Raw genomic sequence first — 60,117 nt, 5'->3', positions numbered from 1 at the left:
ATTATCAGTTGATCCACGTTTATCAATAACGGTTGGCTTGCTAGATAAGTTTGACGTTATTGTCATACAGATGGCGGTGATCAACTGGTCCCTAAAAGTCACACCTATAGGATACGTTTGAGAGATGTGAAAGTATGAAAATACAGTCATGTTGATGCCAAATTTGACTAACCAGTTAGTCTGAGTTATTGACTAGTAATTAGTCAAACGCGATGTTGAGACAATTATTTAATACGGATTAAATAATAATGGCTAAGACGAATTAAGCGATTAATTAAGTAAATTGAATATAAACGATTTATATTTGATTAATGTATATTGAATTAATTATACAATATTGTCTTTGTCGGACATGTATTAATATTTCAACTAATCCGTGTTATTAGTCGATGTATTAATAACCGATAACCGATGACAGTTTATAATAAAACCCGTCATATACATTTTAGCGGAATTGATCGGACCACAAGTTAAAAATGAGGAGAAAGTGGAAAGCCCACTCCCTCCCCTCATGACCATGGGACCGAGACAACAAAAGGAGAGGCTCCCTCTCCTTTTGACCTAAGCATTCATTTTACATGAAAATTAGGGTTTTGAAGAGCATTTTTCTCTGAAAAACCTCGATCTCACATCGAATAACCTCACAATAGCTCTCTCGATATTGCAAGTCAATTAGAGAGCATTTCTAGCACAAGGGCATAGTCTCAGACGGTCTTGGGTGCAACGATTAGGAGGAAATCTCTGTTGATTTACGTTTCTTTACGCCGCGCATCAAAGGACCCGAGGTTGATTCTTAATCTTTATCGTTTTTCATTGTTTTTCGTTTATGACCATATTTCACATGTTAAATTTACGTTATAGTCCTAAATTTAAAGGGTCTTATACGGATATTACCCTTCAAGTGGTATCAGAGCGAGGCCACGTAAATTTTCATTGTGATTTTTCATAAAACGATTTTGAAACGGTTGTTTTTGTCTCGAAAACCGTGCCATGTATACACGGCTGTTTCGTTTTTTTGTTGAAACCGTGACATGTTTTTACACGGTTGACTTATCTTATTTTCGATTTGTTCTTTTACATATTGTTATTTTATACGGAGATTATAGCAATATGTCAAGTTTTGTCAGATTGTAAAATTGTTTTGATGCGGTTTTGATCAAAATTGAGATGATTTTGTTTCGTCAAAACTGTCTTCACGAGGGTTTCATGTTTTCAGAATGTTTTTGCCCTCGATCGAGCATGTTTCTACTCGATCGAGAGCCCTTCCTTGTTGTTTTTGCTCGATCGAGTAATTGCGATTACTCGATCGACCTCTTTTAAAACCCCACCGCTCGATCGAGAAGTCCTCGTACTCGATCGAAAGCGGATTTGCTTGATAAAGCCCTCGATCGACCTCGATCGCATCGATCGAGTACTTTCGATTAGCATACCTCTCGATCGACTAGCGCTTGATCGATCGAGCCCTTTGTTCCTCGATCGAGCACTTTTGTCCCTGGATCGAGGATTCTTGTTCAAACTTTGAAAATTTATTCTTTTTGTTTTAAATTTTCTTTTGGCCTTAATATGTACTTTATACGGATATTGTACACTCGCTATGATTGTGAAACGGTTCACACACGTACCATTGAGTTATTTTAAAGCGTATTTAAAGTAACGGATTGTAATAGATTAAAATTAAATTGATAGAAGCGGTTTTATCACATAAATTTTAATCGTTAAAAGGTGGTTTGGATAAATTTAACATAATTACGGAATTATGTCACGAATAAATTTGTTTTAGTTGATGCATTTTCTTTTATCGTTATTTTGAATGCCGTGAATGCCTTTTATTACGTATTTATTCATTTTTACAAACGGTTGTAACTTAGTGTGGCCTTAGTAGAACGTGTTACCGTAATGATGGAACACGGTCTTGGTTGTATTTTGAGATCTCGTATCTCCGATTTTGGATTTTTCACTTGTAATTACAGTTTTTTTTTGTATTTAGAATGTAAATAGGTTTATATTTGTAAATTTTAATTGTAATTTTGAGAAGACCAAAGATGGAGATCGGATGCTCACTCCCACTGCAAGGTCAAAGATGGAACATCAAGACAAGCTTTTCGGGTCCAACGGTGGATTCCAAAGTTGTATTATGTTATTTTTACTAGGATAGGCCACACTAGGAATTTTATTTGCGTATTGCATTCTTTTATTTATTTTTCGTAACGATAATTTGCATCATATTCCGCCTAAAACCAAACCACCTAATTATTGCATGAAAACTGACACATATAGAGGTCACGAGTTAGTTTTCTTTGACATTCTCATGTCACACGATCTATGCTAAGCCATCACCTAAATTAATTCATTCACGCAGACGCTAGTTATTTGTTCACTTAAAATGAATTAAAATTAAGTTGATGGGATCTTCCTCGTATAAACCAAAATTGAGAACGGTCTTTATAGGTCAAACTCCAATGAGTCCCTTCTTCGTCGGTAGGCATAATATGACCCCTTCTACGTCGGGTAAGTTGGAACCGATTGACCTATTTTATCTCAACACTATGGTCACTCGTACGATCCTGTGATCATGGTGGACTATAGATAGGATTTACAGAAATCTATCGACCAAGAGATCTTACGGAAGAATTAGCTAAACAGTTGGCTTATCAATTTACGGAAATTGAGTCTTGGGATCACTTGTATCATTCTTGAGGAAGATCAATTATGCAAGTGCTTGAGTCTACACGTTAAAATACATTTTAAATAGACTTAAATCACCTCGATGAGTTGCTTATTTCGTTTTTGTTTTTCTTTCTTTTTCAGTGTAGAACACGAATTTTTAAACTGCTATAACGAAATGGCTGGTCCTACTAACGACCCAATGCCAAGTGCCACATTGGACCGTGAGTCCTGGCTTCGGATTTTCATGAATCAGATGAATCAGTCTACTCGACTGAAGAATGATGGATCAAACTTCGCGGACTGGGAGGCGGCATTACGGAATCTGCCGCTGGCTGACGGAAAGCTCAAATATCTAATAGAGCCCATCCCGCCAAACCCAGGTCCCACGGCTAGAGCTAATGAGATCGCCAAGTTTAACGATTTCTGTATGGAAGCGGGTGCGATTAAAAACGTACTCATTTTTGCAATGGAACCCAATTTGCAGAAACGCTTCATAGCCCATGGTGCAAACAAGATTTTCACCACGCTCACTAAGGAATTCTCGAAAGCACCGAGAATCGTGACCTATGAGCATACCACTCGCTTCTTTGATGCGAGACTCGAAAGGGCCAACCAGTTAGCCCACACATTCTCGCATGATTGAGAATGTCGAGAAGTCGAGACGCTTGATTGTAAGATCAGCGAGAACATTGTTATTGACCGCATGCTTCATTCACTCTACGATGGTTTTGCGCTCTTTAGAGCGAATTACTATATGAATGATTTGAAGAAAAGTCCCCATGAACTGCACTCACTTCTCGTACAGACCGAGAAGGACATGAAGTTCAGTGGGAGCATGAAACAGGATGTTCTCGTTGTGTCAAACAAGGGCAAGGGTAAGGGCAAAGCTAAAGCAGACCTAGCAGTAGGTAAGGCGAAGTTTAAGAAGTCAGGTTCAGGCAAGAGTGGGCCTGGTGAGTCGAGCACCTCATCAGGCGCGACAAAGGGCAAGAATGAAAACATGGAATGCCATCATTGCCACAAGACTGGGCATTGGAGGCGTACATGTCCTGTCTATCATGAGGACATAAAAGCAGGTCGCGTTAAACCTGTTGGTATGTCTTCTTCTTCTACTTTTATTCATATGATTGAGATTAACCACGCAAGTTACGGAACTTGGGTACTAGATACTGGTTGTGGTTCTCATCTGTGTAATCATGTGCGGGGCTCAAACATCGAACCCCTCGTAAAGGGTGAGGTGGACTGCGTGTCGGGAATGGAGCACGAGTGGCTGCCGTCTCGAGGGGAACATATGTGATCCAGACTTCCTAGCGGATTTGAGTTATTTTATATAACCGCTATTATGTACCATCTTTCTAAAAACATTATTTCGGTTTACGCACTTGATAAACTTGGATTTTCATTTGTAATAGAGAATAATACTTGCATTTTCTCATTACACGATATGATTCTGACAAGGCAGTCTCCATGAACGGAATTTATGTTTTAGATCAGACCACCGAAATATTACACGTAATGAATAAAAAGTTAAAGGTTGGTGACAAAGATCAAACGTATCTATGGCACTGCCGTATGGGACACATTAATGAGAAACGCGTAAAACAGCTCATCAAAAATGGAGCTATCTCGGCCTTTGATTTTCAATCATTTGGCACGTGTGAATCATGTCTCATCGGTAAGATGACTCGTATTTCCTTCAAAGGTGTTGGAATGCGCGCTGCTGACCTATTAGGACTCATACATACGGATGTGTGTGGGCCTATGTCAATCACCGCACGAGAAGGCTATAGGTATTTCATCACTTTCACGGACGATTTAAGTAGATATGGCTATGTCTACTTAATGAAGCACAAAAGTGAATCCTTTGAGAAATTCAAGGAATACCGAATCGGGTACGAGAACCTCTTTTGGGTAGAAAGATTAAAACACTACGTTCAGATCGTGGTGGCGAGTATCTTTCTCACGAGTTTTGATCAACACCTTAAGGACTTGTGGGATTGCCTTACGATTAACTCCACCGAACACCTCGGTTGAATGGTGTGTCCGAACGGAGAAATCAAACTCTACTTGATATGGTTCGATCCATGATGAGTCACACGGTATTACGATTCATTATGGGGTTATGCTCTTCTGTCAATTTTGCTCTAATACTTAACAAAGTCCGTCTAAAGTGTTGACAAGACTCCATATGAACTATGGAAGGGAACGGTCCCTAACTTGTCCTTTATATGGGTTTGGGGCTGCGAGGCTTATGTCAAGTGGAGACACGAGGATAAGCTCGGCCCGCGATCGGTCAAGACATACTTTATAGGTTATCCTAAAGGAACACTTGGTCATTACTTCTATTCGCCAACCGAACAACGTGTTTTTGTTGCGGCTAGTGCGACATTCTTAGAGAAGGAATTTCTCGAGAATGCAAAGAGTGATAGAACCTTCGAGCTATTGGAGGTTCCAGAACCAAATACCGAGCAACCATTGGAGGAACCAATTCCTTCAATCCCGACTGCGGTTAATATTCCTGAGGAACCTAGGAGGTCGGGAAGAGTCTCTATTCCTCCGGACAGATACATTGGTATGGTCGAGGAACATGACATAGATGACATTCTACTCTTAACGAGTAGTGAACCCGCAACCTATAAAGGTGCCATGACTAGTTCTGACTCAAAGCTATGGCTTGAGGCCATGCAATCCGAGATGGACTCCGTGTATGAGAACAACGTGTGGGATCTTGTTGACTTACCTGCTAAGGTTCGTCCCCTTTAATGCAAATGGCTTTACAAGATAAAGCATTCTGTGGAAGGTCAACAAGATATCTATAAAGCACGACTAGTTGCTAAAGGTTTCACCCAAGTGCCAGGTTTGCACTATGATGAGATCTTTGCACCCGTAGTCATCTTTGCGTTCCATTCGGATTATCTTAGCGATCGCCGTTTTTCATGACTATGAAATTTGGCAAATGGATGTGAAAACCGCCTTCTTAAACGGTTTTTTGGGGGAAGAGTTGTACATGGTACAACCCGAAGGTTTCATTGATCCAGAAAATCCTAAGAAAGTGTGCAAGCTTAAGCGTTCCATTTATGGACTTAAGCAAGCATCTCGGAGTTGGAATCATCGCTTCGACCAAGTGATAAAATAAAATGGATTCATTCGATCGGTCGAGGAACCATGTCTGTATATCAAGTCGAGTGGGAGCAAGATTGTCTTTCTAATATTGTATATTGACGACATACTCCTGATTGGGAATGACATACCTCTCTTAACTTCGGTGAAAGTATGGTTGAAAAACCATTTCCAGATGAAAGATCTGGGTGAGGCACAAAGAATTTTGGGCATCCGTATCTATCGAGATAGATCACGTCGGATGTTATCTCTCAGCCAGGAGTCTTACATAGACAAAGTCCTAGAGAGATTCAGCATGACTAACTCCAAAAAGGGGTTTCTTCCTATGGCTCCAGGGGTGCATTTGAGCAAGTCTCAGGCACCAGAGACACCGGAAGAGAAAGAGCGCATGACACGGATTCCTTATGCCTTGGCTATAGGATCAATCATGTATGCCATGATATGCACACGTCCGGACGTGGCATATGCATTGAGTATGGCAAGTCGATTCCAACAAAGATCCAGGTGAATCACATTGGCTGGTCATCAAGAACATTCTTAAGTACCTACGGAGGACTAAAGATTGGGCATTGACTTATGGAGGCCCTCAAAAGCTATGCGCAACCTACATTCTGTGATGCTAGCTTCCAAACGGATCGAGATGACTCGAAATCTCGGTCTGGATTCGTTTTTACTCTTAATGGCGCCGATCGGTGGAAGAGTTCCAAACAAATCATTCTGAAGAGATTCTACGACCGAGTCCGAGTACTATGCCGCGTCTGAAGCTACAAAGGAAGCGATATGGATGCGTCAATTCTTACATGGACTATCTGTAGTGCCTAGTTCGAATGACCCGATCACCATCTATTGCGACAATAGTGGTTCCATCTTCCAAGCTAAGGAGCCAAAGTCTAGCAACAAGTCTAGACATGTACAATGGAAAGCTCATCTAATCCGTGATTACGTGGAGCAAAAGGAAGTAGTGATAGAAAAGATTGCTACAGATGATAACATAGCAGATCCTCTCACTAAACCATTACGACAAGATAAGCATGAAGGGCACGTTAATTCCATGGGAATTAAACGTGTTCCTAAGTTGTAGTACTCTTTTATGGATTAGATTCATTCCCTTATGTACTCTATACGACATCATCGTTTTGATATTTATATATTTTGTTTTTCATGTGGAATTTGTACGACAATTTTGAACACCACAAAGTGAACTGAACAAACATTATATTTTTGGTCCTTAATTGCCCATATGAGCTGATAACTCTGGCAATTATTTTGTGACGTTGGTTGATGGTGGGTTCAACAAGCCATAAGTCAAACGGTTGATCCGACCAATCACGAGGCGAGTTATACGGATATCTCGTAGGACACCATTGTGACATCGACGTGGAGTCCTAAATGTTTTATAACATTCGGTGCCCGGTCGTGGATAGGACCTCCATGGTGATCCTAAGAGTCGATTCTTTTGACTATCGACTGTCTCTTGAGACTACGGCAGATTTTGGGTGACTTTGGTTTCTCTCTCACGGTCATCCGTAACTGGGTCATTTCATGCTGTGCTTAGATCGGAAGGAGTCGAGTTGAAGGAAATATTCAGTCTTTATCAGGTACTCGATATTTCTCAGGGCCACTCGAGGAGCGGTAACTGAAATGCATGGCCATGCTCGGATACGGATTCGTTTTATCAGTTAAGTTACTCTCTAGTCGGGGAAACCACTCTTGATCTGGATCGATTGTAGAATACGACCTTTGCGGATCCGGATCTGCAAATTGTTTTACATTGAGTGGGAGAAATTTTAAATGAATATGAGAATCGGTTATCGCACATACACTTGTACGGACAAGTGGGAGTTTGTTGGAGCTGTGTCCTCCAGTTAGTGCGGATAACGTCATTGCACATACACTTGTACGGACAAGTGGGAGCTTGTTGGGGCTGGTGTCCTTTACAGTTAGTGCAAGGACTTATAAATCTCTAAAAGGATCAAAGGGCATACTTTTGGTATTATTATCAGTTGATCCACGTTTATCAATAACGGTTGGCTTGCTAGATAAGTTTGACGTTATTGTCATACAGATGGCGGTGATCAACTGGTCCCTAAAAGTCACACCTATAGGATACGTTTGAGAGATGTGAAAGTATGAAAATACAGTCATGTTGATGCCAAATTTGACTAACCAGTTAGTCGGAGTTATTGACTAGTAATTAGTCAAACGCGATGTTGAGACAATTATTTAATACGGATTAAATAATAATGGCTAAGACGAATTAAGCAGTTAATTCGTAAATTGAATATAAACGATTTATATTTGATTAATGTATATTGAATTAATTATACAATATTGTCTTTGTCGGACATGTATTAATATTTCAACTAATCCGTGTTATTAGTCGATGTATTAATAACCGATAACCGATGACAGTTTATAATAAAACCCGTCATATACATTTTAGCGGAATTGATCGGACCACAAGTTAAAAATGAGGAGAAAGTGGAAAGCCCACTCCCTCCCCTCATGACCCGCGGACCGAGACAACAAAAGGAGAGGCTCCCTCTCCTTTTGACCTAAGCATTCATTTTACATGAAAATTAGGGTTTTGAAGAGCATTTTTCTCTGAAAAACCTCGATCTCACATCGAATAACCTCACAATAGCTCTCTCGATATTGCAAGTCAATTAGAGAGCATTTCTAGCACAAGGGCATAGTCTCAGACGGTCTTGGGTGCAACGATTAGGAGGAAATCTCTGTTGATTTCTGTTCTTTACGCCGCGCATCAAAGGACCCGAGGTTGATTCTTAATCTTTATCGTTTTTCATTGTTTTTCGTTTATGACCATATTTCACATGTTAAATTTACGTTATAGTCCTAAATTTAAAGGGTCTTATACGGATATTACCCCTCATTAATCGATCGAGCGACCCTTACTCGATCGAGTGTCACACGTACTCGATCGAGTATCCATCAGGCAGACTACTGTTTTGCGTAAAAACACACTTACTCAACAGAGTAAGCTCCACTCGATAGAGTACCCATAGACATAGAAAATCGTAGTATTACAGTGATCCTATAATTATAAATAGGGGCACCCTTGAAACTTAAGTATCAACCCAAAATCTTTGAGTCTCTTAAGTATTGTCTTAGAGAGCTCTTAAAAGTTTGTATCGTTCTCTCCAAAACATGATATATATTTTCTATATTATATTTAAGTGAAATTTATAATTTTTATATAAAAACTTATACCATTTGACAAAAAAACATCGTATAAAAAGTATGAAAATTATATAATTAGATTCGTGGTAAAAAAAATGTTATCATTAGACTATTGGTTTCATATCATTTGCACATATTTTAATTATGATAAAAAACAAAGGAAAGAACGTACGAATATTAATAGATAGTATAGTATTTGCTTATTATTAAATCGGGTTGGATGTTAAAGTAGGTTCGAAAATTATGGTGTATTTCTAAGTATATGATTCATTCCACATTGAAAAATAATGGAGGTGTTATGAATATACTACATACAAATATTTGAATTGTCCCACACTAGAAAATTATCATAAGGTGGGGTGATCTCATGATTATAAATAGGATTCATACTTGAAACTTACTTATCAACCCAAAATATTTCGAGTCTCTCAAGTATTGTCTTAGAGAGCTCTTATATATTTTAAGTCTCTCAAGTATTGTCTTAGATAGCTCTTATAAGAGTTTGTATTAACGGCACGCCTCAGTTACACAATAACATACAAATATTAATCACATAAATAATTATAAAGGCGATTACATATTAGTGATATTATAATATGATTATTTTAAGGCAATCCATCTTATAAATAACTTCATTTATGTCAAAATCACAACTTAAAATAGAATGGTACTAAATATACATAAATTGGTTATTAATTTGTCATAAATAATGATAATCTTACAGTAAGATAGAAAATTTATAAAATATAATAAAATCAGGTGTTATATAAAAAGATCGTGAATACACAAACAAATCAATAATTAGCTTTTTACTTTGATAAATAGTAGAACTAAATTTTTTTAACTTTCAAATATAGGTAATTACTATGCCTCATAACATTTGAGTAAGACTAAAACACAACGTTATTTTTAACCATTTATCGAAATCACACCAGAAAAAAAAAAGCATTTTACATTTATTTATACATTTTATTGATTCCTCCATTTCATATTAAAATTCGTGTTAGGAAAAAAAAAATATGTAATTAAAACAATTAGATTAGTAAAAATACTTATTCTATATTTGTAACACCCCGACCCAAACCTAGGGTCGGGAGCAGTCACTCACGGTAGCTTGCCAGGTTGTGTACATGGCACACAGATTAACATAGGTCCTTTCCAGCGCATTTTGTCCTCACTCACGCGCATCCCGGGAACCTTCCCAGGAGGTCACCCATCCTAAGACTACTCTTAGCCAAACACGCTTAACTGTGGAGTTCTTTCGCATGAATAACCAGAAAAGAACGTGCACTTTGTTGATATGAGTAGTACTTTCAATCCCTTTAAGCACTAGTCAGATTTTAAGCCTATCAATGGACCTCTTCAAGGGCCTACCCCACACGAATAACGTCTTCGGTTCAGTGAAGAATTACAATATTCCCAAAGATCAATAATTACATAAGCTAGGTGGGTGAACCTATGATATAGTTAAAAAATTTTATGAAATAATATAATTAAATTCATGGTAAAAAATGTTATCATTAAAGTATAAGTTTCGTATTATTTGCACATATTACAGATGGTATACTTCTTAGTATGTTATATATCCTAAATTAAACGTATAAATAATAGAATTGTCCCACATCGAAAGATTAGCATAAGGTGAGTGATCCTATGATTATAAATAGAATGCATCCTTGAAACTTAGGTATCAACCCAAAATATTTCGAGTTTCTCAAGTATTGTCTTAGCCAGATAGCTCTTACAATATGATATATAAAATAGTGTGGAGAATGTTTTAATTATTATAATAAACATTTCTTATATTATATATTTAAGTGATGTTTATAATTTTTATATAAACACTTATACATTTCATTTGACAAAAAAATATCGTAAAAAACAAAAATTATGAAAATTATATAATTAGATTCGAGGTAAAAAAAATGCTACCATTAGAGTATATATTTCTTATTATTTGCACATATTTTAATTATGATAAAAAATAGAAAATAAAAACGTAGGACCATAGTATGTTATTTGTCCCACATTGAAAAATAATATAGATATGGTTAATATATAAAGTATAAATAGTCGAATTGGGGTGATGGTATATTCCTACGATTATAAATATTAGTCATCTTTGAACTTACGTATCAGCAATCTAAAATCTTTTGAGTCTATTAAGTATTGTCTTAGAGATCTCTTATTAGAGTTTCTATTATTATCTCTACATAGCGAAATTTATTTATTATTTGTTTTTCTCGCATAAATAATAAACGGTAGGTGTGTATGCATTTATCTTCTATTTTCATTGAAAGAAATATTGTAATCATATATAAATAAATAATTATATGTAAAAATTAAAGCTTTATAATATTTTTTTCACTATAACTAAGTTAATTACCCCGTGAGCTTTCAACCTAGTTCATTTAGTAAATAGAGGATTTAAAAGCAATTTTTTTAGAAAAATGAACTTGGATCATATAAACAAATAATTATATACATTTCTTTTACCCCGTGGGCTGTCCAGGCAGGGACTAGTGGATTGCAGAAGAGCTCAGGATGCTTTGTGTTAGGCTCTTCTTCTGCCCCTACCTCTGACCTGGATCCACCTAGGTGTGATAAGGACTCAAGAAGCCAGAAGCTAGGGTCTACACCATCTAGTGGTAGGAAGTTTGACACAGGAATAAAATGTATTATACGTGCTAAAAGGGACACTAATTCTACTGTTGGTAATCTGGATACATCTAAAAGCTTTGATCTCCTTTCTGATTCAAATGGGCTTGAAGTTTTATTGATTGCCGCTGATATGGCTGTTTCCACCAAGGAGGGAGAGCCTCCTGATCAAAATCCCATCTCTACATGAAGATCTCTACTTGGAATATTAGGGGATTCAATGATCCCCTAAAGCACCAGGAGGTCAAGAACTTCTTGGGAATAAATAAGTTGGATGTTTTTGGTTTACTGGAAACCCATGTTAAGGAACATAATGCTACTTCTATCATTAAGAAATTTCTTCACTATAAAGTTATTACAAATTATAAGGATCATTATAATGGCAGAATATGGGTGTTTTGGAATTCTAAGACTATTACAATGGTCACTACTGTAACTCATAGTCAAATTATTCACTGTGAAATCCTCCATAATGCTACAAACCTAAGGCTGGATATTTCCCTCATTTATGGTTGTAACACTGCTACTGGTAGAGAGGATCTATGGCTGAACTTACCTGGATCTCTACTCTCAGTGGCAATTGGCTTCTTTCAGGTGACTTCAACATTGTTAGGACTAATTCAGAAAAGACTGAGCCTCATCCTCCCAAGCTATATGAAGTTATGGCTTTTAATGATTGTATCAAGGCTTGTCAGTTGGATGAATTAATCTCTAGTGGATGTGAGTACTCTTGGACTAACAAACATCAAGATGGAACCAGGGTGTGGTCCAGATTGGACATGGTATTGGTTAATGCAAAATGGCTCCAGACTTTTCCTAGGTCTAATGTTGTGGTTATGCTCCCAGGGCTCTCTGACCACTCTCCTTTACTGGTTAATATTTTTGAGGATCAGAAATACAAAAAGCAATTTAGCTTCCTGGATTGCAGGATTAAGGATCATAATTACATGGATTGTGTCAAGATTGGATGGACTACAAGCAGTAAGGGATCTCCCATCTATCTATTCTTTAGGAAATTGGCAGCTGTGAGATAGCAACTAACCTAACTCCACAAAAAAGGATTATAGTGGGCTTTCCTAAAGAGTCATAGCTGCTGAACAAACTCTTCAATCCTGTCAGGAGGCTCTTAGTAATCACCCTAATGATACTAAGCTCCAGGCAGATGAGGCTCACTTACTTAAATTGTATACATCTTTAAAAAAGGTTGAGCTGAGTATGCTGCACCAAAGGGCCAAAATCCAAGGGATTAAGAAGAATGACTGTTCCACTAAGTTCTTCTTTGCTAAAATTGCAAAAAGAAGGCAGCAAAGCATTGTGGGTCAGATCTGCAATCAACATGGTGTCATTGTATATGGAGTTGATATGGTGAACTCTGCCTTTATTGACTACTATAAGGAACTCTTGGGTACTCAACATAGCACCCTTCAGCTTGATCAGGAGTTTGTAGCTAAGGGGGCTTGTCTCTCCTCCAATGATCATGCTCTCCAATCCTCTCCTATTACTGATAAGGAAATTAAAGCTGCTCTGTTTTCCATGGGGAATTATAAAAGTCATGGTGTAGATACCTCATTTCTGCACCTCCCGCAAACCACCCGGTGATGATTGGGCCGCATGTTTGGTACGCGGAACGATTTGTGACAGTTCGTAAGTTTATCGTCAAGTGATCGCTTAAACATTTATGTCTACCTCTTAAATGTCATACACGTGCCGATACGGTCGTTTTGGCAGTAATTAGAGTACATTTGGAGTCCGGGCCTAAAACCGTCTTCATTTTTTGACAACCATTAAAATGCCAAGTCGGAATATTCTGGAATGTTCCGGATATTTCTATTCCATATTTTATAAATCTTTTAATCTTTGGTAAACAATTTCCCGTAATATTCACACAAAATATTAAGGAAAACAAATTATTCCGTTATTCCATAAACTAAACACGGAAAACTTTCTTCCGCGGGAGGAAACCACTTGGGAATAGACGCAGCAAGTGCTGCGCCTCTTCCAAGAGACGCAGTGCCTGCTGCGCCTCTTCCCAAGTCCTTTCCAGCGTATTTTTCGTATCTTTTCATATATTTTCGAGATTCACTTCCAAAGTTTCACCGAAAAACCCTACTTCCTCCACGTGATTAGTATAAATAGAGACCTTCGGTCTCACATATTTCTCACGCGAGTGTCCGCCCTTTCTCTTCTCCCTTTGCATTCTAGACCACGTTCTTACTTTTTGGCGTCTACGTGCTTGAACTTTCGACCACGTAAGCTCGGATCCTTCTGAGTACCAGCCTCGTTTTGCATGACCGACCAATTTGACCAACTCCACCATAATCAACTTTAATCAATCTGTTTTAATTCCTCTTACGAGGGCACTTTCGTTAAATTCGAGCCGAGCATCACTAATCGTTAACTTAGTTCATCTCGTTTCATCAAACATGTAAGTCTGAGGGTGTAAATCTCTCTTTTATTCATTGTTATTCATTTATTGCAATCATATTGTAAGATTTATGTCGAAAATACAATTAAAACCGATTTCTAAAACCCTTTGTTTAAAACCCTTTTTTACGGATTATCAGAGGACAATCGTCGAGAAAGGACGCAGCAACTGTTGCGCCACTTCGTGAGGCTGCCGCAGTTCCTGCTTCCTTTCTTCTTCCTTCGTCTTTCGTTGATTCGTTTGTTTTTCTTTTGTTTTCATTTGTTCCTTGTTTTAATATAACAATCTGAACATAATAGTTTGACATATAAATTGTTCATCATTATTAACATATAATTCATCTCATTAATTCCCGACTTAAATCCCAAGGAACTAATATTTGCGGGTTTTCGTCACTAAAGGCAAACCGGGTTGTAGAAATTCGATTCATTCATATTGGGTTTCTGGAATTTGATCTTTGATATATTCTCACCTGTTTATTATCATATTTATCATTAGTCCGTCATTAATTCATCGTATTTAACCTAATTAATTTGTTTAGTTATTAATTTGTTAATTAATCCTCTTTAATCTTGTAATAATTGTCCTAATTAGTTTCATCCATGTTTATTGCTTTCATGACCGTTAATCGCATGTAAATAATCAGATAATCACTTTCATCGGAGTCAAATAATATAATCAAGCATTAAAATCACCAACGAATATTAACGACTTGCAATTCCGGCTTCACAGCCAGAACTGAGCCAAAGAACAGACGCAGTGACTGCTGCGCCTCTTCCCGAGGGCGCTGTTGCTTTGCTTTCTGGTTGACTTTCCTCTCTGAACTCCCGTTTTGCCTTGACCTAGTTTATTAGTTTACATATTTAATTAACTATTATTCGTATTATCACCTAATAATCTGTTCGTTCATTCATTTATTCTTTCTTTTCCAAATTATCCGTTTTAGATGTATTTTCGACATAGATCAATAAACCCGATGTAATTATTGTAATTTTCCTTTATTGTATTTATCATTGTACTTTTTATTGCTTGTATGCTTTCACATGTAATTGAACTTAAATCCCGGTTCGACCTAATTGTATGCTAAATTAATTGTTTACCGACTTAGTATTAATTCTCACATGTTAGGATTAAAACGTTGGATGTTGCATTGCATGCATATAATCGACAATATATCAAATATAGACGATTTTCCCTAATCATTAGTAGAAGCAGCTATCGAGGCGGGCGGGATTAGGTGTTCGATCAAAAGAGCTTCCTAATACGTACCCTTACCCCTTACTTCAGATCTCTGTGAACATCCGTGTTCATTGGCATCCACGAGAGTCATTCTAGACATAGAATGCTAAGGGTAACGAGTTCTTGGTGTTCATGTCACTACTTTGTGTCTTGACATGACACGAGGTATTCGAACGGTTTCCAATTTTCCACAATAAATTGGTGGCGACTCCACAAATGCAAACACTTGTTTCCCAAGCGCCCCCGTGGCCCGTGTCCACAGTTTGGGGACTCCGCTGGGGATAATACACTTACGTGTAGCCAAAAGGGCGAAACTTGAACAAGGTTAGGGAATAGTTTGTACAAGACAATTGTCGGTTTTCATAACTCGGTTTTCCTAGATCGTTTCATTCGGCCTTCCTAGGCCCAACCCAACCCATTCGACCAATCGTCCCGTCTAAACGCTCCTAATTCTTATTTGGGCCTAAGGATGGATAGCGATTGACGTCATCCATACCATGGTACTTACTCTTGTTTGTATCAAGGACTTTCACTACTTGAGGAAATGGACTAGGAATCGGCCTTACTCTTGTTTGGTACGAGCCTCTCCACAGACTTCGGGTTTGATTGTTCGGTATGGCAACCCACTCTTTAAACCAAAACCCGTTTAAATGCACTCAGCATCCCGTTATAATGCTTGTATAATGTTTGTACCATACGTGATCACCCTTTTCTAAACAAAACCATGACGATTTTTGTAAAGTTCAAAATCCTTCTTTAACATGTAAAATTTCGAACTTGGGCCTAATGTTAGCGCAAAACAAGCCAAAACTCTGTCCAATTGTCGAGTCAAAATTCGGGCCTCAAAACCCATTTCAAAACTTCACTTCGAGTCCACTCCTACAACTACACAAAAGTTGACTAGGACCAACATTTTTCAAACTTTGTCATTTCCTCAAAACTCACTGACACAAGTGGCACACTCCCACTTCACGAGTCAAAACATTTCTTTTCAAGTAAGCGTGCTAGAGTGGTCGATCGTGTTTTGATTCATCGTCGATCTCTTATTCAGTTTCCAAGATGCCTGGAACAAGCGACGTGAACTTCAATCAACTCCAGGATAGTAATGATCAAATCCTAACCGCGCTAGCTCGTCTCCAAGTTACTCAAGACCAAGTGCATGATCGCCTTGACACCATTGAGGGCCGAATATATGCTGTAGAAACGAGGATGCCACCTCCAGAAAGTGAAATCGTTGATGACTTCGTGAATGACTTCGGGGACGAAAACCCTCCCATGGGTATGACTGCAGCTGAGAAACGACTCCAATACTTAGAGGAGCAATTGATGTATCTTAAAGGGGATGACATTTATAGGGAGAATAATCGCAAGTATGAGGCCGTAAGTTCTAAGTTGCCAACCAACTTCAACATGACGGATATCCCTAAATTCAAGGGGCATGAAAACCCTTTGAACCATATCCGTGCCTTCAAGGATTACATGTCTATCAAAGGCATTAAACCCGAGATGTTCTTAAGGATCTTTCCTTCATCTCTTGACACCATCCCAAAACAATGGTTCTATTCGCTAAAGCACAAGAAAATCGCTACTTGGGACGATGCCGCAATCGAGTTTGCTAAACAATATGTGGATAATGCTGAAATCCAAGTCAACATGCGCACTTTAGAAGTTCTTACCCAAAATGACAAAGAACGTTTCACCGATTTCCTAAGTCGGTAGAGGAAGACTAGTACTCAACTTGTTGAACGTCCGGATGAGGCTACTCTTGTGGAGAAATTCGTGGACAACCTAAAGCCCATCTATGCAAATCATTTGAGATATCAAAACATCAAGACTTTCAAAGATTTGACCGTACTAGGGACAAGGGTCGAAGATGACATTCGTAAAGGGCTCTTGTCCAAAACGATAGGTCGTGGATACCAAGGCTCAACAAGTCATTCTTACGGCTCTACTAGCAAGACTGATGAAGGTAACCTCCTTGAGCCATCTAAAAAGAGTACCCCTCCAAGGAAATTCACAAATCTAGGAGACAGATATTTCAACGCTCTGAAAAGATTGATGAAACTCGGGAAACTTCAACCCATAGGCCCTACGCCTGAACCAGAAAAGAAATCCAAGTTCTGGGATGAGAATTCGTACTGCGAATACCATAGAGGTAAGGGACATGATACAGAGAAATGCTACAAACTGAAAAATGTACTTCAAGATATGATTGACGACGGTCGCCTACCAATACCACCTGGAGGTAAGCCTAACAACACTCAGAATCCTCTTGGAGTTCTGATGATCACAAGTGACGAATCTATCTTAGATTGCTCACATCTTATCTCCCCAAAAGAAGAGGTGATCAACGGGATATGGACGGATAACGAGGAGGATGTCTACCTCCGGGATCTTCCCTTAATCAAGAGCGCCGAAAGCATCATAGATGAGATCATTGCCACACTAAACACAGAAACCAACACCAATCAGCAGAAAGGATGGAGAAAATCGATCAAGTGGACAAACAATCAAGGAAGACTCTTCAAGCTCACTACTGGAGAAGGAGAGATGTTCAAAGGAGAACCAGAAGACGATGAATTCGAGTCAGAGTCGGAGTCAGAGTCGGAGTCTAGAGAGGTTCCTAGAGAGTCTCCTCCTGTCGTCAATCCCACTCCCCTAGTTTCTGCTAGCCTAGTGTCAAATAGTAACAGTAGTTCGGGAAATGTCCCAAGACTCCCAACCACTGTCCCTTTACCGCCACTGACCACAGATCAGATGGCTTCTCTGTTTCAACTTTTCTCAAATCTTAATATGAATAAATCAGGTTCTGCTTACTCTTCGTGTTATCTTGAATGCAATTCTGTTTACGATGATGATGAGAGTGACCCAGACCCTGACTCAATCGAGATACCTCCTTACATAGCCAAAGAAATACTACAAGATGGGGAAGGGGGACCAGTGATAGAAGAAACTGAACCCATCAACGTAGGAACTGAACTAGAACCCCAAGAACTTAGGATAGGGACAACCCTGAGCCCCACCGAAAGGGCCAATTTCATAGACCTCCTACACGAGTTCAAAGACGTTTTTGCTTGGTCCTACAAAGATATGCCGAGGGATCGACAGGAGATTGCGAGCATAGAATCCCAATCAAACCAGGGTTCAAACTCGTGAAACAGAAGCTTCGAAGAATGAGGACAAAATGGGCTCTCAAGATCAAAGAAGAAGTCGATAAACAATTCAAAGCCGGGTTCATCAAAGTTTCCGAGTACTCAGACTGGGTAGCTAACATAGTACCCGTACCCAAAAAGGATGGGAGAATCCGTGTTTGTGTTGACTTTAGAGACTTAAACAAAGCAAGCCCTAAGGATGACTTTCCTCTACCACATATCGACATATTAGTGGATAATACAGCGGATCACGCGTTGCTATCCTTCATGGATGGGTACGCGGGATATAACTAGATCAAGATGACCTTAGAGGACATGCATAAGACCGCCTTTGTCACTCAATGGGGGACCTACTGCTACACGGTTATGACGTTTGGGTTAATCAACACCGGAGCTACATACCAACGCACCGCAACTACGCTCTTGCATGACATGATGCATAAAAAAGTTGAGGTATACGTAGATGACATGATTGTCAAGTCCAAGGAAAGAGAGGGACATATTGCGAACCTTCGCAAATTCTTCTCGAGGCTACGGAAGTACAACATGAGACTCAATCCTCAAAAATGCGCATTCGGAGTGACATCTGGCAAACTCCTGGGATACGTGGTTAGCCAACGAGGTATAGAAATAGACCCTTCAAAGATCAAAGCTTTAATCGAAATGCCGCAACCTCAAATAGAGAAAGAAGTTAGGGGATTCCTAGGCAAGGTAAAATACATCAGTCGATTCATATCGAAACTCACCATGATCTGCGAACCCATATTCAAGAAGTTAAAGAAAACAGATCACACCATGTGGGATGATGACTGTCAGAAGGCTTTCGATCAAATCAAGGAAATACTAGCCAAACCACCAGTGCTCATGCCACCCCAACGAGATCAACCTCTTGGTTTATATCTCACGGTAACTGAAACGGCCATGGGCGCCATGTTAGCTCAAACCGTAGGAAAAGAAGAAAGAGCCATCTACTACCTTAGTAAGAAGTTCTTGGAGTACGAGTGCAAATACACACCACTCGAGAAGACATGCCACGCTCTTGTGTGGGCAACGAATAAGCTACGCCACTACATGCTTAGCTACTCCGTCAAAATATTCTCAAAAATGGATCCTGTCAAATACCTCTTCGAGAAACCCGTTCTCAATGGACGTCTAGCGAGATGGACTTTGATGCTCTCTGAGTTCGATCTTAAATATGTACCTTTGAAAGTCATAAAGGGGAGCGCCGTTGCCGAATTCTTCGCAGAGAATCCCATCAATGATACACAAACGATAGACACTTGGTCATTTCCGGATGAGGATATACTCCAAACATATGTAGACTCCTGGGACCTCTATTTTGATGGAGCATCGAACTTAAGAGGATTTGGAATAGGCGTGTTGCTCATTTCTCCTGAAGGCGAGCATACACCAATCTCTGCCAAACTCGACTTCGACGTGACAAATAACGCTGCAGAATATGAAGCCTGTCTCATTGGATTGCAAGTGGCAGTAAGTTTAGGCATCAAAAATCTTCGAGTACATGGGGATTCCTCTTTGATCATCAATCAAGTTACGGGATCTTGGAAAATCCGAAGCGAAAGCTTGGCACCTTATCAAGCCAGAATAGACCAAGTAGCCCAATTCTTCGATCAAGTAACCTACTTACATCTACCTCGAGAAGAAAATCAATTCGCGGATGCTCTTGCAAAACTCGCATCTTTGATTAACATGCCGGATAGTATGGTAGAAATGCCTTTATGCATCGAACGACGATCAGAGCCAGCTTATGTGCACCAAATCACCGATGAAGAAGAAATTATGGAGGAGCATTGGTTCCAAGCAATCCTAAACTTCAAACTCAACGGCACCTATCCACCAGAAATGGACAAAATGGGACAACGCGCTATCCGTTTGCTAGCTTCCCAATACGTCCTCATGCAAGGAGAGTTATACAAAAGAACACCTCTTGCTCTAATCCTACGTTGTCTTGATCATTCACAGGCACGAAAAGTGATGGAAGAAGTCTATGATGGAGAATGTGGCCCTCACATGAGTGGACCTATGATGGCAAAGAAAATCACACGTTTAGGATATTATTGGACCACGATGGAATCTGATTGCATCAAATATGTGAGACATTGCCATAATTGCCAGATCTTCGGGAATGTGCAACATGTCCCTCCCTTATTGCTTTACACCATGACATCTCCCTGACCATTTTCTGCTTGGGGAATTGACATCATCGGCAAGATCACTCCAGCCGGAACATGAGGTCACTGTTTCATCCTAGTAGCAATCGATAACTTCACCAAGTGGGTAGAAGCGGCGTCCTACACCAGTCTTACAGCCAAGAACATGGCAAAGTTCATACAAACCAATATCATCTGCCGATATGGTTGCCCACATGAGATCATCAGTGACAATCGGTCACATTTCCAAGCTGAGACTGAACAATTGCTAGCCAAGTACAAAATCAGGCATCACCACTGCTCGCCATATAGACCACAAACCAATGGCGCGGTAGAGGCAGCGAACAAAAACGTTGTCACAATTCTCAAGAAAATGATTGACAACTATAGAGATTGGCCGTGCAAGATACCCTTTGCTTTATGGGGATACCGTACATCCGTTAGGACGCCCACCGAGGCTACTCCTATCTATTTGACCTACAGCATGGAAGCCGTACAACCAGTCGAGCTAGAAATACCATCCTTGCGTATTTTACTCGAAAATCAAATACCCGAAGCCGATTGGAAGAGGGATAGATATGAAGAACTCATCCTCCTGGATGAACGAAAGTTACGTGCATTACATAATGTGCAAACATATCGGGCGCGTATCAAACGAGCCTTCAACAAAAGGGTTAAGCCAAGGAACATCAAAGAAGGAGACTTTGTCCTCAAATCTATTAGGGCTCTTTTACCTGTCGATCCACGAGGAAAATTCAAACCCAATTAGGCCGGGCCATTCCTAGTCAAGTCCATACTTCCAGGGGTGCGGTTAGGATCACAGACCTAGACGGGAACGAATTTGCCAACCCAACAAACCTTGACCAATTAAAATGTTATTATGCCTAGAATAGGAGCAAAAACGCGCCTCGCGTAACCTCACGTGTCGCTCTTGTGGCACGAAATAAACGGCCCCTGGCCAAGCTGAATCAAGCTAATGTCATCTTGCTCTTGCATTTTGACAATCTGTCATTCTCATATCATCAAATAAACTAAATTGCATTTTCGGAGTAAGTAAAGCACATGCTTATTTTCTAAAGTTCATTACAAGCTCTTGCTTAGAACAATTATTCTTTTACATTTACTCGAACTACGCGCAAGGGTGATTTCATTTTTTTAATGAATACGTAGGCAATCCTTCACGGGATACAACCCACTTAATCACTTTAAATGTAAATAGAAGGACATTTGCAAATGCATTTGAAATTCGACAAGAATAATGAAAAGAAAACCACAACGGTTTCATAACCAATCAACCTCTTTTATTTCATTCATAATAATAATACGTTACATAATAAAATCATAATAAAAATAAATAGGATAGGATTCTAAAAACCCCACCTTCTTATTGTAATAATAATAATAAAAAAAAATAATAATAATAATAAAAGACATAGGCTACTCTTCCATTTTCCCTTTGCCTTTGTCATTTTCATCATACTTCTTGTCGCGACCTCGAGCCGGACGCTCCTGCGCCACTTCCGACCTAATTACCAATGGTCTCTCTCGTGGTCTCGCTTTGCCATTCTTGCCAACCACCATCTCGACGGCAGGAGAAGTCTTCGGTTTCTTCGAAGGATGACCAACTCGAAACCCGGCTTCTTCCTCTCCCTCAGTCAGATGCTTCTCCTTCTCCTTCTCCACCTCGCGAACCTTGTAGTCAACAGGTTCACGCTTCCTCAGTCTCTCGCGTTCCTCCGGAGTAGCAGCTTTCCTCCACCGCATATAGGAATCTGATACCCATAGAGCACTGGCAGAAGAATTCAAGAACCAAATGTTCCTCTGAGCCCATTTGATGGCTCACTCTCTTCGACTCTCAGTAGTAAGCGCCACGGCAGTCTGCGAGACAGTGTTAAGCTTCAGGATCATCTGCTTCAATCCAACCTGCCTAATCAACCTCTCCGGGAAGATGCATATCATAAACTCCAAGCCGGGAATGCGAACAGCTCGGGTAGGATCCAGGGAAGATACTCCAGTAACAGATTTGAGGTGCCACCATGGTACGATCCATCTAATTAAGGGGCCATCTTCACTTTTCAACTTGTTTTCCCAGTAGTTGCACACTCGAGTGAAGTCCACCATTTAAAGCCTGGTCCTCATTGCAATCGAACGAGCATGGTAAGCAGGAACATTAACTGGGGGCTCGATCAATCGAAGACGCCCCATAAGCCAAACCTCCCAAAAGCGGGTATTAGAAACAAAAGAGACGAAAAAAAAAACAAAAAAAACGAAATAAAAAAAAAACGAAACAAAAAAGAAGAAGAAAGAAAAAGTTTCTTTTACCTGCAAAATAATGAGACTTCCCAGATAAGGTAGGTCGCGATTAGCTTTCCTGTTATCTAAGCCCAATAGGATCTCTCCTAAACACAGACAAGTTGGGCTCCTACGCAGCTCCATTTGATCAATCAGGCTCAAAAGACGAGGGTCGCCCCTCATGTCTTCATCAACATGCCCTTGAAGGACATATACATGCAACAGGCAAAACCCGAATGCCCTTCGCCTTGCAACATAAGAAACAGTAGGATCAGCCTTATTGATGAAGTGATCGATGAAATCCAACATTCGCACTCCTTTAGAAGTCACAAGACGGTCAACATCAACTCTGGTCAATCCAAGCAAGTCTCTAAACTTATTCTTATACCCTTGAGAAGTGGAGGGAATAGCAGGCAAATGTTCCGGATCCCAACCACCAATCGCAGCAATCTCCTCAGGAAATGGGCAAATGTCGCCTCCAGGAAAGGCAAATACGTGATGATTCGGGTCCCAATAGTCAAGACAAGCATCGAGAAACGGTTTGACTACCTTGATCAACTACAAGCTCAAAAGTGCTCCAAAATTATAAGCACCCATGTCATACTTCTCCACACTAGAGAACTCATTTGTCCATTCTTTTAGACGAATTTCAAGAGTATTTATGTTGTAGGCTTATTTTGGGAGTTTTGTGTAATAAGACGAAGAAAGACGGAAGAGTTATGTGAACAAAACCTCCTTCGACGTCTCTATTTATACTAAAAGTCGTTTCCTAAAATCCGCCAGAACGGACGCACTGGGGAACAGGCGCAGCAGGTGCTGCGCCTCTTCAAAGGGACGCAGCTCTTGCTGCGCCTCTTCCTCAGCTGTTTTTCTGTGATTTTCCGCGTTGGATCTTTCCTAAATTCCTCAACGAATAATTTTCTATTCATACGGGTTATTATTTTGGTAAATGCGTCAAGTTACCATATTTCGTGTTTCCTAATTTCGCGGGCACGCATCTCGAGACGATATCGACATTTTCGTCATTTTAGCACACTTATACATTCCTTTTTAATTTTCTTTTTGGGGAATCATTTCACCAATTTAATTTCATTTATTCTTTTTTACATTTTGGTATTTAATTTCATTATATCATTTTTCGAACTTTACCTCTTTTCCTTTTGGGGAAATCATTTCACTCTCCACTTCAAACTTACATGTTTTTATTTTTTCTTTTTTTAGAGGGTAACCCTCCCTACCGTCCGGTCATTTCCGACCAAATTTTTGCATTTTTGCCATTTCCGACCAAATTTTTGAATTTCTGGTCATACTTTTTTGCATTTTCGATTCATTGTTTTGCGCTAATTTAGGCCACATGTACAAATATATGTTCTGTGTGATTTCTGTGTAAATTTTGGCAGCATGACGGCGTAAACCGTCATCTACCAAACCTGTTCAAAGCTAACCTGCAAGTACAAACAAAGCAACCCAGCAGCAAAGGCACTCAGGCCGTCATATATACGATCAAAAAGGGATATGTACACCAAACTGGGGGCTCGAGCCCCAAAACAAAATCCAAATGTCCGAAAATGTACAAATGTACAAAAATACAGCCAAAAACAAGAAAAACAAGAAACAACAAGAAAGCTACTGCTCGTCGCTGTCTAGCTCAGCAACTCTTGCCTCGAGAGCAGCAACCTCTGCGTCACGAACCTCGAGCTCCCTCAGCAGACGAGTCGTCTCCTCTCGGGACTGAGCAAGCTCTCGCTCCAGCTCGCGCTCCCTCTGCAAACGACAAAAACTTGCTCATGTCAATCATTTCAAGCATAAAGGAAAGCTAGAAAACTCAAAAATAAAGTAAACGGAAGGTTCATACCTGACGTCCTCAGCCACCAGCAAGTGCCTCGACGGCAGTAGCCCGCAGCCGGTTGGCTACCCTCCACAAAGCCACGAACCGGGATGACGCGACCTGCATTTCAAAAGGAAAATGTTTAGCAATTGAGCAAACTCGAGCAAATGTGTTCTTACACGAAAGCTATATAGACTAGAAGACTCACCCTCCGGATCAGATGGTGCCAATCGTCCAGGCCAACATCTCTCACCGCCACGTCAAAGTCACGTAGCTCGGAGATCGTCGTCATCCCCGTCGTGTCGGTGTACTCAAGGGTCTCGGGGTACTCTGGGGGCTCGATGCCCGCCGCCTCGACATCCTGCAAAGTCAGATGATTTCCGTTAACCGATGATCTTTCATCGTATGCTCAAACAATCAAGAATGAAAGAGGGCAAAGCACTTACACAATCGGCCAGTACGCCAACCTCCCGTAGAGGAACGCCGAGTAGTCCTCACCAGGAAGGAGGAGGGCGTCGCCACCGAGTAGAGGAACGCCGAGTAGTCCTCTTCCAAGGGACGCAACTCTTGCTGCGCCTCTTCCTCAACCTCCCTTCATACGAATTTTCAAAAATTCGTTATGAGTTCGTTATTTTTGTGGGCCCATCTTTGGTGCGCCTCTTCCTTAATGCTACATCACATATTTGCTCCGTTTGACGTATGTTCTTCACCCGGATCCACATCTTCCAAGCCAACAACAAATTATCGCCTTATTTTTTACCCAAGACCTAGCTTGCCACAACGAGCATTCCTTCTTTGACAGGTGTTTCGACACGCCTTTATTATGTTCCCCCAGCGAGAGTACACGGATAAACTTTCCCTCTCGAGACATGGAGATCAGTTCCCGATTATGTTCCCCCAGCGAGAGCACACGGATAGACTTTCCCTCTCGAGACATGGAGATCAGTTCCCGATTATGTTCCCCCAGCGAGAGTTCACGACCGACAGTCACTTCCGCTCGAGACATGGAGATCAACATCGACCCCAAATTCTTCCGAAGTTTGTTTGAAGCTGAACACAAGCAGATTTCTCCCAGCAGTTCCAGACTTTGTCCTGCTGCCTTCTCCCAATATCGCGTTTTGTTTTCCCTGGAGTTCCAAGGAATTTCAGGTATGGTCTCTTCTTATGGCTGGCGAGCCTCCTTACGTAGTCTAATGGACTTTAAATGACCCTCCCCGATAGTCAACAGACTCTAAAATGTTCCCACGATAGGTCCTTGGTTCAGACCCCTTGAGCCGCCTCGCGTCGCCATAGTCGTCAGGTTGTAATCTTCGATTGACCTGATGGCTATACTTTTACTTTCGCCTTGTCCAAGTCTCAGTCAAAGTGGGGGCTCTGTAGATACCTCATTTCTGCACTTCCCGCAAACCACCCGGTGATGATTGGGCCGCATGTTTGGTACGCGGAACGATTTGTGACAGTTCGTAAGTTTATCCTCAATTGATCGCTCAAACATTTATGTATACCTATTAAATGTCATCTACGTGCCGATACGGTCGTTTTGGCAGTAATTAGAGTACATTTGGAGTCCGGGCCTAAAAACGTCTTCATTTTCTGACAACCATTAAAATGCCAAGTCGGAATATTCTGGAATGTTCCGGATATTCCTATTACAAATTTTATAAATCTTTTAATCTTTGGTAAACAATTTCCCGTAATATTCACACAAAATATTAAGGAAAACCAAATTATTCCGTTATTCCATAAACTAAACACGGAAATCTTTCTTCCGCAGGAGGAAACCACTTGGGAATAGACGCAGCAAGTGTTGCGCCTCTTCCAAGAGACGCAGTGCCTGCTGCGCCTCTTCCCAAGTCCTTTCTAGCGTAGTTTTCGTATCTTTTCATATCTTTTCGAAATTCACTTCCGAAGTTTCTCCGAAAAACCCTACTTCCTCCACGTGATTAGTATAAATAGAGACCTTTGGTCTCACATATTTCTCACGCGAGTGTCCGCCCTTTCTCTTCTCCCTTTGCATTCTAGACCACGTTCTTACTTTTTGGCGTCTACGTGCTTGAACTTTCGACCACGTAAGCTCGGATCCTTCTGAGTACCAGCCTCGTTTTGCATGACCGACCAATTTGACAAACTCCACCATAATCAACTTTAATCAATCTGTTTTAATTCCTCTTACGAGGGCACTTTCGTTACATTCGAGTCGAGCATCACTAATCGTTAACTTAGTTCATCTCGTTTCGTTAAACATGTAAGTCTGAGGGTGTAAATCTATTCATTGTTATTCATTTATTGCAATCATATTGTAAGATTTATGTCGAAACTACAATTAAAATCGATTTCTAAAACCCTTTGTTTAAAACCCTTTTTTACGGATTATCAGAGGACAATCGTCGAGAAAGGACGCAGCAACTGCTGCGCCTCTTCGTGAGGCTGCCGCAGTTCCTGCTTCCTTTCTTCTTCCTTCGTCTTTCGTTGATTCGTTTGTTTTTCTTTTGTTTTCATTTGTTCCTTATTTTAATATAACAATCTGAACATAATAGTTTGACATATAAATTGTTCATCATTATTAACATATAATTCATCTCATTAATTCCCGACTTAAATCCCAAGTAACTAATATTTGCGGGTTTTCGTCACTAAAGTCAAACCGGGTTGTAGAAATTCGATTCATTCATATTGGGTTTCTGGAATTCGATCTTTGATATATTCTCACCTGTTTATTATCATATTTATCATTAGTCCGTCATTAATTCATCGTATTTAACCTAATTAATTTGTTTAGTTATTAATTTGTTAATTAATCCTCTTTAATCTTGTAATAATTCGTCCTAATTAGTTTCATCCATGTTTATTGCTTTCATGACCGTTAATCGCATGTAAATAATCTGATAATCACTTTCATCCGAGTCAAATAATATAATCAAGCATTAAAATCACCAACGAATATTAACGACTTGCAATTCCGGCTTCGCGGAATCGAGCCAAGGAACAGACGCAGCGATGTTGCATTGCTGTTCCCAGGGGCGCGGCTCTGCTGCTTTGTTCTGGTTGACTTCTGTCTCTGAACTCCCGTTTTGCCTTGACCTAGTTTATTAGTTTACGTATTTAATTAACTATTATTCGTATTATCGCCTAATAATCTGTTCGTTCATTCATTTATTCTTTCTTTTCCAAATTATATGTTTTAGATGTATTTTCGACATAGATCATTAAACCCGATGTAATTATTGTAATTTTCCTTTATTGTATTTATCATTGTACTTTTTATTGCTTGTATGCTTTCACATGTAATTGAACTTAAATCCCGATTCGACCTAATTGTATGCTAAATTAATTGTTTACCGACTTAGTATTAATTCTCACATGTTAGGATTAAAACATTGGATGTTGCATTGCATGCATATAATCGACAATATATCTAGTATAGACGATTTTCCCTAATCATTAGTAGAGGCCGCTATCAAGGCGGGCGGGATTAGGTGTTCGATCAAAAGAGCTTCCTAATACGTACCCTCACCCCTTACTCGAGATCTCTGTGAACATCCGTGTTCATTGGCATCCACGAGAGTCATTCTAGACATAGAATGCTAAGGGTAACGAGTTCTTGGTGTTCATGTCACTACTTTGTGTCTTGACATGACACGAGGTATTCAAACGGTTTCTAATTTTCCACAATAAATTGGTGGCGACTCCACAAATGCAAACGCTTGTTTCCCAAGCGCCCCCGTGGCCCGTGTCCACACTTGGGTATGATGGGTTCTCAGCTGGATTTTATAAATTTGCTTGGTCAATAATTGGAAGGGATTTTATTAATGTTGTACTAGCTTTTTTCAGAACTGGCAAGCTAACAAAGCAAGCAAATGTTACTGTTGTAACTCTTATCCCTAAGAAGGAAGTAGTGACTTTGGTTAGGGATTTTAGGCCAATAGCATGCTGCACAGCCCTATACAAAACTATCAGTAAAGTACTAGTTAATAGGATGGAGCCTCTTATGAAGCAAATTGTGGGCCCTGAGCAAGGAGCTTTTGTTAAGGGTAGGAATATCTTTGAAAACATTATGCTCTCCCAAGCTTTAATTAAAGGGTATAGTCATAACACTTGCTCTCCAAGGAGCTTGATAAAGGTTGATATCAAGAAAGCTTTTGACTCAGTTCAATGGCAATTTGTGAAAAGTATGCTAAGAAGCTTAAACTTCCCTGAGCAGTTTGTTAAGTGGATCATGGGTTGCATCAGCACTTGGTTTACCTTGAAAATTAATGGAGGCAATGTGGGCTTTTTCAAAGGAGTTGGGGGGCTGAGACAGGGAGATCCCCTATCTTCATGTCTATTTGTACTAGGAATGGAAATATTATCCAGATACCTCAGACAAATATGTCTTAAACCTCAGGTTACCTATCATCCTAAATGTGCAAAACTAAAACTGAACCACTTAATCTTTGCAGCCGACCTAATGATTTTTGTCAGAGGGCATGTCCCATCTGTCTAGGCAGTGACTCACACTCTTGAACTCTTTGGATCAATCTCTGGGTTAGTATCAAACCCTGACAAAACTGATATATAATTTGGTGGAGTGACTGATGGAATCAAAGCAATGATAAAGCAACTGACTGGATATTCTGAAGGTACATTCCCCTTCAAATATCTTGGGCTCCTTCTACATGATAGTAAACTTACCCTACCCATGTATAATGCTCTGATAAGTAAAATCCAACAATCTGTTAACCACTGGACTACTCACCTCCTCTCCTATGCTGGAAGATTGCAGCTCCTCAATTCAATGCTTTTTGGACTAGAAAATTACTGGTGTAACATTCTGCTTCTCCATAAAGCTCTACTGAAAATCATCAATAAATTTTGTAGAGATTACCTATGGAATACTAATGTGGATCAGCATAAAATGTATATGAAGAGTTGGAAAACATGTTGTTGCCCTTGGGATGAGGGGGTTTCAACATCAAGGAGGTCTTATCCTGGAATAGTGCAAACCTATCTAAGTGGATTTGGAAGATGATCAATCACATTGAGTCTCTATGGTGTCTCTGGATTTGATAAGTGCATTTTCTATACATTTTAACCCCTTATATTAGTTTGATTTTACATATCATTTTAGCACTTATCGAAGTGTTTTTAAGCTAATATTGTGTTTCTAGTGCAATTGTGTGTTCAAGTGTGTTTTGTAGGAAAATGAGCTAAATGAGCTAAAGTACTATAAAATGTGCTAACACTAGAAGCAAGGCTAAGTATGAGAGCAAGATTGGACCAAGTATTGGAAGTGCATGAATTTTGCATGAAGAAAGTGTTGGATCAAAATGAAAATGCAAGCAAAGTCAATGTGCAAGTCAAAGCCCAAGAATTCAAGTCCAAAATGTGGTGGAAAATTTGGATGCTAAAGAAGAGCTTAGGATGCCAAAATACTTAAGATGCCCTCCTTAATGCTCTTAATCACACTCATAAACAAGGCATTAAAGCACCAACTTTGGATACCTTGAGCATTAAACCAAGAATTGAAGAGAAAATTAAGAGTGTTCTTAGGATGCCATTTTGGATCCCTCTACAAATTTTTCTCTCTTATTTCCTATATAAGGGGTGCTAATCACACACCTTTACACACCACCATTCACATATATTTTTATTCCAAAATTCTCTCTAAATATTAGTAGTTTAGTTTAGTTTAGTTTAGCTTGTATTAGTTTGTTACAACATTTCTATTATCAAGTTCAAGATTTATTCCAAGTTATTTCCATTTGCAATTGTTCTTCTATTTTCATTCAAGGTAATTTTATCTTTATTTTAATTATGTTATTTATCATTTCATTTAGCATTAGTTTAGTTTATATTTTCACAATGTTAGAATAATTTACCTTTGTCTAGGGAATAAAGGAAGTCATGCATGATTAAGTAATTTGTAAATGTCAAAATAAGGATAAGTTAATATTGTATAATTGTTTCTATCACATGTTTGCACCATAATGTTTAATCTATGTTTAAAGGCCCTATTCATCGATTAAGTTTGTTCTTTCGTTCTAAAGTCGAGAGGCACGGAATTGAATTAGACTAAGCATGTGTAGTAGGACGACCTAGTCATGGACGAGAGTTTCTCTAGGACCCGGTCTATGGTTGATACTAATGTCGTAAGGTGGGTATCTCTAAGCCTAAACATTTACCGCAAAATCAACTTCCTAACTTGACATAAACATTTACGTAATTAGCATGTGTGACCCGACCTCCCTAGACAATTTCTTTTTATTGTTGTTTTCATTTTATTTGCATAATCAACCAATCAATCAATCAACCGCATCGAATCAAGATTAACTTCGCTCCATAATAATTAATTAATAACTCCCGTCTCCTTTGGGTTCGACCCCTAAGTACTACATTCATTTGTTGTCTAGGGTATAAATATTATCTTTGTATAAGTGTGCGTTAGCCTATCAGGAATGGTGCTTATAATCTTAAAACTGACACCATCTGGAGCACTACTATCAGTCCTCACCATGCTGAAAGTTGGAGGGGGAATTTTGCATACTCGGGATATGATATTACAAATTTATGGTGATGATGCACGTGCTGAAACTGCTCTGGCAACTTGTGTAGCTGCGAATGGGAACTTCCTGGTAAGTAAAGCTTATGAGCTTATTCGTCCTCACTATGCTAAAATCAGATGGGCTAAGGCGATATGGAACCCTAATATAATACTTAAACATAGCTTCATTGCCACAGTAGCGGCTCAAGGGAGACTTCCAACTGTGGACAATCTAAACAGGAGGGGGCTCCTTTTGGCCAACTGGTGTGTCTTGTGTAAAAAAGCTATGGAAACTCATGCCCATTTATTCTTCCACTGTGAATTTGCTGCAACTCTTTAGCGAAGAGTTCTGGGATGGGTGAGTGTCCAAGGTAGATCTGCTAATCTGAAGCAGGAACTGGCCTGGTGCATGCAGAGGCGCAGGAAAAGACATTGGAAAGCTGGTTGGTTGCTACTGTATATACTGTCTGGCAGGAACGAAATGCTCGGATTTTTAATGGAAAGGAAACTGCTCTGCATAATTTGCTCACGCAAATTCAATTCAATGTAGGAGTTAGAATCCTTGATAGGAATGTAAAGGATAGTATCCGGATCATTGATCATTTAAATTCTATCTATCTATAAATATTATTAAAAGGCTAGACATTAAACGTCACGTAGACAAATGTGACATGGCAACAATTAATTGTGACGTGGCAAAATATAGTCCACATGGAAATACTAGCATAGTAGTACACATGAAAAAAAAAAATTATCAATTCCACATTTAAAAGTTGCTCCCATAATTAATGGTAAAAAACTAGATTTAGATAATTTTAATTTCATAGGATAATTTTTAAATCACTCTCATGCAAAGTGGATTTAATAATAATAATAATAATAATAATAATAATAATAATAATAATAATAATAATAATAATAATAATAATAATAATAATAATAATAATAATAATAATAATAATAATAATAATAATAATAATCTATAAATATAATTAAAAAGTAAGCCAAACTATCAACCATCAACTATATGTCTTATTTTAATTTCATAAGATAATAAACCACTATAATGCAAACCTTTTACCTTACATTTCTCCTTGCTCCATATTTATGTATGTAAAATCAATAACTCTGTAATCTAAATACAAAATCTATATATCTAACTTAAAGGCATGCTAAATTACCTATCATAATCTACATGTCATATCTATACAATAATATAAAAAGACTACCTTGATCATATGTATAAGACATGCGACAAACAGAGAATCACTAAGAAATTTTCATTTGATAATATGTGACTAATTAATAATATTCATTCATAGAATTAAGAGAGAATACTTATTATCACGTTTATGACCCCTTATTCATCTCTAACTCTTCATTTTCTCTTAGTTATTCCTTTTCCTTTTTGATGATTCCTTTCTCCCCTAAAATTTAACTCCTTATTTGATGCTAAGTTAATATAAGTAAAGTCTTTAAAATAAGCACTTTTATTTTTTACCCTCTTTTTCTAACCTTTTGGCATATTCATATGTCATTGAAACTTTTCATAAAATTTTTATTAATTATTTGCATTTGTGAAAAAAATAAAGTTATATCATACATAAGATTTGTGTTTTATTTGGTATTGTTTAAATAACTTTTATTGATTGATGTCAATTTGTATTTCTCACCTTGATTTATTTTTGTAGTTGGAATGGTACAATTTTCTTATTATTGCAAAGTTGGATTGTGCAGTTAATTACGTTATACATAAGGTATGTTCTACGAGTTTTGTTTGTGTAATTTATATAAATTTATTGTAAAATGCACAGTTTTTTTGTAATTTATCCACTAATATCGCTTTGTGATAGATTTATTTTATACTATCTTTATGTAAATCCTCTTACAAGATTAATTGAATTATCGTTAAATGTATGTTTGTTTCTTATTCTATTTTTGTAGGTGATGCTTCCTTTGTCTTCTCATAATATTAACATAGTGTGTTAAAAAAACTACATAATGTGTAGGCAACAGAAGGATTTAGTTGAACAAAAACTTGATATTCGTCCTTGAACCATGTTCTAATGATATTAGAACTTATTTGGTACGCAATTGTCTTACTTGATATAAAAACAAAACATTTTTAGTTTTTTAATTCGAATTTAGAGGATCTTAGTAAATTATTTTTTTTTTATAACTCTGTTTTTGTAAAAAAAAAAAAATACAATATAGTTAAAAGGCTACTTAAAACATCTAATTTTAATTCACATGTCATTTTTATATTGGTTAATATTAAGGCTACATCAGACTTATTTATTAAAATTCTTCATAAGATTTCCTATTTTTTTTGATGGAAATCATAATACCGATCATGATTTAAATTATAAAAATTAATTAACAATTTACTCTCATCATTTAAATCGTACAATTTGTCCATCTAACTCTTCATTAACTATAGAGATAGTAGTTAAAAGGTCTTATATGTAGTAAATAAAAAGTCTAATAATTTGGATTATAAAGCTACTAATAATATTTTTTAGTGGAAACCATAAGATCATGTACTAAATTACAAAAATAAATTAAGAATTTACTCTCATTATTTAAATTTTAAATCGTAAAATTTATCCATATAATTCATCTTTAGTAATAAAGATAGTAGCTAAAAAGTCTTATATGTGGTAAATGAAAAATCCAATAACCTGGATTATAAAGCTTCACAATTTTTCATATTGTTACTTTTGATTTATTTCAAAACCATCTTAAATATTGTAATTAGCACACTTGCGAAAAAGTGAAAAATAAGGTGTATATGTGCATGTGATTCAAACGTTCATAGTCTTCTTAAAAGTACTCCATATTTCTATCTATTAATATTTTAAAATTTTAAACATTTAATAAGTAGTATAGTTAGTTTTGTAATTAAGATGATGCTTATTTAATTTTAATTTTAATTTTAACTATCTCAATTTGCAGATTATTGATTGTGAGGAGGCTATTAAAAGTGGAGATTACATGTTTGGATCTAAATGTGAAAAACGAAAACATATTTTTTACTCTTTTAGTTGACTTACAAAGCATCATCATTCATCATCGGCGAGATTCTCTATTTTACATATATATTTTTTATAAAAAGTATAGATTTTGAGGAAAAGTTAAATTAATAGTATCTATTTAACTTTCTTAAAAAAACCTATCACGTATATAACCGTGATCTTGGAGTGCTTTGTTTATCGACCTAACGACGCAACCGTTTTTAGCTTAATTATTTATGACGTACATCATAAATCCATAAAAGTAACAAATTTGTAAAAAATTCAAACAAACATTTATAGTTATAAAATTAGCTACATTAAATTGTTGACTACAAAATAATCATAAATAATATTAACATGTATTAAAATACATGGAAATAAAATTCAAATTAAAACTTCTATCTATATTACTATGATCATGAAAAATAATGTAAAAGAAGTAAATATTTACAAATGTTTGGTTTATAGCTTATTCGCGATAAAAAAATATTTTATATTTTAGTTAAAAATGGACGTGATCAACAAAAGCAAATAAATGGGACAAATAGAACAATTTCGCGATTTTCGCGGGTACAAAACTAATCTATAAAATCTTATTAAAAGGCAAGATAAAAAATGCCACATGGGAAATGCCACATGGAAATGGGAAATGCCACGTGGACATAGTTGTTCCCAAATAGTCAATCTACCTAAACTCATGAATCAATGCCATGAATGCTTATATTACTTAAAGCTCCAGTTAAATGACGTAAGAAATTGAACCGATATTATCAACAATGATAGTCTCTTGAACTCCCATTATAGTTATATCTATACAATACTACTGTATTAAAAGGTAAAGTTAAGTCATGTGGCATCCCATAAGCCATTATACCGTGTAGGTTACTAGGTTTGAGAAGGATTAACATTGATGAAAGACGCTTGATATTCTAAGACTCATTGAATTGGATTAAAATTTTATGCGGTGAAGGCGAACAGTTGCATACAAAGCTGTTGGTTAGCTGACCATTAATCTCCCGCCAGTAATGATAGAGCTGCGTTTTCATCATTTATTCATCTTATAAAATGAGGAGTTTCCATACTTTGTTTGTTCCTCTTTTGTGTTAGGTATATCTCCTCCCCTTCTTTATTTTGACATGCTTTTGTTGTATTTGTATATGTTACGGAGTAATGGAGTATTTATTTTCAGTTTTGATTTGTATTTTGACATTCCCTCTCTCAAAACCATTGATATAGGATTAATTCTTTTCTCGATCTTGACAGCTAATATTTGATTTCCAATACAATTTTACTTGTGATGATGTGCAGGTATGATTGAAAAATACTCAACCACTAACCTTCCTGCAATTAAAAGAAAAGGTCGGTATCGATGTTCACTTCAACCTTATCAATCTTTTTTACTTACGTTTTCAATTACGTTATTTTCGAGTTGGACATGCCATGACAAGTTAAAGAATTTGTGTATTAGCCGAAGTATTTGTTGTTCAATAATCAATATATCTACAAGTGACAATCAAAGGATTTTGTTATTCTCTGTAGGAAATTTGACTTGAGTAGGAAATTTGACTAAAGTGTACAATTTTACACTTTCTCATGTTTTATTTAACGGGTTTAAATGTTCTATGTAGCTTTTTGCTCGAAGTTAAGATTTATCGCTATTACTCCGTATTTCATAATTTTTATTCCCAAATTCGTTTTTATGCGTAGGTAGTGGTACATAAAAAAATTTCTTATTAGAGTAGTTTCACCCAACACTAATTAACTATGTATGATAATTACTAATGTTTGGTTTTATGAAGTTAATTTCTACTCTATGTATATCTGCAAATTTGACTCAAAAACTGTAATCATAGTATTAATATGTACCGGACGAGTGGATTCAATGAATGTTTCATTGTGAGAAATTTCTCTATACTGGGATAGTTGAGGAGTAATGGACCTCTATTTCTTTTTTAGTAATGGAGAGGATCCTTACTCAAATTGGTCAAAATGGATCATCTCCATTATTTTTCTCTCTATTTCCTCTCACAAAACACTACTATATATTCCAATCCCATTCATTTACCTTTTTGTTTCAAATAAATCTACAACCATCCGATCGAGTCAAAGTTTAATCAGGACCGTTGAGAAGGAATGGACCTCCATTTCTTTTTTAGTAATGGAGAGGATCCTTACTCGAAATTTGTAACTAAATCAACCTAAACACTTAATTCTAGATAATACTTAACAGAAGAACCCGAGAATTAGCATGATTAAATGATTAAACCTTGGCAAATTATTATTCTTGCAAAGAGCCTCAAACATAGGTAATGAAGGAATTATTATTTTGTACTGGACACGCAACGTGATTACATGAAACAATGAAGTATACCAAATTCCTTTTGTATATATTGTTCTCATTTAGTAGGCCTATTTAGCATCAAATATATATAACCAACATTACCATTATGTTACTTCAATTATCTTAGGATATACAAAATCGAAAATGAGGACAATAATATAAATGTGATGGAGACACTTCTTATAAACTTGGTTTGTTTCAGGACGCACACGTGACGATATTACCATTACAAATTGAAAGACAGGACGATTACTACAAAATAAAATGGATCATAGGCTCATAGCGATGGTATTTTTGAGACGGACTTTAAAGACGTAGCAAATAAAAATTGCGACGGATTTCCATATTAACTTTTTTTTTTTGCAGTGGATGTGAGAAAATGAGTAGCGAACCAGTCGACGATAGTTGATAAATTGTCTGAAGTTTTTGCAAGTTTCGGAAAGCGGGAAGCACCTTAAGACAATAGCAACGCTGTGATGATAAAATGATTGTTTTTGCTTGGAACTAATGAAAAGAATGATGTCTTGAAGTGATCAGTTTGGAGTTGGGAGTTTAGAGTTTGGACTGCTACAGCCTACAGGCCAGATTGAATTGACCAAGGAAATTGAAGTGCAACAATCTCTTACAGCCTAGAGGCCAGATTGAATTGACCAAGGAAATTGAAGTGCAACAATCTCTTTAATATACTAGTAGGTGGATTATACATGATGTATTACCACCAATTTTATAGTTTCTGAGCATTATAATAAAAATTTTGAGTTTTGTTTTAAAAATTATGAGTTTTACTATAAAGTTTCAGAGTTTATTCACTTAAATATTACTAGTATAGATCCCGCGCAAATGCGCGGTTTTTTAGATAGAAATATTAAAGAAAATAACAATTATACAACTTACATTTAACTCAATTTGAAATTTAATTGTAAAATTTATTATTATTAGTGTTATGTATTAATCGGTGGAAAAAGAAAAGTTCACTATAATCCAATTGTAGACATAATATAATGAAAGTCTAATTACAAATATGATATAATGAAAGTCCAATTACAGATATGATATAAGAAAAGCCCAATTATAGCCAAATTCATTTAGGCGGGAAAATTTGGGAGATCTCTTATTCTTTTAGTATAAGTGGGAAGCTCTAAAAAATTACATAAAACTTAAAAACATTACATATAAATTAAGTAAAGTTTGAGTTTTGATGGAAAAAAAATTAAAATCTCACTTATAAATTTTAATAAGCTCAAAAAAAATATACATATACTCAAAAGCAGATATAGTTTGAGGTAATAAATTCAAAAAATATACATATATGCTCAAAAACAAAAAAGTTGGAGGTAGTACATCCGATGTTTGTTCATTTTTCTCTTAATATACACATCCATAAGTTATAAAACGGTTATCTTTACAATAAACTTTGATTCCTTCTACTAAGGAGAATGGCGGTTGGTAAAAATTATTTTAGAAGGGTTATGTAACACCCCGGTTTATAAAAGAAGTCCTCGTCAAGACATTCCCTCATAAAACGGACTGTTACCATCTCGGTTTCCCGAGGTAGTGAATAACAAATTAAACTCCAAGGCAATTTATATAAAATTTTAACTTAATTATTACAAATTCTCTTTTCAAATTAAATTACAAGAACTGACGTAATAAAAGTGAAGTCTTCTAGATGATGATCTAGTTACTAGGTCGTCTGATCCAGTGTCTCACGCCCATCAAGCTCCCGTCCTATCTCTTAAACCTGTCAAGTCTGCTCCCCATAAAACGGTTCATCACAGGTGTTCACGAATACACAGGGTCAACCGCGAGGTTGAGTAGGGAAAACAATAAGACAATAAATATGATATGCATGATACTCCGCCACCTCCATCTCCATCACAACTCAATCACACACAAACCCGGAACGCCCAGCCATACCGATCCCCGGCAGACTATCAATCGACCGTCGTCGATATACCACTCAACAGTGAGGTTATCCGGCGGAGTCTGCGCAGAACCCGCCCCGGCCTTATCACAACATCACATCGTATCACGATCTCATCACCACCACACCATCCTCCAACTCCAATGCATATGAATGCTCAAAAGAAATTGATGCAACACAATATATATATAAATCAATGAACTGATGAATCATAAAAATCATGCCAGTTACCCGATGTTGTGATATCATACTCAATACGATCAAATCAGTCAATCACCTTTCCGAATATAAATGATAACGTAAATCAACAACCACGAATCCGAAATCAACACAATTCAACAAAGAACGATAATAGGACAAGTGTATTTCCCTACCTCATAGTGCCGACAAATCCAATTAAGCGATTAAGAAGTCCGAGAAATAAAGCAACGAATCTGATTATCGATCCTTCACTAATCCGTCACCTAAAACAATTATAATAATTATAATTACTAACTACTAAATATAGTAATTTCCCAAAATAGAAGCTTTCCAAAATATAATCCCGACACCAACCTATGCCCAACTGTTAACTAAAATAACCCAATTAATATTTGACCCAACTTCCCAAAATAGAAAGTTATGACAGTAGAATTTCTTAAAATGGAAACTTTCCCGATATAGTAATTTTTCCTTTTAACAAACCCGTCTCAAAAATCCGTCTTTAATTAATTACTTATTATTAATTATTATTTTATTTTAAATAGCTCAGAACTTAGATCAAAACGATAATTGGAGGTTTAACGAATTATATTAAGTACCCGAATCAACCATTTGAACAATTCAACGATCCCGACTCAAACCCGTCTTTAATTATTTAAATGACTCGTAATTAAATTAATTAATTATGCATACGATAAATTAAATAATGCGAAAACGATTCGAACCCGACTTTAAACAAACCCACGTGCCTTCACACTCACCTACACCCTTCACGCGCCACCTACACCACCACGACCGCCACCGCGCCCGTCCCCAACTCGACCCACCCCTCACCTCGGCCACCCCCACCAGGCTCGACTCACGCCGGCGAGTCAAACCGGCACCGTCGCTTGTGCAGTTCATCACCACGACTCACCAACACCCCCTGTTTTCCTTTTTCCTCCACCGCAACCAACAACCTTACCCCGCCAACCACCACGCCCTTGGTCGCCGTCGACCCACGAACCCAGCCACCGTGGCATCACCGTTTCGACCTCCCCCGAGTCCACAGTGGTGCCACCCCAACCTAACCCTCTCAAACTCCCCTGAAACCATATAAAAACCCGTTTCAGCTACCCATGTCGACAACACCCTCTGCCGCCATATCCACCACCTATTACCACCATAACCACCACCAATACCTTCGTCACTTACCACTCTTTACCTATACCCAGACACCAACCACCATTAACCCCTCTATAAGACACCAAACCACCCGCAAAACCCGACAGAAAAGGAGAAAAACAGAGGAAAAGTTGGTTGTTCTTACCATTTTTCTGCCACCACAACGGCCACCACGGCCAACCTAGGTAGTCGACACTAGTCCCCTGCTCGTCCTTGCTGCACCGTAATTCACCAGCTCACACTCTCCCTCTCTCGTTTTGCGTGAAGATCGAAGTTGGAGATGATCAAAGGGTATGGACGGTTTATAAAAGGCGTAGGAACATGGGTGGGTGTTTATGATGATTGGAGTTGGTGAAGAAAGGAGTAGGAACATGGGTAGCTTTTGTAAAGAATAATAAAGAAAGAAAAAGGAGGGAGTGAGCATGCGAGTTGTGCTGGAAAAATGAATAAAGGAAGGAGAAGAAAGTTGTAGTAATGATTAATAATAATATTAGAATAATAATAATAATATATAATAATAAAGATATATTTTAATAAAAGTAGGTAGGTGCGATGTGTAGTCAAAATATGATAGGTCGAGAAAGGTTAGACTCACATTCGAATTCCATATAAACCCGTCACAATTAACTTATATCGATACAACGCGGTTAATTAAAATAATTTACGTAATTATCGACTCAATAATTTACCCGACTTAATTAGTAATATAAAATGTATAATAATTAATATATAATAATATCCGTTTAATAATATCCGTTTAATTCAATAATATCCGTTTGATTCAATAATGTACGTTTAATTCAATAATATCCGATTAATTTATTATATAAAAATACGGGGTATTACAGTCTTCCCCCCTTAAAATGAACTTCGTCCCGAAGTTCGCTCCCATACTCAACAACAGAAAGGTATTGTATATTGTACTTACGGATGTCACGAAATTTTAACACGGTTAACACACTTTTGACTCGTCAATTAAACGTAACAAATACGGAATGTTACATTCTGCCCTCCTAAAAATAAACTTCGTCCCGAAGTTTAACTCATCATTTTCTTAATCCAATTAACTACAACGAATACTACCTGCGAACACAATTGTATAACACTATATAATTATATGAGAACACCATCATCTTTCCATCTCAATTCCGATCTCAAACTCAAGTAACTCGATAACCATGGTCGCACTGGACCGCAAACGTAACTCGGCACAAAGGCCCCATAATTCAAACTCAATACCAGTAGTTTAATCACACTCTCCTTTTGCACATCAACCAACTAACAGAAGTAGGAACAAATCATATAGAACTCCTTTGTATAGGTACCCTCACAACGAAACATCAACTTGGTCAAAACTACAATCTACAAACGAGTGCAAATTAAGCATCAAGATTTTACAATCCTCCCCAACTAAAAACATGGTTACGTCCTCGTAACCTTCCTTATTATAACTAAAGCTCTCAAACTACTGCTAACAACTGAAGGAGGTTTAAATATTCTTAACTCTCGCTTAATTTAACTAATCGTTACCAAAGACAATCAGTTTCGCAGTACTTATCAGTTTAGAAATATTTTTAATCCTCATATATCGTAATTTACACGTTCATTTTATTCATTTCAGTCCTATCTTTATTAATGCACGACTATTACCTCAATCATCAGGATTTTAATTGCACTTCTTTACTCAGTTATATTCACGACTCAATTATAACGACTATCATATAAACCAATGCATACCATGTGAATCATCAAAAGGGTTATCCATTATAATTGCCAATATAATTATCATAAACACTTTTTATAAAAATATAATTGATAGTAACGACTCGAGAATATAGATATGTCAAATGTCGTGTTAAACAATTATAAAAAAAAAAAAAAAAAAAAAAAATCACTTTAGCATTTTATGTCAATATAATAACGAACATATTCAATAAGAAATAACTCACTGTTTATTATCGTGTCATAGGTTTAGGTTCAATTAAAATAGATTAATGCAATGTAAGTAATAAATATACTATAGGCACACCAACTCTCATAAAAGGCATTTAGAACTCAGATGACATCCTACTCGTGTGAACATTTAGACACAATCATTACTACCATCCATGTGTAAACTTTTAAACATAAATATTAAAATTTTCATGCGAGTATATTAGAACAATCAAATTACTTTTAACGCCATCAACTTTACCGAGGTATGACAATATAGTTTATTATTCATATATATCCGTCCACTATGCAAATATGATATAAAATAATACAACATGCCAAATGTATATAAAATATGCAAACAACTGGACTCGTATAACATATTTCACCCTTGATTAGAAATCAATTTAAGCTTATTAAATTTTACTCATACTATTATGCCACAATGTTATCAACTAAGTTTTAATTTTATCACTTGTTAAGATACATAACTACTGAACATGCGTGCTACTACCGTCATATAAAACATTATAAATTCACATTACTAAGACTCATGAATTAATCAAACAATCGTATGCAAATTCGACATAGACGCACATTTTAAATGTTTTGATTCACGTTGTAACTTCCAAAAATCACGAATAAATAATTGTTCGATTAAAACTTGTTTCATATTACTTTTATAAAACACGGTGAGTTCAAAACACAGGGAAATAGAATTAGGGTTAAAGCACAAGAATTCCATTTTTTTAAAGAATTTTACAACTCAGTTGGTCCAACAAACATGTGACAGCTATTGGTTCAAAAACTTGGGTTCGTTTGCAAAATTTATTATTTAATATTGAAACATCAAGATTTTTCGTGGATTATTAATTTGAAAACATATGTGAATTTTATGATCGATGGAGTTGGAATTATGTGAAAATTATTAATACAATTTAAATGAGGATTTTTATAAAATCGTTGGTCGAACATTACTGCACAGGAACTACCTAACCACAGCTCACTAAAGTATTTATTTATCCTAATCCGTATATCATATATGCATGAAACCGACGTCAAATGAACACTAACTCTCGGGGCTATTTCTCATAAATTTTTCGTCGATAGGCAATAAACAGAAAAGAAATGGTAGTAAGGTCAATTAAAGGGTAACACCAACCAGAACGAATTTTATCACTAAGTTATTCATTTTCTATGTTCCAATTCTTATAACTATACTATCGATACTAATTCATCCTAACTTAAATCTCACACTGTACTTACGTAATCATCTATCCCGTAGAATCCCTTCGCATCTCGATCTATTCCGTATATCTAATCACGATTGCTATGGCTATAAATGTGCAATTCAATAGTGTTTCCAATTACTATCAGAAGACTACACTAGCATGGCTTTGGGATCACATAACCTCATATTACTAGATATAGTAGTACTATCAACACATCATTCATACAAATTACTTACCGTAGCGTTATCCTGCAATAATCAATGTATCAATCAGTCAACACTTAGGCAATGAATTTCTGTTCAACCTCAAGCAACTTTCTACCCTTTCTCTCATATACCCTCAGGGTTTTCCGAGTCAAACTGAGAGGGCCACTGGTTCGGTGTGAGGGGGCCCCTAACTCATACCTTACCTTAGTGTGCTCCTAACAGTTCTATCCCGGTGTTCATTTTATTTAGACACATCCTATGTTCATTGGGCTCATTGGTTCAGGCCTGAGGATCGTTCGCTCTGATACCACTTTGTAACACCCCGGTTTATAAAAGAAGTCCTCGTCAAGACATTCCCTCATAAAACGGACTGTTACCATCTCGGTTTCCCGAGGTAGTGAATAACAAATTAAACTCCAAGGCAATTTATATAAAATTTTAACTTAATTATTACAAATTCTCTTTTCAAATTAAATTACAAGAACTGACGTAATAAAAGTGAAGTCTTCTAGATGATGATCTAGTTACTAGGTCGTCTGATCCAGTGTCTCACGCCCATCAAGCTCCCGTCCTATCTCTTAAACCTGTCAAGTCTGCTCCCCATAAAACGGTTCATCACAGGTGTTCACGAATACACAGGGTCAACCGCGAGGTTGAGTAGGGAAAACAATAAGACAATAAATATGATATGCATGATACTCCGCCACCTCCATCTCCATCACAACTCAATCACACACCAAACCGGAACGCCCACCATACCGATCCCGGCGGACTATCAATCGACCGTCGTCGATATACCACTCAACAAATGAGGTTATCCAGGCGGTCTGCAGAACCCGCCCAGGCCTTATCACAACATCACATCGTATCACGATCTCATCACCACCACACCATCCTCCAACTCCAATGCATATGAATGCTCAAAAGAAATTGATGCAACACAATATATATATAAATCAATGAACTGATGAATCATAAAAATCATGCCAGTTACCCGATGTTGTGATATCATACTCAATACGATCAAATCAGTCAATCACCTTTCCGAATATAAATGATAACGTAAATCAACAACCACGAATCCAGTCAACACAATTCAACAGCAACGATAATAGGACAAGTGTATTTCCCTACCTCATAGTGCCAGCAAATCCAATTAAGCAGTTAAGAAGTCCAGAAATAAAGCAACGAATCTGATTATCGATCCTTCACTAATCCGTCACCTAAAACAATTATAATAATTATAATTACTAACTACTAAATATAGTAATTTCCCAAAATAGAAGCTTTCCCGAAATATAATCCCGACACCAACCTATGCCCAACTGTTAACTAAAATAACCCAATTAATATTTGACCCAACTTCCCAAAATAGAAAGTTATGACAGTAGAATTTCTTAAAATGGAAACTTTCCCGATATAGTAATTTTTCCTTTTAACAAACCCGTCTCAAAAATCCGTCTTTAATTAATTACTTATTATTAATTATTATTTTATTTTAAATAGCTCAGAACTTAGATCAAAACGATAATTGGAGGTTTAACGAATTATATTAAGTACCCGAATCAACCATTTGAACAATTCAACGATCCCGACTCAAACCCGTCTTTAATTATTTAAATGACTCGTAATTAAATTAATTAATTATGCATACGATAAATTAAATAATGCGAAAACGATTCGAACCCGACTTTAAACAAACCCACGTGCCTTCACACTCACCTACACCCTTCACGCGCCACCTACACCACCACGACTGCCACCGCGCCTGTCCCCCAACTCGACCCAGCCACCTACGGCCACCCCCACCAGGCTCGACTCACGCCGGCGAGTCAAACCGGCACCGTCGCTTGGTCTGGTTCATCACCACGGCTCACCAACACCCCCTGTTTTCCTTTTTCCCTCCACCGCAACCAACAACCTTACCCCTGCCAACCACCACGCCCTTGGTCGCCGTCAGCCCACGAACCCAGCCACCGTGGCATCACTGTTTCGACCTCCCCCGAGTCCACAGTGGTGCCACCCCAACCTAACCCTCTCAAACTCCCCTGAAACCATATAAAAACCCGTTTCAGCTACCCATGTCGACAACACCCTCTGCCGCCATATCCACCACCTATTACCACCATAACCACCACCAATACCTTCGTCACTTACCACTCTTTACCTATACCCAGACACCAACCACCATTAACCCCTCTATAAGACACCAAACCACCCGCAAAACCCGACAGAAAAGGAGAAAAACAGAGGAAAAGTTGGTTGTTCTTACCATTTTTCTGCCACCACAACGGCCACCACGGCCAACCTAGGTAGTCGACACTAGTCCCCTGCTCGTCCTTGCTGCACCGTAATTCACCAGCTCACACTCTCCCTCTCTCGTTTTGCGTGAAGATCGAAGTTGGAGATGATCAAAGGGTATGGACGGTTTATAAAAGGCGTAGGAACATGGGTGGGTGTTTATGATGATTGGAGTTGGTGAAGAAAGGAGTAGGAACATGGGTAGCTTTTGTAAAGAATAATAAAGAAAGAAAAAGGAGGGAGTGAGCATGCGAGTTGTGCTGGAAAAATGAATAAAGGAAGGAGAAGAAAGTTGTAGTAATGATTAATAATAATATTAGAATAATAATAATAATATATAATAATAAAGATATATTTTAATAAAAGTAGGTAGGTGCGATGTGTAGTCAAAATATGATAGGTCGAGAAAGGTTAGACTCACATTCGAATTCCATATAAACCCGTCACAATTAACTTATATCGATACAACGCGGTTAATTAAAATAATTTACGTAATTATCGACTCAATAATTTACCCGACTTAATTAGTAATATAAAATGTATAATAATTAATATATAATAATATCCGTTTAATAATATCCGTTTAATTCAATAATATCCGTTTGATTCAATAATGTACGTTTAATTCAATAATATCCGATTAATTTATTATATAAAAATACGGGGTATTACAGGTTACTAAGATAAATTATCCCTTGATTTTACAATAAGACTTATGTAAAACGATTAACATGAGAATTTGCCTTGGTATTGATGAATATTAACTATTACCACGTTTGAAATAATAATTTTGAGATAGTTTAAAACTTCTTCCTATTTTAAATTTTCTTCCCTATTTCTCTATTCGATAATTTGGGGTTTTTTTCCCTATTTCCGTTTTTTAGGATGATATGTGGCCCAAATTTAAAACCCTATTTTCTTTTTTTAGGATGATATGTGGCCCAAATAGAATATATAATAAGAGTGATAAATAGATTATCATGGTTTTTAACGACCTAACTCCAATTTTAACCGGCAATTGGCATTCCACAAATTCTCATTGAAGACATGACATATCCGTCACAAGCTGAAGACGGATACCATTTTACCTCACAATGTACCCACTTTTTCTCTCTCTGCAACACTATTCATGTGGTCCCCTTTCTCCACTAACCCATTTTGTTACCATTTTATCTCACAAAATATCCGTCACAAATGGTAACCCGTCACAAGGGAGACCAATTGTTGGCATTCAAACTCCTACATGTGAATATGTTCTTAACCGTTAGGCCATGTCTTTGCAAACAAACAAGTGATGCACATCCTCCTCAAATCGTCCAATTTTACATCAATATTAATGAACTAAGATATGTCAACGTAAGTCCGTGAATTTCACGGGTCACAAAACTAGTTTTCTCCTTAAAAACCGAGTTAAACTCCTACGCTTCCGGAACACCTTAGTTACAATCTCCTTAGGCGATCATAAGCTCCATGTGTTTATGGCGTTTTGATTTTTTTTTGTCTGATTCTTTTGATTTAAAATGTGAATTTATGTAGGCGAATAACATATAAGTCAGAACCAAAGTAACCGGTTATATGAATTAAAGTTTTTCACGCGTTATCCACACATATTTTGTTTAGAAGTCCGCTGACTTGATAGTTGTGTTTGATTGTTGATTAATTTGTTGAGATAGTGTCATGCAACAACCAAAACAACTACATTCATAAAATAAAGTGATAAAAAACCACGCAATATTGTAATTTGCAACATTTGTTAGTTAATAAAACCCAAAAATATGTCGCGTAAATAAGACCCATTTGAGCCTATTCCCGACAAAAATACATGTATATTACGTTAAGTAAGAATAAATACATGATCCACCGTGAAAACAATCTTCTCTCTTAATCTCGTCAAGCATACAATAAAATTAAAATGTCCCGTGAATGTTAGCCCAACCAATAAACACAGTAAAATATGACCCTAGTTTAGGGGGTCCTAGTTCTTACAAGGAATGGGGGTTTGGCTTTAAAGAAAAAAAAAAAAAAAAAAAAAAAAAAAAAAAAAAAAAAGAAAACCCTACCCGCTAGAGCCGGATCAGTGTCTTGCTCGCACGGGCCGGGCCGGGCTGGAGGCGGGCCGGGCTGGTGGGGGGATAGCCCGAGCCCACACCACGGGTTGTAGGGGTGCGGGTTGGAGGCGGGCCGGGCTGTATTTTGCTGGCCCTGAACCGGCCCGTAGTTGAGACCGGGCTCACGGGCTGACACGTGTATTTTTTTTTTTTTTTTTTTTTTTTTTTTTTTTTTATAAAAAAAAATTTCCCTTTGTGGACTTAGTTTGTAAATTTGTCGTATTAGTTATAAATTTGTAAATTAGCGGTATTATTTTGTTTAAGTTAAATTTAGGGGGAAAGAAAGAAAAAAAAAAGAAGGGCTTGATCAAAATTAATGTAATTCTATAAAACGATATCAAATATTTTTAATTATTTGATATTATTTTCCAAATTACGTTAATTAGGATGCCTACGTATCTCGAAAGAATCAAAGCCCACGTAGTTCTTCACTTACCTTACTTACCTTACTTACCTTTATGGCGGATTGGTGGTGTTGGCCGTTGGGCGGTGATCAAAAATCTTCGTCGGTGTTGTCGGGACTTTCGGCAACGGAAGAAGCATCGGTTGTCAATAAATCATCCGTATCACTATAATCATTGTCATCATTTTCTCCTTGACGTCTTTTTTCCGCTTGATCCCAATCTTTTTTGCACACACACATTTTGACGGTTTTTGGATCCAAGCTTGATCTTTTTTCATCTAGAACCCTTCTACCTGCACTAAAAGCAGACTCGGACGCAATGGTAGAAGCGGGTACTACTAGTACATCCCTAACAAGTTTGGATAAAACGGGAAATTGGGCTGAGTGATTGTTCCACCATGTTAGAATGTCGGGTTGTTGCCCCCCACCGGATTGATGGTCAAAACTTAAATATTCGCTTATAGTGTAAGAGGTGGAAGTTGTAGAAGAGGAAGTATTTGGAAGGTCACCAACTAATAAACATAAAAAACAAAACTAATTAGTAATATAATCAAGTAAATTAATAAATGAAAATTAATTACAATATAAATATAAAGAAATTAAGATTAGAGAATTAGAGATAAAGTATAATTACTTTGATTATAATTTTCATTAATAATATAATCAAAGTAATTAATAACAACATGAAATGATAAAATAATTAATAATTAATAGTAAAAATGTTTTACCATCACCAAACATTCTTTCCATCTCCTCTTCATCGATTTCTTCGGGTACATTAAGGTTGATACTATTAGACATTATGATAGAATTAATTGAAATTAGCTTGAAATAACTTGATAATAGAAGATTAAGAAGATGATTAATTGATTACTAGAGAATAGAGATTAGTAGAGAAGTAGATAGTAGATTGGAGAAAATTGTGTGAATATTTAGCTTGAATGAAGTGAGTATTTATAGAACTAATTAGGTGGGAAAATACAAAATAATTTGAATTCAAATGCTAATTAGGGGGGAAAATACAAAATAATTTGAATTCAAATGTAATAAAAAAAAAAAAAAGTACACAAGTGAGCTTGATGGGTCACGGGTTGGTGCGGGCCAGGCGGGCTAGTGCGGGCCAGGCGGGTTGGTGCGGGCTGGGGGGCGGGCCGGGCTATAAATCACACAACCCGGGACCGGCCCGTGACTATATACGGGCTGTGCGGGCTGGGAGCCGGTTCTGGCGGGCTGGCAAAAAATGGGCCCGGGATAGCGGGCCGGGCCAGTGCGGGCCGGGCTGACTCGTGCAACAGTCCAGCTCTACCTGAAGCTGAGAGTGTAGAGGAGCAGCCTGCCTGGCATTTGTATAATTGTATCCTCCGAACCCCCTCACATTTCAGTAGGCCTCCCTTTCTCCTTCCTCACGTCTTACCATTTCTTTTCCTTCCGCCGCCACCACCGCCGCCGCCACTTATTTAATTTATTCGTCGATTTCACTCCAATTACATATACATATACACATACCTTGATCAACAATGGCGTCTTCCTCCATCATGCATTTGCAAGCTCCCAAATTCATCTTCTCATCACATCGTCCTCTTCAATCATTTTCCCCCATTAACGCTACTATCTCCAGTACTATCACTATTCGCCCAGCGTCTCTATACTGCCGTCATTCGAGAGTCACATGCGTGGGTGTCCAGGAGAAGAAGGAATCTTCCGCCATTGTTGAGTTTACAGAGGATAAAACAGATGAAAATGATTTCACTATTGTCATGAAATTTGGAGGCTCATCCGTTGCGTCCGCACATAGAATGCGAGAAATTGCTGATTTAATACTTAGTTTTCCTGACGAAAATCCTCTCATTGTGCTTTCTGCTATGGGTAAAACCACCAATAATCTCCTCAATGTATGTACTCCTACCTCTTTTTCACTTTTATTTATTTATCTAAATAATTGCATGTTCACTCTTTTTCGTTACCAAATTTAGAAGGGAGAGAATTGTTGGGTTGTTGTTGATTGTGTGAAAATGGAGTGTGTAGGCCGGAGAAAAGGCTGTCGGTTGTGGAGGATCTAAGGCTTCAGATATTCCCGAGCTTACTCTTATCAAGGATCTCCATCTCAGGACTGTTTCTGAGCTTGATATTCCGCCTTCCGTTATCTCCTGTAATTTCTTTCCCTCCCCAGGCCACTTACAATATGACTGAGACGGATACATAAGTATCACACCAAAACTCAACTACCTTATTAAACGATGTGAGAATTTTATTTAAAAATAAAATAAAATGGAAAGGTCTACTCGAATGGCAATAAACTAAATGCGGAAATCAAGAGTAGAGGTGATGACACACAAATCATTATACAGAAAAAAAAAAAAAAAAACAACAACAACAATAATTCTCAACGCCTGATGAATGCTAATGAAAATTATGTTCGTCTTTAATTATGGCAGCTCATCTAGAAGAATTAGAGGAGCTTCTCAAGGCCATTGGGAGGACGAAAGAGCTTACTCCTCGCACTACGGACTATCTTGTTTCTTTTGGGGAGTGTATGTCTACCCGCATTTTTGCAGCCTATTTGAACTCTCGTGGCGTTAAAGCCCGTCAAGTAGGTTCTTTGCTTTCTATTCTTCATTTTGTATCCTTTACCAATTTTAGTGTCACAATTTTACACTCAAGTGCCAACTCTTCTATATGCTCAGTCAAAATTTCAAATATCATATATTCATATGGATCTACTCAATCCGTCGGTTATTTTCTCTGTGGTTGCATTAGGAAGGTCCATTTCTTCCAGCTCATTCTACTGTTTCTAACCAAACCCAAATCATCTTCTTTCAAGGTATTAAGGGGGAGTTGGAGTGGAATGGAATGGATTTGACTAATTCTAGTGTTTGGTTGGGGCATTTTGGATTGGAGTTAGAAACCTAGTGGATTTTAATTCCACCTCAACCACTAGGAATCCCATTCCCACCTTCTCCCTCTAGTTTCAAACTCCATTCCCCCTTCATACAATTATAGAGTCAACCAAACAAGAATTAATATGTATGGGGTTCTAAATCCATTCCCTCATGGAATCACATTCCGACCTTTTGAACCAAACACCCTAAATGTGATATATGAAGTTCATTTGTGTTATAAATGAAAGTAATTGCTTGTTGTAAACTACCCATTGAATGTACTTATGTACATATAAAGTTGGTGCCAGTTTCATACCCGTGTACTGTGCTCATATTTGATTAAGAAAGTACTGACTTTTCTCCATGTTTTTAGCCAATTTTCTGAATGCTAGCTTACTCCAATACTTCACTTAGCTGCCGTATCGCGTATCCGATATGCATTGTGTCCGATATGGCACGACACTTCTACACTTCATTTTAGACCAAAATTTAAACTATTGTTCATCTGGAATATATTTACCTAATATTTGACTTTGTAACTATACAGTCAGACACGTGCTTTTGTGTTGTAGCGGTGTAGCCTGCTTCTTTGATGCTGAACCTAATGTATAACTTTACTTTATCGTGTGGCAAGAATTCCAGCTTTGTGGACATGTATTAGTAAGAGATCATCTACTTGAATCTAAGAAGCTAGAAAATGAAAATAGTTAATATCAAACTTCCGGTGCAAGTATGACTTGCATTTGAAAATGAAAATAACAACATTGATGAGCAGACGTAAACAGTAAAACGGCAAAAAATATTTCGTATTTAACTTTGATCTCTATGCCTTTTTCTGGATAAATAACAAGTCCAGCATCTTTCATTTTCAGGCTTACGCTTTAACTAATATAGGAATAAATAAATTTGTAAATTATAATTTAATACTTCCTGCAAGCACTTCTTTCGATGGCTTGTTGTGTCCTTGGGTTCATCAGCTGTTACTGATTAGAGCTTTGCAGTATGATGCATTTGATATTGGCTTTATTACAACGGATGAGTTCACCAATGCGGATATTTTAGAAGCAACATATCCAGCTTTATCCAAGAGACTACGTGATGATTGGGAGGCTGATCCTGCAATTCCCATAGTCACAGGTTTCCTTGGGAAGGTATGCCAATTTTCGTTTCCAATGTTTTACCTTTTCAGTCACAGATTCTCTGACTGTGAGATTGTATTTGATTTATTCACTATTTTTTAACTATATAGGGTTGCAAGTCCTGTGCTATCACAACACTGGGTAGGGGCGGCAGCGATTTAACAGCTACAACCCTTGGAAAAGCACTGGGATTACGGGAGATACAGGTTGATTATAGTGTTCATGCATTAATATTTGAGTGCTGTGTTGATTATTGTGAAAGTTATTTGTGATATTTTCTGCGCAAGCTTGTTCTTTTCTGTACTCAAACAATCACAATATGTTGAACTTTCAGGTATGGAAAGATGTGGATGGAGTCTTGACCGGTGATCCGACAATATGTTCTCAAGCTAAACCTGTACCCTTCCTGACTTTTGATGAGGCTGCTGAACTTGCTTATTTTGGGGCGCAGGTTAGCATTTGATGGGATCTCACTGTTGCTTTCCTTTCCTTAAATCCTTCATAGAGGATAGTTAGTATTGCCACTCTTCATTTGTAGTGAGAAACTTCATTAAATGTATTTCATTTCAACATCAAGAAAAACAAAAGAAGCCTTGGATGCCCTTTTTGTTGCGTTTATTTTGTTTTCTGAGTTTTTTGTAGATACCATAGGCAAACGCTCTGAAGGTTATTGGTGTTTGATTAAACAGTGCGTTATGTGCAGGTTTTGCATCCTCAATCCATGAGGCCTGCTAGGGAGGGGGATATTCCTGTCAGAGTGAAAAATTCTTACAACCCCAAAGCTCCTGGGACACTCATTAACAGGACACGAGATATGAGTGAGGTTTGCATTGGATTGGTTCTGGATAGCTGATTTCTGGCATTATCGTCACTGACAATATACTTCTATTCAAATAACAGGTTTTATTGACTAGTATAGTGTTAAAGCGTAATGTTACCATGCTGGATATTGCTAGTACTCGCATGCTTGGTCAGTTTGGCTTCCTTGCAAAGGTCAGAAAACCAACTCCTTGTATCCTCTTGGTCATTTTTTTAATCCCCTGTTGGCTGCCTTTATGTATAACTATATTTTATGTGTAATCTCTGCAGGTGTTTTCAATTTTAAAAGATTTAGGGATCTCAGTTGATGTTGTTGCTACGAGTGAAGTCAGTATATCACTCACCTTAGATCCATCAAAGCTTTGGAGCCGAGAATTGATTCAACAGGCAAGAGTATGAAGCTTTCTAAGTTTATTATTCAATTGTGCTGAGTTATACTATGGAGAAAGGGCTTTTCAATGCAATATTCATTTGTTTGTCAAATCACTTTCCTAAGTTGATATGAGATTGGGGCCTAAATGTATGTGTTTCTATGCCAGGAGCTTGATCGTGTGGTAGAAGAGCTAGAAAAGATTGCAGTTGTCAACTTACTGCAGAACAGATCAATTATCTCCCTCATTGGGAATGTCCAGTATTCTTCTTTAATTCTTGAAAAGGTCACAGTCAACTAAATTGAATTTGCGCTTCTGCATCACTACCTTATAATGTTCGTGTGTTTTACTTTTTTTCTCCATGATATTCATTTGTGTTCTTTGCAGGTCTTTCATGTTCTCCGAACTAACAATGTCAATGTTCAGATGATCTCTCAAGGGGCTTCAAAGGTACTTTTTTTTTTAATGCCTCTCTGTAATTCATTGGCTAGATTTTAGACGGATATATCCGTCTAAAGTGAAAGACGGGTCAAATATGCTTAGGGCTTGCCTGGAATCCATGGAATAATCAGGGGGTAAATTTTAGTTGGGTGATAATTACCGGGGAAGTTGATTATCTGGGTAATGAGTTCCTTGAAGATAGGTTTGGTATATATGAGTAATGATTACTGTGAGATGTTTTACTCCCTTAATCATTACCCATGGGGGAGGGTGGGTAATGTATTACCCCTTCACGAGGGTAATAGATTTGGGAGGTGAATAATTACTCTTATACCAAATATGGAAAACGCACCTTACATATCACTCCCCTATTCATTCCCCCCCTTTTACCCTCAATCCAAGCAAGCCCTTAAAGTGGTGACATTTTTGGGCCCCACCATGCAACTTGTTGCTTGTTTTATGCTTAAAGTGGGTGGATATTTGGCCCGTCTATAACTATAGACGGATATCTCCCGTCTATAATGAGAATTTGTGATTTTTTTGAGTGCAAATACTCGTAATAATTTGGATTGACTACAAAATTGGTAACAAAAAAACACGAATATTCCATTTCCATAAAATTCTCAAATCTTGGTATTTTGAACATCTTTTGAGTACCTATTATTTATGGAAGTTACACACAATTCACAAGATAAAGAACTTCCTTTTTTCGGTCTTATTAATATTATACTTCTTTTGTCCTGGTCAATAGTTTACACTTCCTTTTTTGGGTGTTTCAGTCAATAGTTTACACTTTTCTTTTTTTTGGGTATGTTTTACTTTCTACTTTATCTTTAAATAATTTTAAATGCAATTCTCCTCTCTTTGTACCTTGTTCTTTGTGTATGAAGTATATGTAAACATTTCATTGAGACAGAGGGAGTATTGTTGTTATCCACAAATGCCAATACGAGATCGTCTTGTGATAAGATTACAATGAGACTGACCCATATAATGAGGTTGATAGATGAGTCTTTTTAGTTAAATGGCCTAGCCTCATATTGTAAGTCAGTAAGTAGCTTGAGATAGTGTCTTATTATGAGACTTGTTACATAACTACCACCCTCTTCAGTCCAACATCAGAAAGCTGTCCTTCCATAATGCCTCCACGCTCACAACGTCATCAAAGCAAGGTGGCTTTACCAACCACTTGCCATCTCCTTGAAGAAATGACCATTGAAATATTTTTCTTCGCCCAAACCTTACATGGTTTGTGACTGAGGTTGACATTGCAAATTCAAACGACAATTTTGTGTTGGCTGTTGACGACCTAGAGCTTCATACGAGTATATGATACTTCCCCGAGAGTGTAGATATTTACTACCCTCTTAGGGTGTCAAATAGGTGCTGCAACAAAGGCCTGAATACATTGGGTTTGAATGTTTGATTGCGCACATGTTAGGAAAACTGTAATATAATAATGAAACCGAGCCATCTAACTAAAAACTCTATATGGTTGATTCACGTGAGAAGTATCGTGGTGAGAATTTGTGCTTTGGATAATGGAGATTGGGGTTGGACTAAGTTGTACTGCCTTGCCTTTTGCTTGCAGGTAAATATATCTTTGATAGTAAATGACCATGAGGCTGAAAAATGCGTGAAGGCGCTACATTGCGCTTTTTTTGAGAGTGATGTTCCTCAACTCCGTCTAAGTGGTGGAAACGGCTCAGCAGTTCTTGTAGAGAAATAATGATTTGACTCAGTGTTACGCTCAGTTTTCTTCGGCTTATGTCTGTCTCAGTGGAGAGATTGGCATTACATGGGAGAGTATTTTAAGCAGCAGTTCGTGAAGATTGGGATTGATTGCCATATGAGGAAGCATTCCTTTGTAATTTATCTGCGTAGAAAATTGCACCCTCTATTTATTGTAGATTAGGTTGCCAGAAATGTCAGACTGGAAAGCTGCTGTTTTATTCATTGATCAAAATTCTAAAATATTATTTTCACGACTTGGCAAAATATGAAATGAGAGCCTCATTTTGAAAATTCATAGTTTGTTAAAGAAGCTAAACATTTCATGTTGAAAAAGTAAAATCAGATTGATGATTCATAATTTGGCATAAGTACTCCTTGCATCTCAATTTAATTGTCCCCCTTTTAACCAAGGTTAGATTTAAGAAATAATGACCAAATAGGCAAATACCACTAACACCCTTTGACTAATAAAGATTACATCTTAAGTCCCAATTGTTAGTTACTACTATATTAAAAATGGGACAATTAGATTACATCTTAAGTCCCAATTGTTAGTTACTACTATATTAAAAATGGGACAATTATTTGAGATGAAAAGATAAGGAAAAGGGGACAATAAAATTGAGATGGAGGGAGTAGTTTCTTTAATTAGTCTCACTATAGATGGATATATCTGTCTAAAGTGAAAGACGGGTCAAATATTCTTAAAGTAGTGATATTTTTAGGCCTCACTATGCAACTTGTTGCTTGTTTTATGCTTAAAATGAGTGGATATTTGGCTCGTCTATAACTATAGGTGGATATCTCTCGTCTATAATGAGAATTTGTGTAGTTTCTTAGTAGTTGCCAAAATGGTAATGGATTTATTATGAGTTAATAGTACCATTGGTCCAATTTAACTAACCCCGCTTTAAAAAGATTGATCATAAAATACTAGTAATTATTAATGTAATGTCTAACAGTTGAACTATCCTGAAAAATCTAGTAAGATGTATTTACTAGAATTGCTTACAGTTGCAGTTTATTAAGTAGACCCATAATAAATGTATAAATGTATTTGTTGTCCCTGTGTTACTCTGCATGGGCAAGCTATCGTATCTTGAGTCCATTTTTGAAATAATGCTCAAAAATAAAATATTTGTCGTTTTGGGTCGGTTTTGAAAATATTTGTCAAAATGGTGTCCACGTAGGCTCGGGATTTCTGGACCTAAAACACGCCACTACCAATGGCGTGTTTATAATGAGTAGGGAAAGAAACTTCATTAAAAAATAGACTAAAACAAACACGCCATTGGGAATGGCGGGTTTCGGAGTGGAAACACGCCACTCCCTATGGCGTGTCTTAGTATAATTTTTTTTTTTTTTTTTTTAAAGTTATGTCAGTTGAAGAAAAAAATTGTTGTAAAGACACGCCACTGCTAATGGCGTGTTTATTTCACAAAACACGCCATTGGTAGTGGCGTGTTTCAGGCCTAGAAATCCCGAACCTACGTAGACACCATTTTGACAAATATTTTCAAAACCGACCCAAAACGACAAATATTTTATTTTTCGGCATTATTTCAAAAATGGATTCTCGTATTTTGCACAACCCATGGGCAGCTTTTGATTATATAACTTGTTGTATGACAAACTATTAAGTTATGTCTCTAGACCAACTTTTGATCATATAACTTGTTGTGTGGCAAATTATTAAGTTATGTCTCTAGAAGGCAGTTCAGTCAAACTGCAATCTCAAGGTCAAACTTATTGCTGCAATACTCATTGATTGGATTAAGGGAACACATTAAGAAACACCCACCATTGGCAACATTTGAAAAGGTTCAACAGACCATCAGGGTAACTCAGGGGCGGATCTAGGGGATTCGGATAGGCAAATGCCCACCATAGAATTTTGGAAATAAATATATATGAGGATTACAGTATTTAGGGCCCAACTTATTTGCCAGTTAACCTATATGTTAAAGATGCTGTACTTAAGAGTCAAACCTTAGACCTCACATTAGACCTGTCAAACGGGTCGGGTCAGAATACGGGTCGGGTCAAATACGGGTCGGGTTAGATACGGGTCGGGTCATACGGGTCACGGGTCGGGTTAGGGTCAGAATACGGGTCAAGAAATAATTTTTAACGCCTTTTTTAAACAATTTTTTTAATTTTAAAAATATATTTTTAAAAATTAAAATATGTTTAAAATTATTATTTTAGTCATATTCATCATATACAATAATTATATTGATATAATTATTAAAATAAAGTTTTTTTAATAATTATTTTATTATTAAATATTATAAAAGTTATATAAAATTGACTTTTTAGTTGAATTTTTAATTTTAAGTAATAAAAAAATAATTTTTTAACTATATTTTCAAATATAATATATAAATAATAATATTTTTAATAAAATTCATGATTTTCCCTTGACCCAACGGGTCGACCCGTTCGGGTCGGGTCTCGACCCTAAAATAACGGGTCATTTCGGGTTCGGGTCGAACGGGTCGCGGGTCGAAAAAACCGGGTTTGTAACCCTAAGAAAACGGGTCGGGTCGGGTCGGGTTTTCGGGTCGGGTCGAGTTTTGACAGGTCTACCTCACATGTAACATACCTACTCTTTAACCATCGAACCATTTGTATTTATTGATCTTATAACTAGTAGTATGTACTATATCTTTGAATCAGAAAAATCAATCATCATTAACTTGAATATACATTTATTTTCAATTCATCGTAGAATACGAAGTATCATTAATTAGTAAAAAATTAGCCAAACGAATTATTTTTCCATTTTCACTTTATACCATATTAGTTTTAGGGGGAAAAATCCAAAATATATATATTTTTTTTAAGATGGACAATGTTTTGAAATTTTTTTTGTGCCCCCTTATAAGAAATTTCCGCGTCCGCCCCAGGGGTAACTGTGTATGTAGATGCATTTTGTTTGATTTGTGTATAAATTTTTGTGGTATCTGAATTCGATTATCTTTAAAATCTGTAAATTTTAGTTAAGTTGGTGATAATGTTATCTTAATGTTTTTTATTTGGGTAGTTTATATACTTTTGTATGTCTAGTGTCTTCTATTGTCAAGATAAGTGGTCTCAACTCTCCAGACCATCAACTGGTTAGTGATATATCGCTGTATGGACTAGTCTTCCAAACCACACCAAAAGCACAACTTGAATGGCAGTTCTACGAACAGTCTATATGTGCTTTCATGATAGACATGTTTAATATTTTGCTGGTTGGGATAGTCGAGTGAGAACTCCGAGCTTGTAACACCCCGACCCAAACCGGGTCGGGAGCGGTTACTTATGATAGCTCACCAGGCTGTGTACATGGCCCACAGATCAACACGGGTCCTTTATAGCGCATTTTGTCATCGCTCATGCGCATCCCGAGAACCTTCCCAGGAGGTCACCCATCCTAAGACTACTCTCAGCCAAGCACGCTTAACGGAGTTCTTTTGCATGGATGACCATAAAAGAAAGTGCACTTTGTTGATATGAGTAGTACTTTCAAACCCTTTAAGCACTAGTCATTTAAGCCTATCAATGGACCTCTTCAATTACCGTAGGGTGTTACAGAGCTAGATAAAGTTATACATAATAATGATTAAGATATTATATTTCTTTTAGTTGTTTAATCGGGTGGGTGTTTATTCCCCAAATTGTAATAAAGATTTCTATTAGATTTAGTAGCAAATCGGATTAACCTTGGTGTTTCCGCCACCGAGGGAGTTTTATTAATGCAATTGACTTATTATTTATTGATTTTCTTGTATTTGAAAATCGAGGTTGTTACATTTTCACTCATACACATTAGATCTGGTTCTTTTCGTTTCATAACCATAAGAGTCGAGTTGTAATTAGCCTTCTAAAGTAAACCAGGCGGCTAGAAGGAACTCGTGAACTAACTCATGCACGTCTTCTAAGAGGTTGCCTTTTGTTTTTGTTTTCCTCATCCGCCTTCTATCGCGCTTTACGAGGTTACTCATCACTTACCTAAAGATCTTCATAGATCCGAAGACTTTGTTTTTCAAATCTTTATTTTACTTTAGAACCTTATTTTGATTTTAATTCTTATAAAGTTTTGTTCTTTATTTATCTTAAATCTCTAATAATCCAACATTAGATGATTTATTTTTGTTTTAATCCAATTTTCTTACTTTAAATCATTCATAACCATTATTGGATGATTTAACTAAGATCTTGAATTTAAAGTCTTTCTTTTCAATTAAGCTTTAGTTTTATTCCCTATTTTCAGTTTTCAAATTCAACCCTCATTTTTTTTAGAAGAAAATCCGAAGGCTTTACTTTATTGATGACAAGTCAAAAAGTACAGCATCATTCGCAATCGGTGGTATAAGCTCATGCCACTCAATCTTACAAACCATCCTAGGCGTAACATGAGTTAAAGCGTGAGACACGCGGTTGTTGACTCGACTAGTAAACGACCAAACAATAAAATTAAAAGATTTACACAACGCAAAACTATCAGACAAGTCTAACAAAAAGACACGGTGGATCAAAAAAAGATTGTTAACGGAGTTCCGTTGAAAATTTGTACGTCATTATTATATAAAACTAGTATTGGTGCCTGGTCCAACCCCGTCCGGACTACCTCTATTTAGCATTAAA

At 37.3% G+C, this 60,117-nt stretch overlaps 2 protein-coding genes and 1 long non-coding RNA gene across 4 annotated transcripts; 2 read left to right on the top strand and 1 right to left on the bottom strand.

Annotated features, from left to right (window-relative positions):
• The first annotated feature begins 31,187 nt into the window (after window positions 1-31,187).
• LOC141618043 (uncharacterized) lies at window positions 31,188-31,613 on the top strand. Its single transcript, XM_074435163.1, has one exon. It carries the CDS (start codon window positions 31,188-31,190, stop codon window positions 31,611-31,613), a length of 426 nt encoding a protein of 141 aa, XP_074291264.1.
• An 11,776-nt stretch (window positions 31,614-43,389) lies between these two features.
• Window positions 43,390-45,861, bottom strand: LOC141621530 (uncharacterized). The gene is made up of 3 exons (XR_012532418.1): window positions 45,560-45,861; window positions 44,422-44,510; window positions 43,390-43,880 (listed from the first exon to the last, which is right to left on the bottom strand). It is a non-coding gene; the product is annotated as an uncharacterized LOC141621530 (long non-coding RNA).
• Window positions 45,862-49,403: 3,542 nt separating this feature from the next.
• LOC141623517 (aspartokinase 1, chloroplastic-like) lies at window positions 49,404-55,775 on the top strand. 2 transcript variants are annotated; one of them, XM_074439623.1, is made up of 12 exons: window positions 49,404-49,991; window positions 50,125-50,248; window positions 50,535-50,689; window positions 51,980-52,129; window positions 52,228-52,323; window positions 52,452-52,568; window positions 52,821-52,940; window positions 53,018-53,110; window positions 53,207-53,329; window positions 53,476-53,592; window positions 53,695-53,757; window positions 55,340-55,775. In XM_074439623.1, exons 1-12 carry the CDS (start codon window positions 49,617-49,619, stop codon window positions 55,475-55,477), a joined length of 1,671 nt encoding a protein of 556 aa, XP_074295724.1. In that variant the 5' UTR covers window positions 49,404-49,616; the 3' UTR covers window positions 55,478-55,775. The 2 variants fall into 2 exon arrangements, with proteins under 2 accessions (XP_074295724.1, XP_074295725.1); XM_074439624.1 differs by having other exon boundaries at window positions 49,422-49,991; window positions 53,207-53,323.
• The last annotated feature ends 4,342 nt before the right edge of the window (window positions 55,776-60,117 follow it).

The sequence above is a fragment of the Silene latifolia genome, chromosome X, assembly GCF_048544455.1.
Source record: "Silene latifolia isolate original U9 population chromosome X, ASM4854445v1, whole genome shotgun sequence".
Taxonomy (NCBI): Eukaryota; Viridiplantae; Streptophyta; class Magnoliopsida; order Caryophyllales; family Caryophyllaceae; genus Silene; species Silene latifolia.
The sequence above is the reverse complement of the archived record's forward strand: the minus strand, read 5'-3'. Positions and strand labels throughout refer to the sequence as shown.

Bases quoted from the DNA above. Each gene is read 5' to 3' on its own strand.
- LOC141618043 (XM_074435163.1), top strand. From the start codon at position 31,188: ATGGTGCTTATAATCTTAAAACTGACACCATCTGGAGCACTACTATCA.
- LOC141623517 (XM_074439623.1), top strand. From the start codon at position 49,617: ATGGCGTCTTCCTCCATCATGCATTTGCAAGCTCCCAAATTCATCTTC. The intron at 52,569-52,820 runs GTTAGCATTTGA...CGTTATGTGCAG, and splicing joins TTGCTTATTTTGGGGCGCAG to GTTTTGCATCCTCAATCCAT. The intron at 53,593-53,694 runs GTCACAGTCAAC...TGTTCTTTGCAG, and splicing joins CTTCTTTAATTCTTGAAAAG to GTCTTTCATGTTCTCCGAAC.